Here is a 72,089-nt window from a genome sequence, read left to right as displayed (position 1 = left end):
CATCCACTCGTGTTGTCATTCACTTATCGCAAAAAGCTCGTGAACTTTTTAATGAAAGTTATCCATTTATAACAATCAAGCAAAAGAAAATGTTTCAAAAAGTTATAAATAAACGGCTTTGGTGACAGGCTGATCTGTAGTGTTGCCCGAAGTGTAGGTTGGGCGCGAAGGCAGCTGTTTGGTTTTCAGTTGGCAAGCCTGTTTATGTGAGAAACCTAAACATACTGTTGCCATAACAGCACAGCATAGCTCAAGGTCTAGGGTGTATTGGAAGGTAACGATTTCGTTCTGAATAGGTGAAGCCAATGGATGTGAAAGCAAACAATTTGCTTTTGGTGGTAGACTAACCCGTAGCATCCCCAAAAGAGAAAGTAGAAGATAATAGTTTGGTAGTGAGTTGGCAAAGCCTACGTTTGTGAAAGCAAAATATTTTGTTATGGTGACAGATGTAGAATAGCCCAAGGTGGAAGGTTACTTTCTGGTTGTGACTTGGCGAAGCTAACAAATGGGAAAGCAAAAAATCCGCGAATGGTGGCAGACCTGTCTGTGGCGTGTGGCGCAGCAGTGTAGTGTAGAATCTTCTTGTTAGAAACATCCGACGTTTTCCCTTGTATGTCGTGATTTGCGATGCTGTGGATAGGTAGGAAACTAGAGGTACAACTTCAGTTGGCTGAGGCAACTATTTGTTACAATCTGTAATATAAATTTCTAATTTCACGGAACCGTCAATCTCTAACCAGAGTTACAGTTTGTTGTGGCTGCTTCGTAGCAGCGCACGCTCCCCACATGTAAAAATGTGACATTGTTCGACTAATGTGATTCCGTATCGAGTGTTGTGACGTACTGCTAAATATGGGCCCATACCAAGGCGACTATCGTTCACCAAGTCTAGGTCAATCTCGGAAATGGAGTGCTGTTGGTGCCTTCTAAGTGTAGCTGCATCTATAAGTTAAGCGAAGCCAGTTTACGGCCGTGGATACTGGAAAACAAGACGAGAGAACGAGCAGTGGAGTTGTCCAGATGGCAGGGTAGTAGCGTAGTAAATGCGCAGTTCACATTCAAGCGGAGTGCTTTGGTCGGTGCTTCGTTCTGCGTTACTTGAAGATGGTGAGACTTGTCACAAATTACGGCATGTCTGCACGTAAGTTGATGACTGTATTTCCTTCTGTTGGTAAGTGTGTAACCGAATAAATTCTTGTTGAGCACTCTGAATTTCGGAACAAGAAAGTATTGACAAGAATAATGAAGGAAATGATCCTCCTTGGGACGACGATCATGAGCTACTGATTCAGTTCATACAACACCTAGTGAGCCTACTGAGGATTCCCAGCACCTTAGAGTGCACCACAATTGGAACTTTGCAGATCTGAAAAATCGTTCCGTTCACACAAATACTTGCCGGGAACCACTGCTTTTCAAGCATTTTTTGAGCTCACTGTGCGCTCAGAAATGAAAAGAGCGACGTGATGTAATCGACAGCCAAACACCTGTGCAAAGCTTCATCGAATTTTTACTTTGGTTTCCATTTCACTCACTATCTGACCTTACTTTCCGAATAGCCCTTGTATTTCCCGTCAAGCACGTCACTCGAGGGGAATATTACATCACTTTTTCGTTGAAGGGTACCAACCTTAGCCGCACAGATGAACTCTGATGCAATAATTCTTTCCCAAAATGTTACAAGTACGACTGTCGAGTACAATCCTTGCCATTTGTGGAAAACGGCGCTTTCTCTTTCCTCGCCAGAAAAAAAAAGTAGGTTAGAGCATCCCTTTGCTTGACACTGTACACTTTGTGTATCACTTTGGGGCATCTATTTTATTGCTGTTTACGCTTAAAATTTTTTCGTCGTTTGTGTGTTCCAGCATTGAAAATGTAATGATGTCAATGGCGGATTACATTACATGCCATGTTTTTTAATTGTCTGCTGTGATTAGCTGATAAGATCCCGCACCCTGTGCTCTGTCTAACCGAATCACATCGCACAGCGCAGTCTCTGTTTCACATTTCCCAAAGCTATCGGGCCTTATTTTGTGGATTTCGTATTTACTGTGTATGCGATTTATTCCTTAAATGCAGTTCCAGTGATACAATGGATCAAATATCTCTGCAAAACGCGTCCTTTTCTTTTAGAGTTGCTGTGCTACACTGAAAGGGAGTCCTAAACCGCTGAAAAGGATATTACCGACTTCAGATATGAAGCTGAAATTTATGTCAAATAGTAGGTTGTGAGGTCTCTTTTATTAATGCTGCGGTAATTTAAGATAATTCCATGCAGTAAAATACTTTTTATACACTCAGACATATTCGCCAAAGCTGCACATGAGCTGTGTGTGTGCATATTGGGCAATATGATCGGGTGGCAAAGTGCGTACATGGAAATTAAGATGTCGCAGGATCGAACGTTGAGCGCACCACAGACGTAGTCTTTACCTTTCAACGATGTGAGGAGTAGCCAGAAACAACACGTGTTTCGGTTACCACGTTAAACTGTAGGTCCCCTTTTCCGCGACTGTATAAGTGGGTAGGTTAGGTACACGAAAATCTCCAATGTGGTGTCCGATAGAAATATTAGCACCAGGCCATTCAGCCACTAGAAATTATTATTATTATCTATACACATAATTAAGTTTATGCGGAACCGTCAGAGCGCGAGCATTAAATAAGTTCTGGATGCCTCAAAAGAACTAATTTTAACTACATCCATCTCACAAGTAGACGTATTACCATAAGTAAACCAGTTACCATGTACAGAATCCCCTCTGATGTATGAGTTCTTAGGCATATCTTGGGTATACGCTCTCCCCTGAGGATTGACATGCCCCAAGGATAAGTAGAAGGCATGAGCTTATATGACATTTAAATTTGAGTGTAAGTAGAGGTGATATTGCTGCCAAAGTAGTCAGTCTCATCATCCTTCTTTATTTCGCGAATATTTCTAAATTTGGTGCCATATATTGTTAAGAACACCTGATCTTACTGTTCCCGCTATAACGGATATTCACTTCACCGTAAAACAACACACCCTTTTTTCAACGTGAATGTATATAGTGCGTATGTAACTAACTCTTTCTCATTTGTATTTAAGTGAAAATAAAAATTTAATACAGTTTTTAAACAAGCTACAACATTTTAAACAGTGTTGCTTGTTTGCAGTTTATGTAGTAAAGAAAAGTTTATGTTAGGTAGAACAGGTTTTAGTTGTGATGAATATTTTAATGAGGTCGCAAACGACAGCAGGCAGTTGATGTCGATAACTGGTGATGTAATGATGGATGAACGGGGCGCGTCTTTAATTAGTGAAAGTAGTGGTACTTTATAGCAAAGGGAGGCAGCTTCTTGGTGATGAAGGTCAGAAGTTTTTACGTAAAAGAGAAAATTACAGTCGTTAGCCGAATGTAGCATTTTGATTATACAGAGGCGAGTGCAGAGTAGAACGTCACAGAAAGCTATCGTTGCAGAACTGTTGCATAAAATACTCAGTTTTAACAACAGACCTAGGTCTTGTGAATATCAACGACGATGAGGAGTTACTAGAGGGGAAGATTGTAAGAAAGAAGATTTCAACTCCATAAATTTCGACGTTGGATCGACGCACAATCACAGAAGAATCAAGATATCGAAAATTTGAGAAAGAACCAGTCGCCATTACAAAATACAAGTACAGAGGCAATTTGTTTAGGCAGTGTACTGAACTGTTAATGACTTTGACTGAGGAGGGACCGTGAACTACAGCGGTAATACGGAAGCGTCATGGACTTTGAACGGACCATCTGGCGTTAAATTAGTTACTGTGAGGACCAAAGCAAATTTTATATGATGAGTGAAAGTCAAAATTGAATTGGTGCCACACTAGTGAAATACCTCATTACACCTACTGAAATACATCATACAACAGTGTCTGTCCCTCAGTCCCAGCACGTCCTATCCTACAGCCTATCTAAAGAAAATTAAAAGGTTTCGTCCTTGAGAGTGGCACGACCGGACAGCACATCGGAGTTACGGCAGGAATTATTTCACTTTCTAAATGGACTGTTCTGTTTATAGGTTAGCACGCCATCCTCTTCACAGCTCAATGCTGCACCAAGGACATCTGACGCCTACAGCTCCAGTGCTCGTTAGCTTCTACAGAACAGGAAAAGTTATCAAGCAAGTGACCGTAGAACTCTCATAAGAGACACTCATGTTATCATTTCCATCGATCTCTAATTTTATACGAAATAGACTCGGCAGTTTCAGTAATTAATAACAATATATATGCGTAGAATTTGGCACAGAGCGTAACTTAATCTTAGATAACCCTTTTTAATAATCATGAAAGAAGTCTGTGTACGTGGAAGAGACCTGAAGATACGCGAAGTTTCGAGGTAGATTATATAATGGCAAGTCAGAGATTTAGGAACCAGGTTTTAAATTCTGAGACATTTCCAGGGGCAGATGTGGACTCTGGCCACAATCTGTTGGTCGTGAATTGTAGGTTAAAAATGAAGAAACTGCAAAAAGGTGGGAAGTTAAGGAGATGAGACCTGGATAAACTAAAAAATCCAGAGGTTGTAGAGAGTTTCAGGGAGAGCATTAGGGAACGATTGACAAGAACGGGAGAAAGAAATACAATAGAAGAAGGATGGGTAGCTTTGAGAAATGAAATAGTGAAGGCAACAGAGAATCGGGTAGGTAAAAAGACGAGGGCTAGTAGAAATCCCTTGGTAACAGAAGAGCTATGGAATTCAATTGATGAAAGAAGAAAATATAAAAATGCAGTAAATGAAGAAAACAAAAAGGAATACAAACGTCTCAAAAATGAAATTGATAGGAAGTGCAAAATGGCTAAGCAGGGATGACTAGATGACCAATGTAAGGATGTAGAGGCATATATCTCCAGAGGTAAGACAGATTCTGCCTACAGGGAAATTAAGGAGACCTTTGGAGAAAAGAGAACCACTTGTATGAATATCAAGAGCTCAGATGGAAACCCAGTTCTAAGCAAAGAAGGGAAAGCAGAAAGGTGGAAGGAGTACATAGAGGGCCTTTACGAGGGCGATGTAGCTGAGGGCAATATCATGTAAATGGAAGAGGATGTAGATGAAGATGAAATGGGAGATATGATACTGCGAGAAGAGTTTGACAGAGTACTGAAAGACCTAAGTCGAAACAAGGGCCCGGGAGTGGACAACATTCCATTAGAACCTCTGATAGTCATGGGAGAATCAGCCGTGACAAAACTCTACCATCTGGTGAGCAAGATGTGTGAGACAGGCAAAATACCCTCAGACTTCAAGAAGAATATAATCATTCAAATCCCAAAGAAAGGAGGTGTTCACACATGTGAAAATTACCGAACTATTAGTTTCATAAGCCACAGCTGCAAAATACTAACACGAATTCCTTACAGCCGAATGGGAAAACTGGCAGAAGCCGACCTCAGAGAAGATCTATTTGGATTCCGTAGAAATGTTGGAACACATGAGGCAGTACTGACCCTACGGTTCATCTTAGTAGATAAAGGAAAGGCTAACCTACATTTCTAGCATTTGTTGACTCAGGGAAAGCTTTTGACATTGTCGACTGGAATGCTCTCTTTGAAATTCTGAAGGTGGCAGGGGTCACATATATGGAGCGAAAGCCTATTTACAGTTTGTACAGGAACCAGATGGCAGTTATAAGATCCCAAAGGCACGAAAGAGAAGCAGTGGCTGGAAAGGGAGTGAGACTGCGTTGTGACCTATGCCCAATGTTATTCAATCTATATATTGGACAAACAATAAAGGAAACAAAAGAAAAAATGGAATAGGAATTAAATTCCGTGGAGAGAAATAAAACCTTTGAGGTTTCCCATTGATAAGACTGATATAGTCAGGAATAAAGAAGTACTGAGGAGAGTTGGAGAAGAACGGAGGATGCTGTTGACGGTGAAGAACAGGAAACTAAACTGGATAGGCAACAATTTAAGAAGATATATCCATCTAGTAGAGACCGAGCGAGGTGGCGCAGTGGTTAGACACTGGACTGGCATTCGGGAGGACGACGGTTCAATCCCGCGTCCAGCCGTTCTGATTTAGGTTTTCCGTGATTTCCCTAAATCGCTCCAGGCAAACGCCGGGATGGTTCCTTTGAAAGGGCACGGCCGACTTCCTTCCACATGCTTTCGCAATCCGATGAGACCGATGACTTCGCCGTCTGGTCTCCTTCCCCAAAAAACCCAACCCATCTAGTAGAGGCAATTGAAGGTTTCGTTCTGGGAGAGAGAGGGAAGGACAGAAGAAGGTTCCAGAAGCTGGATGATGTCAGCAGGCCACATGGAGATTACCAAAGAATGAAACGGAACACAGAAGTCAGAGAAGCGTGGAGGGCTGTGCAATCAATGCCTTCCTCAAAGAAGACAACCGAGTGATGATGATGATGCCTTTGTAATTTTATCAGAGACAGAACCTGGAAGGTAGTAGAAAGGAATTGACAGCGTCTTGAAAGGACGATATAAGATGAACATCAACAAAAGCAAAACGAGGATAACGGAATGTAGTCGATTTAAATCAGGTGATATTAAAGGAATTTGATTTTATGAAGTGAGACAAGGTAATATATGAGTTTTGCTATTATAGGAGCAAAATAACCCATGATTGTCAAATTAGAGACGGTATAAAATGTAGACTGGCAATGGCGAGGTAAGCGTTTGCGAAGAAGAGAATTTTGTTAATATTGAGTATAGGTTTAAGTGTCAGGAAGTCCTTTACGAAAGTATTTGTATGGAATGTAGCCATGTATGGAAGTGAAACATGGACGATAAATAGTTTGGACGTGAAGAGAGTAGGAGCTTTCGAAATGTGGTGCTACAGAAAATTGCTGAAGATTAGAATGGTATGTCACGTAACTAATGAGGAGGTGCTGAAAAGAATTGGGGAGAAGAGGAATTTGTGGCACAACTTGACTAGAAGAAGGGTTCGGTTGGTAGGAAATGTTCTGACACATCAATTGATCACCAGTTTAGTATTGGAGGGCAGCGTGGAGCGTAAAAACCGTAGAGGGAGACCAAGAGATGAATACACTAAGCAGATATAGTGGGTTGCATTGGGTATTGGGAGATGAAGAAGCATGCTCATCATAGAGCAGCATGGAGAGCTGCATTAAACCAGTCTCTGGATTGAAGACCTCAAGAACAATGTATATCCGTCAATGAATGAAAATTAGTCAGTTGTAACTGCGACAGGAACCGTCAAGGTGTTGCCGCTAACGGAAATGCTGCGGGACCGACGGGAGTGGCTCGCGAACAAACAAGAAGGTCGAACGGCATCGGCAGGACAAGCAGACGCGCTCCTGCCGTCGCAGCGGAAGGAGCTCTCAACCGGTGCTGGCCGGTGCAACGGTAGCTATTGGGGTTTAGGCCTCGCTGACCGCTCTGCTCTACAGAGAGTTCCCTTTCGAGGCGCCAGTAGCGCTCGGTGGATCGGCGGAAGGTTGGGCTTGCTCCCTTTCTTCGAAAAGCCGCGTAGCTCGCGGAGAAGCTCGATTGTCGGAAGAGTCACTGACTCGTGGTAACCCGTAACTTCGGTTACAAACTTCCTTAGCGAGACTATCTCGTTCTGTATTAGGGTTGGTCAGTGCCAGGGGCCCGCTCACGTCGGACCAACCCGCGTACTGTAGGCCACTTCACGTCCTCCGCAACTCCTTTAGGTGCCGCGCCACTGCACCAACGGCGCACGCTAGTCCGTTGGGCATTCCCCCTTCTGTAGGACCTATTTGGTAGCTTTTTCTTTTCAGAAAAAGCATAATTGTCGTGCCCACCCACACCTAATAAAGCTCCTGAAAGCACCAAGATGGCAGATTCCGCCGGTGTTTCCCCCGCCCTAACCCGCAGCAAGGCTGCAACTAAAGAGGAGCTTGAGTCGGCTGTTCCCGTCGACGTCAACGTCCCGCTTGCCGCCGTTGAGGAGGTGTTGGCCGACGAGGATCGGCAGATCACTGCGCAAGCGCAGGAACTGATGAACCAGCGTCGATTGATAACCGACCTCTGCGGCCCAAGTGAGTCCCCCAAGCGGACAAGTACCCTCCACATCACGCTACATTCACCTGCAACTGGTGACTCATGCACTACCGTCCCACTGCGGCAGCCGACTCCAACGGCGGAACCAGCGGCTGCAGATGCAGACACAGAACAACACTACACTGGGCCCTGGCAGGTGGAGGGCCCACGATGCAAACCGAGAAACACCACACAAACAAGCGAGCAGCCGCAGTCGCAAGGTAGCTGAAAGACGCTGCTGCCTACACCAAAACCTGCACTTCCGATTAGGAACACTAACACACCAACAAACACGACCCGACCTGCGGTCAGCAACACCACAGAAGCACCAACCACAGCTACCTCGCACAACAGAAGACTGGTTTTCCCCCCAGTCGTGATACAAAACTACAGGGACCTTAGTGTCCTCAACACAACATTCGCAGAAAAGCACACACCTTGCACGCTACGCACGAAGTACTCTGGGGATAGGGCCTTACTGTACGTATCAACTAACAACGAATATAAAGATCTCCTTATCTTCCTCAAAGAAAAGGGGATCGAACATTATACGTACAGAACTGCTGAAGAGCGAACACAGCAGTACCCCAAACACTACAGTACAAGCGGCGCTCAACTTCCTAGGATTCGACTGCAAAAATGCTTCCAGGATGACGGGCTTCCGCTCCCACCACCGTCTACCACACTACCTGGTGGAGGCGGCCGACACGGCCGCCTCCCGCGGCCTTCTGTGGAATAATAGCCTTCTGCGGATGGGCGTAAGACTAGAGATATACGGACCCCCACAGGTCCCCCAACAATGCAACAACTGCCAGCGGTTCGGTCATTCGGCCCTCCGCTGCGGCCTGGCACCCCGTTGCCGCGGATGCGCTGGCAAACACGCGTCCAACGCCTGCACACTAATCCACGAAAGCATACGCCGTTGCGCCAACTGTGGCCAAGGCCATGCGGCCAACTACAGGGGCTGCGGAGTGTACAAAGAGGCGCAGAGGCGCAAAAACCAAAAGTCGAAGCCACCCAACGTCATAACACGTCCAAGGCCCGCACCAAACCCTGTCAGGAACGGAGTATCGTTCGCCATGGCTACACGCCCTGGAGGAGCGGAGCAGGCCGCGGAACCTCTGCGCCCAGCAAACGCACCTAACACAACCGTTGCAACAACAACACAGTCGTCTCAGCCAACATGCAACACTACAACCACACCGGCACCAACACCAGCCCTCAAAAACAACACAACCCCACCCCCTGAAGCCACTGTCTGCGAACCTACACACGACACACAGGAAGACACACTTACACAAGGAACCCCAAAACAAAAACCCAGAGAAGGTGTAGGCGACCACGCGGTAACAGGAGGGGGAACACACGTGCACCGCAACAAAGTACCCAACGACAACAAAACACTGACACAGGCACACAGTCAGCGATCCAGTGATACCAGCACACACACACTACTCCACCCCCCACCACGTCTGACACACAGGCACCTCAAAATGTTCCAACACAAGCGCCAGCCCACACATAACGCCAACACCCGCACCAGCGGCTGCCAACACCACAACCGAGCCACTGGCCGACACACACAACACCAACACAACATTTGAGAGTTTATTGGAAACAATATTCCCCCATCACACGACCACTCAGATCTTCAACTAGATCGCGGTGGCCGTCACTACACTCGTCACACGGCTCATGACTGCTCAACCTGGGCAGTACTGGGCCGCCATACAAACAGCGCTCACCACACTGTTTACACCCATACATGGATAACACGCCACACCCGGTCCCCACCGCAAACAACCAGACACTGACACAGATCCTGTTCTGGAATGCAGACGGGATCAACAACAAAAGGCCGGAATTCGCCGCGCTCATGGAGCGTAAGGGTATCCTTATCGCACTACTGAGCGAGACTAAGCTCAAACCACGCAACCAACTAAACTTCACCGGCTACTGCGTCTATCGTACCGACCGACGAATGGCGGAACAGCCATTATCATACACAAAGACATAGAACACACGAACATAGTGCTCCGTGAACTTGAAAAACTAGAGGCAACCGCCGTAAGGGTCATGTTCAACGGAGCCTACACTACACTGGTGTCAGTACAAAACATCCCTAAAAACATCAAAACACGCGACATCAGCACAATTCTCAACATATCACCACGCGTAATCGCCGCTGGAGATATTAACGCAAAACACCCGGACTGGAACTCACGAATACGTAACTCCAACGGCAAGAAACTATACGAACACGCACTAGGACGAAACTACATCACACTAGCGCCGACAGAACCAACGCACATTCCCTACCGGAGGGGACACAGGCCAGACGTGTTAGACATGGCCCTCATCAAGGGCATAACAACGACACTCAGCGTTGCCGTTGAAAACGATCTGCCCTCAAGTCACCAACCCGTTATACTGTACGTTGAAGAAACACTGCAGCACATGGACCAACGCAAGATGTTAGACCACAGGCGCGCGAAATGGGCCCATTTCAAGGAAACGCTTGACAGTCGCATCCCACCCACCGACGCGGTTAACGAGACAGCCAAAATTGATGAGGCAGTCGAAACCCTCACCGGCGCCGTCCAGGACGCAGTAGCCGACACCATACTAATCCGCACACCACAACAACATAGTGCTGCCCTGCCCCAGGAGATCCTGGGCCTAATCTCAACGAGGAACCGCCTCAGGAGACATTGGCAGCGTACCAGGCGCCAGCACTTCAAACAGCACATTAACAGGCTCCAGGGTATAATCCGGGAAAAAATACAAACATTTAAGCCACAACAGTGGGACCAGAAACTCTAAGGGCTGGACACCACGCGACCTGGCGTGTGGCAGCTGACCGGGCACTTCACCAGGGAGAAAGTGTACACCCCCACGTTACAAGGGCCCGATGGACCAGCATATTCTGCGGAAGGAAAAGTGGAACTGATGGCCCTCACACTCGCAGCGTCATTCACACCGAACCTGGATCCCTCGGACCCAGCGTTCACACTTGCTACGTACCAGGAGGTCACACGCATCTTGGCCCAACCAGCGAGCAACATCATCCGACAAGCTAGTACAGCAGAAGTCAAATGGGCCATCATGCATACCACCGCTAGCAAGGCCCCTGGTCACGATGGCATTCAAAACCGTGTCCTCAAGGAGTTCACGGATAAAGCTGTAGACTACCTAACACACTTCACGAATGCCATACTCAAGCACCAACACTTCCCCGCCTTTTGGAAGACGGCCAAGGTCCAGATGTTCAGGAAGCTGGGGAAAGACCAGTCCCTCCGACAAAATTACCGACCCATCAGTCTGCTGAGCGCTCTCAGCAAGATCGTTGAGAAGGTAATATCAGAACGACTCACCAGACACTGTATCACGAACGACACCCTGAGACCGGAGCAATTCGGTTTCAGGAATCACCACTCAACAACACAATAACTCCTCCGCGTCGTTGAATACATAACACACGGATACAGCACAAACAAAGCAACTGGGGCGGTGTTCCCGGACATCGAAAAGGCTTTCGATCGTCTATGGCACAACGGCCTAATACGCAAACTTAGCGACGCAGGGTTCTCCGACGGGCTCGTACGTCTCATACACTCATATCTCACGGACAGGAGTTTCAACACCGACGTGCAGGGCAAACAGTCGACACGACATGGAATTCAGGCAGGAGTACCCCAAGGAAGCATCCTAGTGACCTTACTGTTTAACCTCCACATTAACGACCTCCCAGCTACACACAACACGACGGTAGGAATCTACGCGGATGACACCGCCATCCTTGCGCAAGATTGGAAGCCGTCTAACATTCATTCACGACTACAGACTGCACTCAAAACGGCGGAGCCTTGGCTGGTGAAATGGCGTGTTAGAGTAAAAGTCGACAAGTGCGAGGCCGTTCTGTTCACTAGAAGACCGAAGCAACTGCGCAAACATCAGCACTGCAAACCAATAACACTACACACACGCCCAATACGTTTCCGCGAGAAGGTCAAATACCTCGGTGTCTGGCTGGACAGGAAACTACTCTGGGGGGACCACATTCAACACGTGGCCAACAAAGCTAACGCGAGGCTCAAACAATTCTACCCTATGCTTAACAGGCGTAGCACACTGAACAGGAGGGTGTCTAGGTCCATGTACATGACACTTATTCGACCCCTGATGACGTACGCAGCGCCTGTCTGGGGACACGCTGCGCCAACTCACCTGCGCCGTCTGCAGCTCATACAGCACAAAGTACTCAAAATCATAAGCAACGCTCCGCGCTACACGCGCATCGCGGACCTTCACCGGGAATATCGGCTAGATACTATCTTGCAGGTATTCCAAAAACTCTCCACACGACTGTACAATAACACCAGACACTCGCGCAACCCGTTTATCCTTTCTCTGGGTAACTACGATCACAACCAAAGTGGAAGCATAACAGGCCAAAGACACTACTGGCTAGGAACTAAACATCTATGGTCCATAGAACGCTAACACGACAGTACTGGCGAGCCCCTGCAACACAGCTATTACTGGCAACCCCTGATGTTCGACCAGCCGAAAAACAGGCAACCGCAGGGAAACCGTACTGTACACAGCACGCAAACCAACCACACACACACACCCTGCACCGTCTGTGAGTCGATCTATGACCGATCGCCCACTAATGTACAACGACCTTGAACTGTTGCAGGAACGCAGCAACTGCAGCAAGCACCGCTACGAGTTCCAACAACGACAAAGGTAACGATGCACGATACCTCGAACTAACATAACCACAACTTGCATGCACTGTCGCAGATAGCAAGCCGCTACTGCCCTTACTACCCGTCCTAATGCCGCAGAGGTCTTTTCCCTTGGCGCTAGCCTTTGCACTTTTTTTCCTCTGCTCTTACAACCGCTACCCTTCGATCGGTTTCGTCCACTTTCTGTCTCCTGATGGACCATGTTAATGAGTAATCTTACACAGACGCATGGATAACATCACAGCCCGCATCCTGTGACTCCTGATTCTAAAACTAACATGTTGTACGGAGGTGACAGTAGAACTTTTGGTTTGGTCACCACGTTGGTGTGGGCGTGGAGGGGCCACATCCTTTAGTTGACAGGACAAGCACGATGACAGACAACCGAGCAAGACACCAAGATCTACAAAGTAAAAAGCAACAGGCTCACAAGAGACAACCTCACGAAATCAAAACAATGCCCACTCGTAAACGGAAAGTAAGAAATTGCAATGTAAACACGATGTCTGTAAGCGAAATGTCAACTGAATCTACGCGAAAACCAGACTGCCTCGCTGAGTGAGATGCAGCCGCCTAAATACACGACAGGGTGTGTCGCTATTGGCCGCTGGGACCACATGCTCCACAGCGGCGCCCTCACGTTAGACTCGGGCACAGGAGCGCGCAGCCATGGCTTGCGGCGTGACTGCTACAGCGACCTCAAATGGTCGTCGAGTTCCATGCCGTCTGGCACAGATTCGAAACGCGTGGTTACCAGATCCCTCCCCTCTGAAAGTTGCTCGTAGGGGCGGAAACACTCCGGATGGTGCCGCAGTGGGGGGCAGAAGGGAGAAGACCCAGGCTCGTCGACTGCCTTTGTCGGGGAGGAAGGGACATCTGAGTTGTCCATGATGGCCGTCCCAGAGGCCAGGGCGTAGGAGGGAGCCTCCGATCCCCCTGGGGGCGGATAAGGCTGGCATCAGGTGCGCAGGGAGACAGCAACTGGGGCAGAGGCGGTGACTCGAAGACTATGTCTGTGCCCGAAGGAGGCAGTGGAGGAGGAGGTGGCGGTGGGGGACCCGCAGGGTATGCAGGCGGAGCAGGTTATGATGGCGACGCTCCAACACTTTCGACATCTGCACTGACGTCACACACTGCCCATGGACTGCGACGACCATGGCGGGTGTCCAACGCGTCGTGCTCCTGTACATGTGGGCCCACACAGTCGGGCCGGGGGTGTAACGCTGAGATTGCTGTGAGCGAGGGTAGGAGGGAGGTGGCACCAGAAAATGCAGCAGTGTATGCGGCTGTGGCCTATGGAGGGGCTCTGCCAGAATATGTTCGTCAACTGGCATGGTACAATATGTGCTCAAGAGCAGGGTAAACGCTGACGTGATTGGAGATGTTTCGACTGCCTTGGTCTACTGTTGTCTAAATGTGTAGACCAGCCTCTCCACTGTGCCATTGGAGGAAAGGTGGAAAATCGGGCAAGAGACATGTTTGATACCGTGGGTCTGACAGAAGTCATGGAAGGAGGGTGCCATGAATTGAGGCCACTATTGGAGACCAATGAGTGAGGTAGGTCGTCAATGGCGAAAACCTGGGCCAGGGGCATGAGTGTGGCCTCTGTGGTGGTGGATGCCATGTGGACGACATATGGGTATTTGGAGTAGGCATCAATGATAAGCAATCACATGGACCCCAAAAATGGGCCCGCGAAATCATGATGGATGCGATCTCAGGGCCAGTGTGGCACAGGCCAGGGTGTAAATGACTAGAGCTCTTGCCTGGTGACGCGCGCACAGTGCACCCGCGGACCAGGCAGTCAACATCACCATCCGTGCAAGGCAAATACGTGTTCCGGCGAGCCAAAACCTTCATGTGGGACATACCCCAGTGCCCACGGTGTAACAAACTCTGTGTGACCAACAAAAGGACATCATTGACCATGCAGAGCCTGTGGGACAGGTGGCGCCAAGGGCTGAAGTCGGTCCGCATTCGACGAGTAATAAAGCAGCGCAGACCGTGAACCATGTAGCGGAGACCCTGCCACAAGATAGTGTGTCGTCATGTAGCCATGGTAATGTTAGCAGCAATAAGAGGCAGACCATCCCGCGCAGCCTGGCAGGCGGAATCAATGTGAAAGCAGAGGACCTTCGATTGGTCAAACGCAGGATCGTGGCTCGTTGGGAGACATGACGAAGCGTCCGCATTCACATGGTGGGCGGTGGGCTTATACTGGATGGTGTAAGTGTAATTCCGCAAAAATAGTGCCCAGCACTGGAGACGCTGAGCTATCTGCTCTACAAGGTGAGAGTGGGGTCCAAAAAGCGTAACTAATAGTTTATGGTCCGTCAGGAGGGCAAAATTTGGTCCCAAAGAGATTAATGTGAAATTTTTTAACGGTGGACACTATTACAAGGGCCCACTTTTCAAACTGGGAGAAGTTCGGTTGTGCTGGGATTAACGTCTAAGATGCATAGGCGATGGAAAGTTCTGCGCCATTGGTATTCCGATGTCTGAGGACTGCCCCAATGCCCAATGCTGACGCACCAGCCGCCACAACCAAGGGGCTGTCCGGAGAGAAATGAGTAAGGCAAGGGGTGGACTTCAGCATCGTCTTTAAATGGAGAAAAGCCTAATTACAGGCAGGAGTCCAATCAAAAATTACCCCTTTGTGGTGCAAGTCATTGAGGGGTTGAGCAAAGGAGGCAGGTTGGGTGAGAACTTATAGTAATAAGTAACCTGCCCAAAAAAACCTGGATTTCAGATAAGTCCTTGGGACGAGGAAGGGCCTGAATGGCCGAGACATTGCGATCCAAAGGGCGAATGCCACTTTTGCAAAGCCAGTAGCCTAAGTATTCCACTTCCAGTCTGAAAAAACAACACTTGTCCAGCCAACAACATGAACTTGCAGATTGCAGAGCATGAAATAAGGCGCTGAGGTTGTGCAAATATTCCTAGCGAGAATGCCCTGAGACCAATATGTCTCCCAGATAATTCGCACAGGCTGGGATAGGCTGTGTGAGCTGCTCCAGGAACCACTGGAAAATTGCAGGTGCCATAGAGACACTAAATGGATGATGCTTGTACTTGTATAATCCGAAAGGGGTGTTGATAACCATGATGTTGTGGGAATTGGCATCCAAGGGTAAAGGGTGGTATGCCTCAGCCACATAGATCTTAGAAAAGTACTCGCACCCCAAAAGCTTTGCGACAAATTCTTCTTGTCAGGGAATGGGGTAAGTGTCAACTGAGTATTGACAGTAGCGCCACATTCCCCATACAGCCGATGGGACCCACTGGGTTTCTGTATGACCACCAATGTTGAGGCCCAAGCACTGTATGTCACAGGCTCGAAGACACTAGCAGCATGGAGCCAATCAAGTTCCTGTTTGAGTGCTGGCTGTCGGACCACTGGAATAGGTCCGGCCTGGAAAAAGCGAGGCTGCGCATCTGGCCGAAGTATAATGTGCACCTGGAAACGTGAAGCACACCCGAGATCCGTTGCAAACAATGATGCAAAAGCCGGGCACAGATAGTCCAAGTCCCGAAAAGGAAATGGAAAAGCCAAACAGTGCAAACTTATCCAGCCCAAAAGTATTCGAAGCCGACGGATGGTCGACGACAAATTGGGTAAGCAGCCGGGGAACATTTTTGTATGCCGCCTGGACGACGAAGAGGAATGGAACCATCGCCGTAGGCGACCAAACACCGCAGGGGAGCCCAAGCGGGTATATGTCGCAACATCAATCAGGGAGACGGTGGCCCCAGTGTCGACCAGAAAACTGACTTCCTCAGTAAAGAGGCGGAGCGTGAGGAACAGCTACCATGCTGATTGGTCCTGCAGTGGGACGACCGAATACAGAGCATGTAGTGTGTCTTGAGGCCCAGTAGGGGCAGGACGGTAGCGAGTCGAGCGACTGCGGGAAACAGATCGGATGTGGCCATCCTCCTCCTCACACAGCGTGCACGTTTTCCAGTGGTGGGTGCAATCACCGCGAGAGTGGTAAAGCACTGTGGGCAAGATGAAAGTGGGCCGCGCGACTGGAGACGAGGGGCGACTAGAGGCTCTGATGCCATAGAGACGTCGGAGAAAGAGGAGTCCTAATGGTACTGGCCGCTGTTGGCCAGGCCACGTCGATGTCACGGGGATGGAATCCGCAGAGACCTATGGATTTTCTCCACTTGCGGCCGCGCCATCAGATGATCGTTAGCCTCCTGAGCAATTTCATATAAGTGGTAAATGCGGAGAATCTCTTCCAATGAGGGATTAACGAGTTTCAGCGCCGCAGTGGGGACGTCAGGATTGGGAACCAGCTGAACCACAACATCCCGGATCGGGGAGTCCGCATACGAAGCCTTACACTGCTGATTGGTGCATGTAAAATCGCATCGACGGCTGAGACTCTGGAAGTCCATGACCCAGGAATGATATGTTTGACCAGGCTGTTTAGGGCACTGTTGGAACCCCAGCCTCGAGGCGGCCACATGGTAGCACTGTGAATAATAGTTTGTTAGGAAACGGTGTGTCTCCTGGAAAGAGAGAGCCACAGAATCGGACAAGGGTACCAACTTGCGGAGAATAAAGAATGTGTCTGGGAAGATCCAACACAAAAACAACGATCGCAGCAAGGGGTCACCCGGAAAAGACGTGAAATGTTGCTTCAGCCGATGTAAGTATGTTTCCCAGTCTTCTTTAGCGTCATTAAATGGTGGGAACGTCGTCAGATGTAGGAAAGCCTCGGACACCCAAGGTCTCGGAAGCTCTGGTGACAATAAATCCCAGGCATCGACAATGTCCGTTAGCAACCGCAGCGACTGTTGCAACATGTCAAAATGGAGCTGCTACTGCTGCATTAGCTGCTGCTGTTGTTGATGCAGATGACAGACCAACTTAGCCTCCATGCTAACAACTACAACCGTTTACCTCGTCGCCATAATGTTGTAACCGCGACAGGACGTGTCGTACGGTTGCCACTAATGGAAACCCGGCGGGACCGATGGAAGCGGTCTGCGAACAAACTAGATGGACGAACGGCAACGGCAGGACAAGCAAGACGACAAACAACCGAACAAGACAACAAGATTAACAACAAAGTATTAACCAACAGGGTCACAAGAGACAACCTCACGAAACCAAAGCAACGCCCACGTGCAAACGGAAAGTAGGCACAAGCTACATAAACACGATGCCTTTAAGCGATATGTCAACTGAATCAATGCGAATACCAGACTGCCTCGCTGAGTAATATGCAGCTGCCTATATACACGACAGGGTGTGTTGCTATTGGCCGCTGGGACCACGTGCTCCACAGTGGCGCCATCACGTTAGACTGGGGCCCAGGAGCGCGTGCAGCCATGGCTTACACCGCGACTGCTCAGCCACCTCTAATGGTCATCAAATTCCATGCCATCTGACGTGGATTCGAAACCCGCGGCGCCCGGTACTAGACAGTCACATGTGGAATCAAGTTCAGAATCATCTGCAGAGCCACAAACGCAATCTGTCTCCACTTCCGGAAGACGGAATGCTACCGCGAACTGTGAATAGTAAATAAAATCGTCATACTCCTTAATTTGTTTAAAAGCATTTAGTCATTATACATGGCATGTGGCAAGCTTCATTCCTTAAGATAATATTGCTGATTAGACAGCAGCCACTTACATTAACTCTCAGATTCACAATTCTGTACAGTGAAAGACACGCTAAAGATATTAGCAACAGGAATGTGATAGAAGCCGGAGAAATGGCTTAAGTATATAAATATCTGTATAGATTTCATTCGGATATTTGTACAATTGTAGATGTAAATGTAAATTTCTTCATACGTGTGCTAAGTTACCTGTCATAGCCCAGGGCAAGCAAGAATCTAGCCATGTACAAAGCGTATTTATTTAGTGTTGAATTAATTTGGTAAAACTGTAGTCGGGAAAAGTTTAGCAATTTGGGAAAGTGTTTCGGTCAGTGACAGCAAGAACTCTTTTGAGAGTAATTGAGTGATATTAGAGCGTACCAAAGCAATATTCCACGTTATGTAGGCAGTCATTTACTCATAGTCAGTAAAAGTAGCGATCCACATTCCCAAATAAAACACAACAAAATCTAATTATACCACGTAAATCTGCAGTAATTCCCTCTGTGATGCTGCCCTATACTGTGCCTCAATACCCAACGTACTGATGAGCACTGAATAATATGTTGTTTTACACTTTGATGTAATTTCGAAATATTCCTGTAAATACGTAAATTTGCAATGGTTCAGTTCCACAAGTTTAATGAAAACAGATTTTCACTGATACGACCTCATACCCTGGAATAGAACTTTTATAATAGACAATGCAGCCTGCCGGGGTGGCCGAGCAGTTCTAGGCGCTTCAGTCTGGAACCGCACGACCGCTACGAGCAGGTTCGAATCCTGACTCGGGCATGGATGTGTGATGTCCGTAGGTTAGTTAGGTTTAAGTAGTTCTAAGTTCTAGGAAACTGAAGACCTCAGAAGTTAAGTTCCATAGTGCTCAGAGCCATCTGAACCATTTATTTTGTGACAATGCATGTTACCATTTCCTCTCGATCTTGAATTATATTCGGAAGATATAGCCTAGGAGTCAAGGAAGGCAGAATTCAGTTACAACTGTGGACGGGGCCGTAATCAATTACTGTAGGTTCCCTTTTAGAAATACACACTTTTATTTTAAAACAGTAATACGAGACTCAGCAATAAATAAACATATCACACATTATTAATGAAGGAATAAACAATTGTGTAATTAATAGTGGTTTCAATACTTTACAATTTACCAAATGAGCATAAAATACAGACACAGCTAATAATGTTTTATAAACAACCCAGTGTGATCCCAATTAGAATTTTAAGGAAAGTAATCTAAGTCCCGACTGAAGGCCTTTGATACCAAGAATGGCAACTATGAAAAATTCACCAAACATACTGTAAAACAGCAATGCTATATTAGGGTTAATTTAAAAAGACAGGCAACTGATCACCAAGCAGGTGAGACCAAATCATCGCAGACTTTGTAGCACAACCATTTAAAACTGATGTAACGCCGAGAGTGACAATTATATAAAAAATTTAAAAAAGAAACATACATTAATACAGCAAATACGACAGCAAAGGTTAATTTAAAGGGACAAGCAACGGATCCCCAAACAGGTGAGACAAAATTATTTTAAACTTGGTAGCACAACCATTTAAACATGCTATAACGCCAAGAATGGCAAGTATACAAAAAATTAAAAAAAATACGGAATAATAGCAAATATAACAGCAAAGGTTAATTTAAAAAGACAAGCAACTGATTCCCAAACAGGTGAAGCAAAATGATGGTAAACTTGGTAGCAGAATCATTTAAACCTGCTGTAACGCCAAGAACAGCAATTTCGTAAAAAATTTTGAAACATATAATAAAACAGCAAATACTATAATAAAACATAAGGTCAGTCACAGACACAGCACCAGGGTCTGTGTGGGTGCAGTAGAAAACCACTTTCGTGAGCGATGAGATAGTAAACCAAGAGTTGCATTCACTTCACAGTATGGTAACTCAGACTAGCGGCAGTCTAACTAATGACTCATGATAATCTTGCTGAGGCTATCTAATGTCCAATAAACCAAATGGAAAGATGTAGAAATACGCCAAAGCCGGAACTGGTGGCCTGGACTGCGCCCGCAGGATACTGTGCATAGAGCGCCTGGAACGAGAAAGGAATCACTACCACCAGAGTTGAAGAATCGCCAATCAACCAACAATCAAGAAAGCTGTCAAAACTACACGTCTCACCGGACAACAGCGGCAAGGCAAGGAAATGTACACTGCAGTTACATACACTAACACCCTGGGTGGGTAACTGGAGCGTTTGCAGCCATGAGGCAGGAAAAATACCGCTGCTTGAACTTAACAAATAGTAATAAACTGAATGGTATATATAGTAATTAGAAATCCAGGAAAGCTAATCAGGTCCGCCTTCCCCAAGCACTCCACTCACAGCTCTTTGCCTTGGCAACACTACGACCAGCAACTTGAACCCTAGTCACTGGAGAACAGCAAGCTCTCACAATGGTGGAGGTTTCTCTTATTGAATCCAAATGCACTCAACTTAAAACTTGCAGGATCCCGTTTACAAAGACTTATGCACCCTTCTGACCACAGGCCTTCGATACGGCAGTACATGTGCGCCGCCAGTGGTCCCAGCATGTTCGCGCAATGTGCGGACGAGGCTCCTCCTGAGCCCCAACCGAACTGCCCACTGACACGACCTGGAAGAACCACGACGTCGCCCCAAAGATGGGTCCATAGTTACTACATATCAGTAACCACCACTGCTGCCACTAGCAGACAGGTAACGCTTGTGAAACCAAGTGACACAAGTCAACACGAGAAAAAGACAAACAACCGCAACCATGTCAAGCAAACGATACGGTCTGGCCTCCAACAGAGGACAGAAAGCTTCAAACAGCACCAACACCAGCCCCAGCACCACGGGTCATCCTTCCCCTATCAATGAGAAACTTAGGGGGGAGGGGGGGAATCTTAGGAGACCCAACTAGCGGGCTAACTAAACTTAATTTGATTAAGGTGGACCCAGTATTGCATACCTGTATGCTTTTCCTTAACCAGAAGGTTAACTGGGCCTAAAATATGCATAATTGTACACGCACTAAAAAAACGGGGAGTAAACTTACCAACGTTGCCAACACGAACCTCCGTCCCAGGAAAATTACGGATATATACCTGACCTCCCGGATTACCCCTGAAGGATCGACAATTACGGTTATAACGACCAGCTTGTTTGTTGTGGACCCTGAGAAGATTGCGTCAATTCTCCTTGACGACCTGAGGGGTGATCTCCACAGGAATTAGGTCTTGAATGCCACATCAATTCGAAGGTTGGAACTAACAGTATGAGCAAGCATCAAGGACACCAGAGTGGCCTTCAAAGCCTCATGGCTGGCGTTATTGAAGGCAAAGCTAAGCCAAGGCTGACTAGAATCCCACTTAGTGGGAGACTTCTGATGAGAGATAATGAGTTAGCCCCGGCAAACCATGTAAAAGATTTATGCAAATCAGGTAACGGAACCGATTCGAGGACAACCTGCTTATTTAGGGGGCGGTAGTCAAAAACAGGCCGAAAGTCCCGCCCCTGTTCCTTAGGGACGAGGAATATAGGGGACGCATAAGCGGATGTAGAGAGCCTAATAACTCACGGCTCAAGAATTTTGGAGACCTTTTCCCTTAGTGTCTTCATCTTAGGCGGTGAGAGGCGATATGGAGACTGCCTGACGGGAATACGGTCAGACAGACGAATATGGTAGTCAAGAACATTAGTAACCCCGAGTCTATCACAGAGAAGCTCTGGGAACCTCTCCAACAAACCCCTTAGTTCAGTGGCCTGCTGGGAAGAAAGATGAGTGAGATTAAATTCACTAACTTTAGAATCGACAGCCAGCACTCCCGCATCTTGGTGCACCGACGTTTAGTACACTCACAGAACCCAAATTTCTGACCACAAGCGAACTAAAAGAAAAAGGTGTACCCTGAATAATCTAGGACAAGACCACTTTTACCGATAAAATCACATCGCAAAATCAGATCGACCAGCAGCTCCTTAACCAAGTCTAAAGACAAGGGCAACGAGAAATTCCCAACTGAGGTACTCGCTCGGTCCCAACCATGCAGAGGCAACACCTGCCCTTTGGCAACCCAACATCTCTGCACTGAAGAAGGGACCAGCCTGTCTCGCAAGACAACCAAATTCAAGAAACCATTCCAATCACAACAGTGAAAAGGAGCTACCAGAATCCAAAAGGACACAAATAGGTTCACCACCTACTCGAGAATCTATGTAAGCCCATGAGAGCGATGATCGAGCCGTGACACAGGCACACCAGGGTTTAAAGGTCCGAGCCTGGAGTCGCTGCCCAGCTGGGCGCCATTTAGTGACTCTGGGTGTTTGCTGCTGAACGTAAGTACGAACTAAACGCCCTGTTCGACCGCACCTGAAACAACGCCGCGATTCCCCTTTAGCAGACTCAGCTGGTGTTGGTAATCTGGAGTTCTCCTCTGTAACGTCCAGGGGCTGGATTTTAACAAACCAAATGTGACTTATCCGCTGCTCGCATTCCCCTCAGGACAACTGAAACTAACTCCTGTTCTGGCAAGTCGACTAACAAGGTCAAACAGGCTGTCTTAACTCTTTCCACATATTGATGCAACTCCTCCCTATTTTGCTGTATTTACCAAATATAGCGACATTAGAGTTGTTTACGAACTCCTGTGGTCAATCTTCACTGATCACAAGCTCCCTCAATTGCTGTAATGAAAACCCTTCTGCCATGGCCCTGGATACTAGAGTTCGCAATTCGCCTCTAGTTAAAGGATACAATAGAGACAAAATTACCGATGCGAAACACCAAATGCATTAGCGTGTTGCTCAAGGCGAACCATTAACCATAACAACCTCTCAATTTGCTCGAGTCGGTCTATAGCTAATTCTGTGATGTCTCGAAACAGATGCACCAGGGGATTAAGCAATTTAGCAAACGCCACAGTTAACCCCTCGGAGGACATTAGGGCATTATTCTCGGGCTGGCTAGCGCACCGCCTAGAAGGTAATAAATCCTGCTATTCGGTACTCTTCCCATCAAGCTCTAAACATGTGACCTTAAACTGCAATTCGTTAACCAAGGAACGCTATTCTGCGGTTGATTCCTTATCAAGATCCTCTAATTTGAATGCCCTTATGTCAGATATCCGGTTGGCTAAATGATCAACTGTGCCTGAAACCTGTCTAACTGACCACCACTAGACTGAGTGCCCCCTAAAAGCCCTATATTGTCCTCAAGACTCCTAACAGCATAAAAAATAATTAAATGGCTGCCTTTGTCTCACCAACAATATCTGGCGTCAAGTCAACCAGCTGAAGCAAGTTTATATGGTTATGCTACCAATTATGCAGACCCACAAAAGAATTCAGTAAAATCCTCATACATTTGTGTAGGACAGTTTACTCAATAGACAGTTCATGTGACAAGCCTCATTCCAATTTATATTTACGTACATATTGCTAATTAGATGTCAACTCCGGTATCGCGCTGCACGGAAATTGAATTCCTGGACCTAATGGACCTTGATGGACGATAGAGGGCAGTGTCACTGTAACGCTGCACTTGCCTGGTGAGTGCGCCACCGTCTCACCACGTGAACACGCCAGTCAACAGTGTCCCTTGCAGTCAGCATAAATATCGCCGTACCTCAACTGCTCAGTCGTGATATCTAACTAACCATTTGTGGCTGTCCCGTCCACCTCACTCCTACCCCCAAATACCTTGGTCTCACCCTCGACCACCATCTTACCAATACTCCACATCTCCTTAGAATACAACACAAAGCCCACAACGGATTCCACCTCCTGAAACTCCTGCCCAGCCAGCATTGCTAGGATTTCCACCCCTCCCAGGTTCTATAAAGCCCTCCAAATCCTAGAACGCCATGCACACCACCTCGCCTTCCATCTCTCCCTTCCATCCCCCACGCGCATCCTCTTCAACCTCATCCCCAAACTTCTCCTTGAACACATCCGCCCTCTGTATATTGTCCGCCCACTCGATCGCCCCACCCTGTAGTGTCCCCCTTCCTCTCCTACCCCCACCTGATGCCACGCAGTTACCGTTGTGTCCAGCCCTCTCTTCATTTCCACACCCTGAATCTCCTTTCCCAATGGAATATCCAACACTTACCGCTCCCGGATGATGAGCTTAGCCCTGACATCTACCCCTCCTACCAACTCTAAACCAACCCTCCACCTCCCTCTCCTCCCCCTTCCTTCCCCAGAGTAGCTTTCCCTCTCCTACACCCTGTCCCTCTCCTGTGCTCCCCTTCAGTGTCTCTGAACTCCCTCCTGCCTTCTCTTCCCTCCTCATCTTCCACCCTGCCCATCTAGTGGCTCTTAGTGCTCCCCCTGTCCCCCACTTTTCCTCTTCCTCTCATCCCCCCTGCCCCTCCCCTCTTTTTCCCAGCTCTCCAACCTCCAGTCCCTCAGCAAGTCCCTACCAGATGTTTTTATTCTTCGTGAATGTTCTGTCGTTTCCAGTGGTTTTGTTTTTTAAGTGTCTCGGTCTGTTTGATTTTTATACTGTGGCCGACTTTAACTTTGACTCCTGTGATTTTGAGTGTGCAACGATTTGCAAGCTGTGCTCTTTTAACTTTGTTGACTTTTAACTGTCCCACCTGTGCATACCCCCGTATTAGTGTATATCTTACTCCCATCATCTCCATTTGCTGTGTTTTCTTTATGTCCCCCTTTTATCACACCCTGTTTCATGTATGTTGTAAAACCGTCTTGCTGAAGAGCGGTGGACTGTGCTGCTACCAGCCCTCCCCTGTCGATGGGCCAGGGGAATGAAATTACAATAAGGAAAATAAACTGCTCAGTCAGCCGAGTACGCGAGGTCTACGCGAGCAAACCGTGCAGCGCGCGCGCAGGAAGGGGTCGATCGCCAGTCGGTGGGGTCTGCCCCGCCACAGGCCCAATCGGCCAATCCACTTACGAGGACTTCGGCACCGGTAGATGGACATCGGAGGAAGACGACACAGGCTAACGTACTGGTTTATGAAAATTCAACGTTTCACTCGGGCGGAGCTGTGCAACTGCCTGACGCCGCGGCGACGAGAGAACCCACCGCGAACTGACATCAACAGCCGCTTATACCGGGAAACAAGAGCGTTCGCGGAAGCCGGCGGCGCCGCGCAAAATTGCAACCTTCACAGACGAAGAGAACTCGTACCGTACGCGTGGTAGCGCCTTCACGACGAGCCTGACGCTTAACAGGACAGGGCAACACCTCTGGAATTCGGCGAAAACGTCCAACTGGTTGACGAAGAACCATTACAGAGAGACACTAGCTTTGCAGAGACGGAGTATTTCGTCCTAGTGCGACACGAAAGGCGCTATCGGAGAAACTCGAAGAAGACGCGAACCCTCAGAAACGACGAGCTGAGACGATTGAGATTACCAATAGGTTCACACCTACTATTCACAACTATTATGGCCGGCCGGAGTGGCCACGCGGTTCTAGGGGCTACAGTCTGGAACCGCGAGACCGCTACGGTCGCAGGTTCGAATCCTGCCTCGGGCATGGATGTGTGTGGTGTCCTTAGGTTAGTTAGGTTTAAGTAGTTCTAAGTTGTAGGGGAATGATGACCTCAGAAGTTAAGTCGAATAGTGCTCAAAGCCATTTGAACCACACCTATTATCCCCAGAGGTAACAACAAGGACGACTCCACGCAGACACGAAATCTTGAACTAGGAATGTCGGAACAACAAGCCGCTGCTGTATCCGACGCAGTGAAACAAAAACTTGTTCCACCAATGACGATTTATTATACTGGGCAGTGTGTGGGACTGAATACTGCGCACCAGAATCCTGAATGCCATCGTCCAGAAGGACAAGATTAGATACCATTTCGAGTCCTTTGAGGATCAAAGAAGGGCTCTGAATTGTTTTGAGACCTACTACCAGCCACACTTCACACTTCAATCACTGGAGGAAAAGGAACTGAAGGTGGCAATCAAACAACTGCCCTCACAGGTCACAGAATGTCAACTCAGGCGGCAATAAGTGGAAAAGGATTCCCCCACGTCATGGTACATCAGTAAACAAGAAGAGAGGGAGATCAAGTCAGTGGTGAACTAGTTAGGCTGCCCACCTACTGCGTCAGCCTTCTCGAGGGACAGGACAACCATAAAATCTACGACACCTATTACCTTCTCTACACTAGGGTGTGCATTAAAGATTATCGGTTCAAGGATGGACCGACACAGTGCAAAAACGGTGGATGCTTCAAGCATACGGCAAATTATTGCCCGATGCCACCCCTCTACGTGAAGTGCGCTGGAGACCATCGAACCAAACACTGCAGCCTTTCGTCCACCTCCAAACCTAAATGTGAAAATTGTGACAAAGACCACTGAGCTTCATGGCGCTGCTGCGAAAAATACCAGGCACTCCTCCGGAAATGTAAAGTCCAGCCGCAACAGCAGGCCAAGAAACCGATGCTGAAGATCCTTCAACAATCGACAACGCCAGCGACAACAGCAAATTGAACTGTGAGGCACCACAATAACAGCCATCCGGACAGCCCCAAATATCATTTACCCTACAGAAGACTCAAAGACGACGGATTTCACTATAATATGCAGACACGCTGGCGCCTGAGAACGACCAACCTGCGACATCTGCTTCCACTATAGCCACTATAGGCACCTTGACGTCAGCCATATCGGACATCGCTGCCCTACTTGCACAACTTCAACAAAAACTCACAGGAATCCTCACTCTGGTGGAGGGAATAATCAAGGCATTGGCCGCTCATTAAGGAATGGATAACAGCTGCAGAACAAGACACCTCCGACTCTGTATTTAGAATGCCAATAGCGCAAGAAGTAAACTAACTGATCTCAACGAATATGTAAGTGGGCACAGGTTGAACATAGTTCTGTATCGGAAACGCACCTGACGAAGATGGCTAGTTTCAAATTATGTAACACGCATGGTTATAGGAGGGACTGGGGTGGACAACTAGGTGGCGGAACTGCAGTGTTCGTCAAAAACACCATACGACATCAGGAGGACCTACCGCCCCTGGACTCTCTGGAAGCCACAGTGCTTACTATCTTCACGGCAATAGGAAACATAACTCTCGTGACGGCGTGTCTTAGCCCCAAGAAACAGTTGGTGGCCAGGGATCTTCATGTTGTCTTCGATCGATTCAGTACGGTCATGCTGGGAGGAGACCTTAACTCCAAACATGGGGTTTGGCATTCAAGGAGAGCCAACCGAAAGGGACAGCAGATCTACGACCTAAAGAACCATCTTCAGGTCACAATATATGGGCAATTGGAGCCGACTCGCATCCCAGAGTTCGCCGTCCAGGAGGCTGACGTTCCCGATATAGCGATTGTTAAAAATTTCGCTGCAGATCTACACCTGAAGACCATCCAGGACCTGTCATCTGATTATCTACCAGTTCTCGGACTTCTTGAGGGTGGCGGCCTCCCAATACCTCCTCCTAGCTCCAGACCTGTTAACTGGGATCTCTTCGTGACATAAAAATAACGTCTGACCGACGCAAGCAGTCTCTACAATTCCGGAAATTGACATCTCTGTATCATCTTTGACAACTAAAATCCAACGGGCAACAAGACGTGCAGTGACTGGTATCTTTCGTCATGAGAATCAATTTGAAACATTACCTTCTCATCTCACCGACATTAAACATCACCGGAAAACGATGACAACGATATACATATCCAGAAGATATACGGCTGATGCATCGTTGGTCCCGGGAGCTATGCCGACGAGCTGAAGATTGGCGGCAAGACCACTGGGAAACAATGATGGACGAAATGTGTCTCGAGACTAGAGCAGAGTGGTAACTTGTCAGGGCACTACGCCAACCGAGACTACCAAAGGGAGCTAAACGATGACCCGATGGCCTCTTATACGACTCTCTGGACCAAGCTGCCGACGTACATGAACACCACATGACAGCTCCGCCCCCACAGGATGAAGAGGACGCAAGGGAAGAGGACCGTATCCGACAGCGAATCGCCGACTTCCGTCAACTGCCTACACAACTGAGGCCTGTTCTTAGTACTCCCGCTTAAGTCAGAAAACTCACCAGGAAGACGAACAACTCGGCGCCTGGTCAGGACTCATTGACCAACGCCAATCTTAAGCATCTTCCGATAAAGGCCATCGTTCTCTTCACTCGTATTATCAACCACTACTTATTCAACGGCTACTTCCCTGCAGACTTGAAGACGGTGAAGACGATTCCTATTCCCAAAAGAGGACAAAACCCAACGTTGCCAGACAGCTACCGCCCGATTAGTCTGTTGTCCATACTGGGCAAAATACTGCAAAGGTTGCTATTACAGCGTCTTGAAGACCATCTGAAAGAAAATATCAGCCGCCAAGAACAGTTTGGCTTCCGGCCACGGCAATCGGCAGAGCTTCACCTGCTTCGCATCACAGAATCCATACAACTCAACCAGAACACATGGAACTCCACAGTTGAAGTTTTCCTAGATATCGAAAAGGCATATGTTTGGGCGTGGCGCGACAAGCTTACAGTCAAACTAGTGGATCAAACACGTCTCCCCGACTTTTACATCAAGCTGATTGATAGCTTTCTGCAGGACTGGCGTGTGTTTGTACAAACAGATGGTAAGAAATCATCACAGAAAACGGTCTCAGCTGGCATCCGACAGGGAGCGGTGATATCGCCATGCCTGTTTAATTTGTATGTTAACGACATTTCCATCATTCAGCGCGTCACCGCCAGTCTGTACGATGATGACACGGCCTTCCTAACCTCTGGAAGGAACATCGAACAACTTGTCAACAGGATACAGTGACAACTTGTCACCGAACAATGGGCAAAGGGCAATAAAATCACCCTAAACTCTGCGAAGACTGAAGCAACAGAGTTTGCACAGAAACGGCCGGAACTGAGGATGCGACCCGTCAGCCAATACCTTGGACTACGGCAACGAAATACGTGCGAGTGATACTGGATAAAGGGATGACTTTTACCCCAAACATTCAAGTTAGAAAACATAATACTATGAAGATGATCCGGGGACTCACGGCGTTTTTCACGAGCATGAATCTAAACCCGTCAACGAAATTAAAAACTTTATAGAGCAACTGTACAGACCTCCCTGCTGTACGGCTCGACGTCTTGGGAACAACATGTGACTCTAATATATGTAGTTTGCAACCTTTACAAAACAGATGTCTGAAGTGGAGTCTAGCCGCCCCATGGTGCTCCAGGACGAGAGAAATACACGAGCTGACTGGAGAATAATACGTCGCTGAGGAGATAAAAGACCAGACAACTCCTCTTTTTCGCAAATTAGACGAGTATTGGGGAAATATCCGCCAACTTGCGATTGTAGGCCCTAACACAACACTGGCATGAATGCATCGTGCCTCGACCCATTGTTGCAGCCACACAGGACCATCAAAGATGATGCAATCTTCAGTTATTCGGTGTAGTTACTGTCCATCACTCGTACGACTCCCTAACCAACACCCTCAAAGGAGTGAAGGACCCACATTAAGCCCAAGCCACTTTGGAAGCGATGACAATATAAAGTGAAACCATTTCTCACACATTACCACTCCACAAGAAAAAAGTCACCAAAGGCGATCTCTGTCTGGACACAACATGGAAAAAAGAAAAAAAAAAAAAAAAAAACGCTCAGTTTGTCGTGTACTTCGTCTGACTGTTCGTTACTGTCTCTGCCGTAAAACTAACCACCTGTCTCGCATATCTTTGGTTTTCCTGTTCCTCTTTGGTATCGAATTGGATTGTGGCCCTTACTTGACCTGTTAAAAGCATGGTGTCGAAAGTTATTGCGCTTCGTACGTTGTACATATTGCTATTGACTTACTGTTGCTGTGTCGGATCCGCCGTGACGTCAGTGCTATTGCTCACCTTCGGCTTGGGTTCGAGTCCTGTCCGCACGTGGGCTTTCCTCCTTGCATCATCATTTTTCTCCTGTTTTTCTGACGTGTATTCCCGTTACTAAAAACGTTCACAGTTTTATACAGTGAGAGTCGGTAAATATATTCAGACACAGAAATTCGTTCGAAACCAGAGAAACAGTTTTTTTAAGTAGTTGTACAGATTTCATTGTGACATAACATTTGTACAAAATCTAACGGAAATGGGCATGTTTCAGTATCAATAAACTAACGAAATTCTTACAAGCATGTTTATAAATACTACACAGCAAAATCTGATTAAACCATGTAACTCTTTTGTAACGCACTAAGCGTGGTGATGCAACCCCGTATCGTGGCCTGGTAACCAACGTGGATATCTGAGGATTGCCCATAAGCACCCATCAGCTGTGGTGCCAGAGGCATAGCTAAGCCGTATAAGCCAGCTCCACTGTACACGTGGCAGCATTGGCCTGAAGGGCTCCAGACAGAGGCAAGGCACAAAATAGTAACGGAGATTATGCCTATACAACAAACGTCGGTCACATGTAGACGGCTCTAGTAGCCTTGTGTGTAGTTCTAGAGCGTTTGAAGTAGAAAATGTCACCGAAGTGACAGATTTCACAGGTTCCAAAACGTTTCACAATAGAGAACTTAAACATCTGCGAACAGTGTTATCACTGTATTCTGTAGGCGTCCTATCAGGTCTCAGGTGTTGATACAAGCGTTCGATCAGACCATAGCTAAGTCTAAAAACCGTTAAACGTCTTTTTCAACCTGATATACACTACATCTCAACACTAGATAGATTAGAAGTTCAAAATACATTTCTCAACCAAAGGTCCAAAAATACGTTCATGTACTTGTCAAAAAGAAAAATAAATTAAATGAAATAACGCATATTCCATGCTTACTAAACGTGTCAGCAAAAATAGCTTGATGTCACCGTATCCAGCTAATACGACAATCTGTTTCACCAAGTGGGGTCACTGGACACTTGTTACTTGATATCATGAACACAACTCGACATTTTTCACTCTGACGCGTAGTTATCAAGTATCGGACGAACGGTGTTTCTGTTTGGTAATACCACAAGAGCCCGAAAATAAATGTTTGGGAAACAGTAAACTGGCAATGACAGTTGTTGATCATAGCTTTAGATTTCCTAGTTATGCCGTTCAGGCAAATCAGTTATGTTAGGGGAGACACTGTGATAAATCATTTAGAGATCAGTCAGAGATGGGCACATTAGTATCTTGAGCTATAGAGGAACCGGCACCAACAAAGTACCCAAACATAGCAGATCAACTCGTCACAACTCATCAGTTTCGATTCCCCATCACAGCCACAGCGACATCACTGCCGCACGACAACACATACAGAGATCTGCAACATCATCATAACTACTTCTTAGTGTGGAGTTATCCACTTACCGTGGAAGATGGTTCCCCAAATGAAAGCTCTATCTGGACGCTGTTTCAAGCAACTGACACTCGCACTCGCTACCATGACCACTTTATGGGCATGGTGTCAGAGAAGTTACATTTACACTGAGGTGACGTAAGTCGTGGGATAGCGATATTAACAATCACATTTATTGCTACACAAGGTCCTAGATTCTGTCTAGATAAGCCATCAGGTCACCGTCAGACTTTGTATCTGTCAACGAGTGGTCCAACTGGCCTCTACAGCAGATGCGGCTGTAAGCCATTCACAGAGCGCACCAGTGGAAGCAGGGCTACTGTGGGCATCCTGATTTCACCATTGCTGTCTGTCAGGTTGCTATCCTATTCGTTGTCCTTAGGTTAGTTAGGTTTAAGTAGTTCTATGTTCTAGGGGACTGATGACCTCAGATATTTAGTCCCATTATGCTCAGAGCAATTTGAACCATTTGATAGTTCGGAAACACTAGCGTTCTGTGGTGAGGGGTGGACTTTCAATAACTTGTCACCAACTCGTGATTCCAGCGTCCTGCAACCACTGTTCCTAGATGCACTAGACGGTAGTACGAGCAAAGCCAACCATATTCGCCGTTTACTAGGCGCTCTCCATAACGTTCTGCCCTTTTCCGAAGCTGTTACGTCGGTTGATGCATCCATTTATGTCTCTTATATTTGTTAGAAGAATTCCCCATTCGTTGCTTCCCCGCTTACACACTCGTACAGCCCTTTACCGTGTCACATGCCCGCCGCACAAGCGACTTCATTCTGTCTTTTATTGGAAGGGGATCATGATGTTTTGAGTCATCCGTGTAAACTGCTCAACACAGAACTACTGTAAAACAGATTTATTTATTAAACGACCTTACTGGTGCAATGAGTTGAAAACTTTGGTACGTGAAATGTATTCCGGTAACGCAAAAACGTATGTTTTTGTATCTAAATAACGCCAAGGAAAATATACTGTCCCAAATTTAGTTGTTGAGTGTAGTGATGATTCAGGTGGTCCTGTCAATACTGCCAATAAATTTAGAAAGCAATGTTTCATTTGACCCTTTTGTTATCATAGTTGAAAATTTAAAGCACCAAATATAATTTTGATAGTGAAACTGCATTAGTAAAGAAACAGCGTGATAAAATACACACTACTACAGGTTTTGCGAAATTATTCACTGCACAGATGTGGAATCTCTAGTAATAGAGATGATGATTTCACAGGTATGTGCAAATTAATTTCATTCGAATTGTCGATTCACGCCATCTAAACATTCATAGAGGGAGTTTTCTCCGTAAGGAATATTAAGTTGCAGGACGAAAGAAATAAAGCATTCTAAATGTCATAAAGAAAATGACTTATTTATCTTAAATTACATATAAATGGCAAAAATTCTGTTCCGCAGCGACATTTATTAAATATTGCTAAAAGCTGTAAGATATTCTGAAACAAAATAAAAGAGCAAAATATGTACCTTTTTATCCCACTTTAAAAACCAATGTCCTTTACTGTCTCAAAAAAGAAAGGTGACAACTTTAGTGGGCTATGGCTTTATCACATTAGGTGTTGAAATTATGTTTAAAGCCCCTCTGTGCCGTTACACGTGGGTGGTTCTGACATTAGAACTCTATCTACGTTAGAAACCATGTATGTACTGGTATTTTGTCCCTCTTACCACATTTTTGTCGTGAAAAGAGCAAGTAATTCCGTACAGTTATTTCACTGAGCTGGCACCGCGAATCTCTCCACCTCTTCGGACAATTACGGAGGCACACCAGCAAGTGACAAAAGGAGATGTGATAGTAATAATTGTAAGCTATGCGCTAGCTCAGATTGGCGCTATCGAAACGTGTGTTCTGATACGTACCTCGTTTTGCCTTCGTTATATTCCAGCCCAATTACCACATTTCCGGTGAAGCAATACCCACATGCACACAGAGAATAATATTAGCTAGGTGGATATTTGTGGTCATGTATCCGCCTCTTCTTCCCTGTATCATATCTTACCCACAGTGTCAGCTATAATTAATAGTTGTAACACTTGTCAGATATGATTAACGTCCTCTAAGCTTTCTATCGAAGTTTCTTAAGTCTTCTAGACGGTGTAAGAGGGTCAGTATCGTACACTGAGTGCAGTTCCCCAGGATATGAATTAGCCATTCTTCTCCAGTTTTCCAGTACTCTTTATTGAACCTAATTAGTATTTTCGTGTTCACTAGGGTTATCCTTTGGGTTTCGTTATCTACTTATCCACTCTAACTTCGTAAACACGTCACGCAGTAATCTGGTAGCGATCTTAAAATCGTTATTTTTTCATATGCAAGGTGGGAAGCAAACAACCAGAAATGTAAGTGCAGGGTAGGACACTTCGAAACGAAAAAAATCTGCCAGCAAGATATAAAATCGAAATTAACCTTTGTGGATCTGTAGTCGCAAAAGAATGGCTAATCAACCGCGAGCGAATGGAAGTCAACACCCGTGAGGAGCTTGTCGTATTGAGTTTCGACGCTAGGACTCGGAAAGTGCCTGGATGTTTCCAGAGGGTGCACCATCAATTCTTGACGATGTCAGATTCATACAGATGTGTGAGGCACGTATGTCTAGCGTTTTCCCAAGAAACCTGATATGTGGAGAAAAGATCATTTAAAACAATATTTGTGTTTTGGTTTTCTCCATTCTCTTGATTCGCAGCTACCAGTCAACTATTCTTGTCAGAACAAATGTTCATCCATGCTTGCAAACATTACCAAATAGTATAGTATGGAGCATATAGATTTCACTATTAACAATATTGCCATATGGAAGCTCCGCCACCTTTTTGGAAATAACACGATTCACTTGATATGTAGGCAATCGTATCTTCCGAATGGAAAAAAGTTACAAAATGACAGTGACCGGATGAAACCAAACGCTTACTGGCCGCCTCGTCACTACATATAACTGCCACACAAAATTAATCACCTTTGATGACGACGAACCTCTGTAGTCAAACAAGATGTCCACTTAATTTATTGTCTTTCAACCAGTAGAACATTCACAATTATGTGCTTCTTATTCAAACTGATATAAGTCACAAACAATAATACTACAATTGAGAGCAGCCGCATTTTCTTCCTGTTGGTTTAGTATGAATCTGGTTGTAAGTGTAGTAAATTGGTCTATAAGTTACTTCGCGATTTGGTGTCGGTGGTACACGAAAAGAGTACGTTAACATTTGCTACCGTACGTTCTGCTAAAAGCGGATGAATTATCAGATAATATTTAATCATATAAAGTTGCTTGGATTCCGTCCTCTCTAATTTTGACGTGTCCATTTTCCCACTACTCTATCTCCGAATATGAATTCTGCCGATCTCAAATTACAGCTCCTAAACCACTATTGATTCCGTGGGAATACAAGCTTTTTCGTCGAGACACGGCGTTTTCCCAGACGCCATAAACACACCTCAAAAATAGAAAAAAACCAAAGAAATTGTTCCGTACTGCTCAACGGCTTCCACACGGTAAGGCAATGAATGCCAACTCGCGTTAAAAACACTGTGTTCTTTGAACCGTACAGTTAATCACGGCGACTGTTTTCTGCTGCATTGCTCTTTCTGCAGTAAAGCTTATTATCTTCGCAAATAAATGGCGTTTTTGTTCATTTAGCTTGGGTGATTTAGTAGCCAAGCTGTAATGAGAAAAAAGTCACCAAAAATTCGCATCTGCTGTAATCAGCCATGAATAGGACATTAAAACTGGCCTAGCTTTGATAGACCTGCTGAAACAATTATCTTCATTTATCGCACTTTAATTAATAACTGCGCTCTACACGGCGACGTGTATTAGCTGGGGTAAATCAGTGCAATTATAGGCACATTAGCACTCTCGCCAATGATTGGCCATCGTTTTATAGCCGTAGCTCTACGATAGTGCATTGTTATGTGTAGTTAGTGGGAACACCATGCTGAACTCTGCGTCTCCTACCCTGATATGCCTGTACCTGTTTGTTTCTATGAACACTGCCTAGATCCCATTCAGGAGGAAATCTGTCAATGAACCGAAATGTGGCGTAGATATGGCCACTCTAAATTTATAAGATCTTAGTTCGTTCTCAATCACACTGCGCTACGTAACATTGACGCCTCAAGTATTTCGTAAGCGCTAAGATTTAATGGAACAACGCTTTAGATAAGAGAGCCTAGTACTTTTATACATAATATGCAATACCTTACGAGATGTCATTCTTCCTCCTCCAGCAGGATCTCAGAGACATTCGCACAAAAGGAGGTGATCGTTATGGTCTGATGCGCATTTTCTAAATGTGCTTAGCGTGAAGTCTGAGACTGGTAGTACAGTTTTCTTTAATTTACCTAATACCAAGTCCCTTATAGTAAATGCTGCTGTGGCACGTTTTAAAGTGGCAAAAGCCTCTTCCTTCTGCATCGTTTTTTCAATATAGCATTCACCTCATTGCCGACGGAACGTTGAGTCCTAACTTTCCATACTTACACTCTTCTTTACAATAACCAGACAACTCGTATTTTGAGATACGGCCAAATTACCAAGGGCGGCCTCTGTGGCTGAGCGGTTCTAGGGGCTTCAGTGCGGAACCGCGCTGCTGCTACGGTTGCAGGTTCGAATCCTGCCTCGGACTTGTATGTGTGTGATGTCCTTAGGTTAGTTAGGTTTAAGTAGTTCTAAGTCTGGGGGACTGATGACCTCAGATGATAAGTCCCATAGTGCTTGGAGCCATTTCAACCAAATCACAAATTTTAAATATCTGTTTATGTGGATACAGAATTTTATTGTGACAGCGCACCGTATGCATGAGGTCATCATCACGAGCATCAGTTTGACACGTTTATGTTGATTTGTATTCGGTTTGATTGTAATGTGCAACTATTTTGGGGAGGATATCTGTTTGGATTGTCTATCGATGACCATATAAATGTATCTGAATCCATTATTGGCCTGTGTATATTCTAATATCTACAAGATCGGCCTGCCATAAGTAACCCAAATATTTAATCAGAGCGTGTCAATGGGAATGTATTTCACATGGTGGTTTATGCAGTTCTTAAACTACTGTCTCCATTGTCCATGAAGAGTTAAATGCTTCCACATTTGATCTTGTGCTGTTCTATTTAGACATTCCACAACACTCACCTTCAGGTGGGTGAGAGTTGAAAGGTGGTGTATTCCATCGCAGTCTTGATTTATGTACTTTAAAACTCCCCACTGCGGTTCTCTGGACATCGATTCATCCCTGTCTGCAACAAATGCTCAAATACCTCTGCAATCTCTCCCCGCTTTTGTTTTAACCTGTAATCCCCAGGCAAATTTGGATTGTCTATCGATGACCATAAAAATGTATCTGAATCCATTATTGGCCTGTGTATATTCTAATATCTACAAGATCGGCCTGCCATAAGTAACCCAAATATTTAATCAGAGCGTGTCTATGGGAATGTATTTCACATGGTGGTTTATGCAGTTCTTAAACTACTGTCTCCATTGTCATTCGATTATACATACCTCTCTAAGCTCAGAAATTAATGAAACAGCAACTGACGCCACGAGCAGTTTAGTCGATCTATTAGCTCATTCGGATTGGGAGAATATACTGATAGAAATGTATAAACCAGTTACAGAATCTTTCGATGAACTCTCAGCTAAATTACTCACGGACGATAAAGTTCATGATTCCATTAGCTGCCAGAGTGAAAATAAAATACTTGGTGTCATTGGTGAAGGACTATACGTGTTTAGCACTTAACATATGAGTTTAATAGAAGAAACAATACAGATACATGACAGAAAATTTGAGAGAAAAAGTGGTCTAATATACCTCATTTTCCAAAATGCCACAAAAACCATAAATATTCATCCAAAGACTGGGAGACCTATTTCAGATCCACTGGTGACGGTACTGACATCTGGCATAAAAGAAAAAGCAATTGATTCCCACTATATATATATGATATTATGCTTAGTCAATATCTTTCTATATGGCAAGGAGACTCCTTCATAGTTTGCACCTTATATACATTTCGTACAAATCTGTCAACGTTTACAATTAAGTCATGCACTTTCACTTTAATTTCATCCACCATTAGAGCTATGTCCTTTACATTCTTTTCATGTGTGGTTACCTTAGCACAAAGTTTTTGATCAGCCTCAGAAGGGTCTGGGCTTACATCTCTACATCCTAAACCCTTGAGAGCCTCTATGTGTAGGCGAATTCTCTGTTAACGTATACCCATCCTCCCGGGTGGGGTGCCCAACATGCGCGCAAATTTTTGCATGGTATGATGTATACTAACTTACCCATCGCTTTAATACACAACGTGCTTCACGAAGATATGCTAATATTTTAATATATTATTCTACAAGTAAAACAAAAGAAAAAAGTTCATATACACATAGATCCGCAAATGCTAATAAAAGATTTTGCCAGAAATTTAGCAACTTCGCTAATATGAAGCCTTCGCAAAACTCTCTGAAGTTAAATTAAAGTACGATTTCCATTTATTTTGTTGTTATTGGTCTCGTGAATCTTATAAAAGACGTTCAAGGCCTGTATCTGTAGTATTTTTCCAGAACATCCAGAGAAGCAAAGCTTATTATACAAGTAAATTTCCATTAATAATGTAGAAACGTTTATGTCATTGTTGGCGACCGTTACTGAGTTGTTTCAGTCAATCGCTAACCTGGAAAGGAGTCTGGTGTCTGTATTTTTTAGTGAAAGAGCATAATAACAACAGTGTATTTAAGTGAAACCACACAGTAACTGTTGTAGTCTGTAGGTTATTTATGAAATAGGGATGCCTCTCAAATTTACGACGAGGGAATACGCCGATATGGTGTTTATTTATGTCAAATCTGATGGTAATGTTACGGCTGCAGTTAACGAATATCGCTTACGCTATCCCACTCGGATGATGCCGAATACACGAACCATTAGCGGAATATTTCGAATGCTACGGGAGACGGCTTCTCAACCTAGCGTTTATAATCAGTAAGAGCGCTCGTAACATGAAAACGATTATGATGATACTATCGATACTGTTCTAAGTGGCCCGGGTACCAGTAAACGACGTATCTCCCAACCATTAGACATTTCACAATCTAAGGTATGGCGTACACTGAAGTACAATAAACTGTATCCCTACCATAAACAAAAAGTGCATCATATACATCCCGGAGATCTTGCCCTTCGCTTGGAGTTCTGCAACTGGTTAAATACTAATCGGTAGTTACAGAAATAAATTTTATTTGCTGGTGAGGTATAGTTGACTCGAGATGGTATAAACAATTTACATAACGAGCATGTATGGACTGAAGTAAATCCATATGCAACAGACCAACGCAATTTCCAGCAGCGATTTAGCATCAATGTGTGGTGTGCTATAATCAACACACACTTTATTGAAACATTCATTTTGCCAGGACGTGTAACTGACCAAACGTGCTTTCAATACCTTCAAGAAGAAGTTGCCCGCTTGCTCGAAAATGTTCCACTTTCCAAGAGATTGCTAATGTATTTTCAACATGACGGCGCGCCTCCACATTTCACGAACGCCGTTATTACACATTTCAATGAAAATTTTCCCCAGAAATGGATTGGCCATGGTACTACACGCCTCTGGCCTCCCAGAACGCCAGATTTAACACCAATGGATTTTTCTGTATGGGGATGGATGAAAGTCATAGTTCATGAGGGCATAGTCAATACACTTGAGGCATTACTTGCTCGCGTTATGAATGCAATAGACGAAATTAAGAACAACCCCGTGAAACTGAAAGGAGCAACAAAATCTGTTCATGCACATGCAGCAAAATGCACTGAACTAAGTGGAGACGTTTTTCAACACTAATTGTAAATCAGTTGTGGAATTGTATGTACACTGTACAACTTTCTTAACACTGAGCTTTGTTTTTTTCCGGTTTAACATAAATTCACGTGTGCTATAAAAGCAGCTTATATGACACATTCATACAGTTTCAGTTAAGGTTGATACCATCCTTTTTAGAAAGTTAAATTCTCTACAACTTCTGTTGAAAACTTTGTGCAATTGTCTGGAATTTAAAAAGCAAATTGGGCCAACTGGTTAATAAATTAAAAATTTTACAAAATTATATCTTTGTTGCTCAGGATGTTCTGGAAAACTACTATGGATACACGTCAGGGACAAATTTTGTTAGAGTCTGCGGATAATTAACAACAAAACAAATGGAAATTGGACTTTATTTTAACTCCGTACAGTTTTGTGATGGCTTCATATTAGCGAAGTTGCCATATTTCAGGGAAAATATTTTATCAGCCGTAACTCTGTAACCAAAAATTTGCGGACCTATGTTTACATGAAAGATTTTTTCTTTTGTTATACTTGTACAATAACATACTAAAATATTTTCATAACTTCGTGAATCACCCTGTAAATACAGGTTGGTCCATTGATCGTGACTGGGCCAAATACCTCACGAAATAAGCGTCAAACGAACAAACTACAAGGAACGAAACTTATCTAGCTTGAAGGGGGAAACCTGACGGCGCTATGGTTGGCCCGCTAGATGGCGCTGGCATAGGTCAAACGGATATCAACTGCATTTTTTAAATAGGAAGCCCCATTTTTTATTAAATATCTGTGTAGTACTTAAAGCAATATGAATGTTTTATTTGGACCACATTTTTCGCATTGTGTTAGATGGCGCTGTAATAGTCACAAACTTATGGCTCACAATTTTAGACCAACAGTTGGTAAAAGGTAGGTTTTTTAAATTAAAATACAGAACGTAGGTACGTTTGATCATTTTATTTCGGTTGTTCCAATGTGATACATGTACCTTTGTGAACTTATCATTTCTGAGAACGCATGCTGTTACAGCGTGATTACCTGTAAATACAACATTAGTGCAATAAATGCTGAAAATGATGTCCGTCAACCTCAATGCATTTGGCGATACGTGTAACGACATTCCTATCAACAGCGAGTAGTTAGCCTTCCAAATGATCGCACATTCATTGACAATGCACTGACGCATGTTGTCAGGCGTTGCCGGTGGATCACGATAGCAAATACCTTTCAACTTTCCCCACAGAAAGAAATCAGGGGACGTCAGATCCGGTGAACGTGCGGGCGATGGCATGGTGCTACGATGAACAATCCACTTGTCATGAAATATGCTGTTCAATACCGCTTCAACCGCACGCGAGCTATGTACCGGACATCCATCATGGTGGAAGTACAATGCCATTCTGTCATGCTGTGAAACATCTAGAAGTAACACCGGTAGAACATTACGTAGGATATCAGCATACATTGCACTATTTACATTCCCATCGATAAAATGAGGGCCAATTAAACTTCCTCCAATAATGCCGCACCATACGTTAACCAGCCAATATCGCTAATGTTCCACTTGTCAAAGCCATCGTGGATTTTGCGTTGCCCAATAGTGCATATTATGCCGGTTTACGTTACCGCTGTTGGTGAATGACGCTTCGTCGCTAAATAGAAAACGTGTAAAAAATCTGTCATCGCCCCGTAATTTCTGTTGTGCCCAGTGGCAGAACTGTACACGACGTTCAAAGTCGTCGCCATGCAATTCCTGGTGCACAGAAATATGGTACGGGTGGAACCGACGTTGATGTAGCATTCCCAACACCGCTGTTTTTGAGATTCCCGATTCTCGAGCAATTTGTCTGCTACTGATGTGCGGATTAGCCGCGACAGTAGCTACCGAGCGAGGTGGCGCAGTGGTTAGACACTGGACTCGCATTCGGGAGGACGACGGTTCAATCCCGCGTCCGGCCATCCTGATTGAGGTTTTCCGTGATTTTCCTAAATCACTCCAGGCAAATGCCGGGATGGTTACTCTGAAAGGGCACGGCCGACTTCCTACCCCATCCTTCCCTAATCCGATGAGACCGATGACCACGCTGTCTGGTCTCCTTCCCCAAAAACAACCAACCAACCAACAGTAGCTAAGACACCTACTTGGGAATCATCATTTGTTGCAGGTCGTTGTTGACTTTTTACATGTGGCTGAACACTTCCTGTTTCCTTAAGTAACGTAACTATCCGCCGAACGAACCGGACACTTGGATGATGTCGTCCAGGATACCGAGCGGCATACATTGCACACGCCCGTTGGACATTTTGATCACAATAGCCATTCATCAACACGATATTGATCTTTTCCGCAATTGGTAAACGGTCCATTTTAACACGGATAAGGTATCACGAAGCAAATACCTTCCGCACGTGCGGAATGTTACCTGATACCACGTACTTATACGTTTGTGATTATTACAGAGCCATCTGTCACAAAGCGAAAAAAGTGGTCCAACTAAAACTTTCATATTTCTTTACGTACTACACGAATATGTAAAAAAATGGGGGTTCCTTTTTTCAAAAAAACTCAGTTGACATCCGTTTGACCTATGGCAGCGCCATCTAGTGGGCCAACCATAGTGACATCTGGTTTCCCCTTTCAAGCTAGACGAGTTTCGTTCTTTGTAGTTTTTTTGTTAGATGCTCATTTCGTGAGATATTTGGCCCGGTCACTATCAATGGACCACACTGTATATCACACACAGGGTGCGGTACATCAACAAAATCCACTAGTTCTTTCAAATGTTCGAATGTGTGTGAATTCCTAAGGGACCAAACTGCTGAGGTCATCGGTTCCTAGACTAACACACTACTTAAACTAACTTATGCTGAAAACAACACACCCACCCATGCCCGAGGGACGACTCAAGCTTTCGGCGGGAGGGGCCGTGTTTAGCTAGTAACAGTCCCTTGTGGGCACAGAATTCAGAGTATATTTCCATTAAACTAGATGTATCAAGTGAGGAAGTTATCAGGAGAAAGAAAACTGGCGTTCTGCGGATCGGAGCGTGGAATGACATATCCCTTAATCGGGCAGGTAGGTTAGAAAATTTAAAAAAGGAAATGGATAGGTTAAAGTTAGATATAGTGAGAATTAGTGAAGTTCGGTGGCAGGAGGAACAAGACTTCTGGTCAGGTGAATACAGGGTTATAAACACAAAATCAAATAGGGGCAATGCAGGAGTAGGTTTAATAATGAATAAAAAAATAGGAGTGCGGGTTAGCTACTACAAACATCATAGTGAACGCATTATTGTGGCCAAGATAGACACGAAGCCCACGCCTACCACTGTAGTACAAGTTTATATGCCATCTAGCTCCGCAGATGACGAAGAAATTGATGAAATGTATGATGATATAAAAGAAATTATTCAGGTAGTAAAGGGAGACGATAATTTAATAGTCATCGGTGACTGGAATTCAGTAGTAGGAAAAGGGAGAGAAGGAAACGTAGTAGGTGAATATGGATTGGGCTAAGAAATGAAAGAGGAAGCCGCCTGGTAGAATTTTGCGCAGGGCATAACTTAATCATAGCTAACACTTGGTTTAAGAATCATGATAGAAGGTTGTATACATGGAAGAATCCTAGAGATACTAAAAGGTATCAGATAGATTATATAATGGTAAGACAGAGATTTAGGAACCAGGTTTTAAATTTTAAGACATTTCCAGGGGCAGATGCGGACTCTGTCCACAATCAATTGGTTATGACCTGTAGATTAAAACTGAAGAAACTGCAAAAAGGTGGGAATTTAAGGAGATGGGACCTGGATAAACTGAAAGAACAAGAGTTTGTACAGAGTTTCAGGGCGAGCATAAGGGAACAATTGACAGGAATGGGGGAAAGAAATACAGTAGAAGAAGAATGGGTAGCTTTGAGGGATGAAGTAGTCAAGGCAGCAGAGGATCAAGTAGGTAAAAAGACGAGGGCTAGTAGAAATCCTTGGGTAACAGAGTAAATATTGAATGTAATTGATGAAATGAGAAAATATAAAAATGCAGTAAATGAAGCAGGCAAAAAGGAATACAAACGGCTCAAAAATGAAATCGACAGGAAGTGCAAAATGGCTAAGCAGGGATGGCTAGAGGACAAATGTAAGGATGTAGAGGCTTATCTCACTAGGTGTAAGATAGATAGTCCCTACAGTAAAATTAAAGAGACCTTTAGAGATACGAGAACCACTTGTATGAACATCAAGAGCTCAGATGGAAACCCAGTTCTAAGCAACGAAGGGAAAGCAGAAAGGTGGAAGGAGTATATAGAGGGTCTATACAAGGGCGATGTACTTGAGGACAATATTATGGAAATGGAAGAGGATGTAGATGAAGTTGAAATGGGAGATACGATACTGCGTGAAGAGTTTGACAGAGTACTGAAAGACCTGAGTCGAAACAAGGCCCCCAGAGTAGACAACATTCTATTGGAACTACTGACGGCCTTGGGAGAGCCAGTCCTGACAAAACTCTACCTTCTGGTGAGCAAGATGTATGAAACAGGCGAAATACCCTCAGACTTCAAGAAGAATATAATAATTCCAATACCAAAGAAAGCAGGTGTTGACAGATGTGAAAATTACCGAACCATCAGTTTAATAAGTCACAGCTGCAAAATACTAACGCAAATTCTTTACAGACGAATGGAAAAACTAGTAGAAGCCGACCTCGGGGAAGATTAGATTCCGTAGAAATGTTGGAACACGTGAGGCAATATTGACCCTACAACTTATCTTGAAAGCTAGATTAAGGACGGGCAAACCTACGCTTCTAGCATTTGTAGACTTAGAGAAAGATTTTGACAGTGTTGACTGGAATACTCTCTTTCAAATTCTGAAGGTGGTAGAGGCAAAATACAGGGAGAGAAAGGCTATTTACAATTTGTACAGAAACCAGATGGCAGTTGTAAGAGTCAAGGGACTTAAAAGGGAAGCAGTGGTTGGGAAGGGAGTGAGGCAGGGTTGTAGTGTCTCCCCGATGTTATTCAATCTGTATATTGAGCAAGCTGTGAAGGAAACAAAAGAAAAATTCGGAGTAGGTATTAAAATCCATGGAGAAGAAATAAAAACTTTGAGGTTCGCCGATGACATCGTAATTCTGTCAGAGACAGCAAAGGACTTGGAGGAGCAGTTGAACGGAATGGATAGTGTCTTGAAAGGAGGATATAATATGAACATCAACAAAAGCAAAACGAGGATAATGGAATGTATTAGAATTAAGTCGAGTGATGCTGTGGGAATTAGATTAGGAAATGAGACACTTAAAGTAGTAAAGGAGTTTAGATATTTGGGGAGCAAAATAACTGATGATGGTCGAAGTAGAGAGGATATAAAATGTAGACTGGCAATGGCAAGGAAAGCGTTTCTGAAGAAGAGAAATTTGTTAACCTCGAGTATAGATTTAAGTGTCAGGAAGCCGTTTCTGAAAGTATTTGTATGGTGTTCAGCCATGTATGGAAGTGAGACATGGACGATAAATAGTTTGGACAAGAAGAGAATAGAAGTTTTCGAAATGTGGTGCTACAGAAGAATACTGAAGATCGGATGGGTAGATCACATATCTAATGAGGAATTATTGAATAGGATTGGGGAGAAGTTTGTGGCACAACATGACTAGAAGAAGGGATCGGTTGGTAGGACATGTTCTGAGGCATCAAGGGATCACCAATTTAGTATTGGAGGGCAGCGTGGAGGGTAAAAATCGTAGAGGGAGACCAAGAGATGAATACACTAAGCAGATTCAGAAGGATGTAGGTTGCAGTAGGTACTCGGAGATGAAGAAGCTTGCACAGGATAGAGTAACATGGAGAGCTGCATCAAACCAGTCTCAGAACTGAAGACCACAACAACAACAACAAAATTCTAGTGAGAAGCACGGGAGATTTTCCCCAGCAAGTATACTCTACAGAGAGTGGGAGATTGTACCACATGTAGAAAATTTGAGGTATATTTTAGTGAGAATCATTGGAGATTTGTCCCAGCAAGTCTACTCAACAGACAATAGGTAAGTAGGCATCTTGTAATACATGCTGGGCACTGAGATGTCAGCAGACACTACTTAACTGGGGGAGGTCGGTGCAGGCTGAGTTTACAGAAAGCCATCAAATCAATAGTGACTGTTTGAGATTGAATTCAGGGCAACAAACCAGAAAGACGACACTTACACTAAAGTAGTCCTAACAAAATAGGGAGTTTAAGGCAAGTTAACAACACAAGTTACATCAAGTGGATTAAATATCCCATTAATCATTTACAATTTTTTTTTTTTTTTTTTTTTTTTACAGAAGACGTATTGCTTCTTTTAAATAACAAGTTCAACATTCGTATAAATACACCTTGAGGAGCCCCTTAGGTGCTGGTAGCATTTCAACCTGGCTAGAGTGACCTTTCTACAATTACACAAAGAGTATTACCATAACAATTTGAAAACCGCTCACTAGAGAGTAAACTTCAGACAAGGAAGGTGGGTGGCACTTATTTGGAAATAAAATGCAGGATTACGATTAAAAGAACCAGAGGGTCATCTTGGCGCTAGCGATTTAGAAACCGAATGGTAATCACCTTTATTTAAGAAAAACAGCTACAGGTTCAGCATTTCACAAAACTGGAGAAGCTGTTTCACATTAGCAACATTTAAAACAGGAAGATAACAAGATTCAAAATTTTACAATTTCAACATATGGCATTCTGAATTCTCTTGGGCATTAGCACTTTCTAAGACTACAACGGTAACAAAATTGTAAATGTTCAGTATTTCACCAATCTGGAGAGTACCTTTGTCATAAGCTGTTTTCAAATAGGTCCAGGAACACGATGAAATGTTTGGAATGACCTTCGGGCAATAAAAATTTTGGAACAGAAAGGTAAGATCGACTTTCAGATTTACAAGTTCAGCCATACGCAGTTAAAGAAATGAAAGATCTTCAAATCAAAGCATAAAAAATAAGTAAATTCACAAGGTCCGATTCAAGAATGCAAAATGAAAACCCCACCCCAGTCACCGACCAAAATCTAAATTTTACAGTGACTGCATAATTTATAAAAGGAAATTAACTAGTTAATCGTTTGACAGTTATGACCAAACGAAACCATTAATTTGATTAAGCGGCCCACTGTTAATGACACCCTGAAAAAAGAAATTCACTTAAGTACACTTCAGAAGTAGCAAGAAATCCTTAAGCTCTAATACCAAAGCACCAGATCGCAGTAGTAATAAAATAAACAACAGTAAACAATACATTCTTTCTTTTAAGAGAAGTGCTGGACCTCACCAAGGCCGTCCAATGTGAGTACAGTGATTGAGCCAACATTCACAGGGCCGCTGGTGTTTGCTTACATCGACCATGCCCCATCTCACAATTCCTGCACAAGTTGGACAAGCGAGAACTTCCTACTTTAAAGGTGAGGTTTGACATTCGACCTCAGTTGTAACTAATGTATGTGGTGCACTAGTACTTATTACAACCAAATTAATTTCACACCCAAGTAATAACGATTAGTATCACGGAAATTCTGAACAAATTGCAATGAAAAAGAAATACACTCAAGTTTACCATCCATAAAGGGAGTTCACTCTTAGAGGAAGGGGCGGCGGCGGCGAATTTATCAGCCTGAGTACGGAGTGATGGCGAACAGCGGCCAAACCATCCTATGGGAGAAAGTCTAGCCCCACATCACATGTGCCAAAATCCACAAACCGAAGTACGTTACCTGAAACTGAGGTAGGGCGGGAGGTAACCAAAGAAAATCAGCGTGATCACAACGCCCACATCAGTAGACAGTCACTCCCAAATCCAGATAGACAATCGGGCACGACAGCGTAGTGCCCAACACTCCACGCCACCCTGTAGACAAAAAAAAAAAAAAAAAAAAAAAAAAAAACAGTCGGACGAGCAACCGCCGATCAGGCCCGGTACTGGCATGCTCACTGTTATCAAAAATTCCTCTCTATCTCTGCCCCCCAACAAGTTGTCTCCAACTCCTTCTAACAAAAGAGCCAAACGCTAGAAGACCAAAGCGCCACTAGGGGCGTGGCAAGGAAACGGATTGCGCCAGTAAGCAAAGATGAACAAACTGACACGGTTCACATGCAGCAAATAACATTCGGATGCGTACTCTTATGCTTCCTCCTCTTCTGCTGCTGAGGGGCACTGGACGATCTTAGCTATTGCTATCACTTCGTGGTCATGACTGACCAGCGGGCAGCCATGTTCGCCTTATATCAGCACCACTGCTACTACGATCACGTGACCAGGTCTAGTATTCCTGCATTCCTACTGTCTCCACACGATTTTCAGGTTAGTGTGTGTGTGTGGGGGTGGGGGGGTTTATGTGGAGGGGGGGTGTGGGGCGGAAATGCAGTGTTCCTGTTGGCTTCCTAAGAGGGCGCACAACCCGTGTGAAGCACCATCTCAGGCATTTATGTGAACTAGCTCAGTCAGTCTAGGGTTGTTGATGAGAAACACACATTCGTCTCTTAGACGCAGGCAAGCAAAAGCACTTGCCCGTGAAAGGCAAAGATCCCGAGTTTCATATCATCTCCGCTGCAAAGTGAAAATCTTTCTGAATATCACCATTATTTGCGCAAATGCAATTTTTTATGCTCACCCATTATCTTTCCTTTCTCATCCTCATGTATGGAGTTACGGATGCAGTCCTCAGCTGTGGGCTTACATATAGTACACATACTAAAATCCTCCAAGCTCATCACCATCATCTTCTTCATAGCACACATTGTGAACTATAATGAAGGGGATGAGTGTGTCATCTCGTTTGCTTTGGAAAACTGACTGCACTTTTCAACTCTACACTTGAGACACCACCACATATATCAGCATGAGTTCCGAAATGTACTGTACCTTCAGTCCATCCCACTGTATCTCCATTGTTTTATGGAACGTATTCTCATTCCTAGGCCCATCTATTATCGCCGCTTTCCAAGTATCATGCAGGGAGCTATGGACATCGTCTTTAGCTGCATGATAACAACTAATATAGCTGTTGAACTCTTCCGCATCCGACACCAGCATCTCCTTCATTGGACACACCGCACATACAATAAAGTAAAGACTATGTCTGACCTATCCAGCAGCTCCAAACAGGCAGAATCTTCCTCACTAGCGGAAAAGGAGAGGGAGAGTGGTTTCAGGGTGTGAATGACATTATAGGTGTGGTAGGGGACGGCGAGGGAGGCCTAGAACGCCTTCTAGTGGTGGTATTGTGAACTAGATTAGGTGATCTCAGAATGTGGCCTTTCAAAGGAAGGGATGTCACACATAACCTGCATCTTGATGGCCATATGGGAATTTGAACGATTTTCCTCCTGAACACGAGTCTGGGGTGATAACCACTGTGGTGTTTTGCGTGAGCACCATTTGTGTGTAGGTCATATGAAGTAGATGAGTTAGAGGTAGTAGAAGCTATATATGGTAAGCTTGTGTTGAGAGAAGGTATTTGTTAGCTGGTTAATAATACCTCTCTGTAAATAGCAGATAAGACTTTTTTCGTAATCGTATTTTATGTTTCATAAATTAATGCAACTCCTTGCTAACTCTGGACAGGTTGATTACGTAGAGCAAAGAATTAACAACAGCAGGTGTAGTAAGTTGGCGAAGTAGTGAATTTAGGTTCAAAAAATAGTTCAAATATCTCTGAGCACTATGGGACTTAAGATCTGTGGTCATCAGTCCCCTACAACTTAGAACTACTTAAACCTAACTAACCAGAGGACATCACATACATCCATGCCCGAGGTAGGATTCGAACGTGCGACCCTAGCGGTCACGCGGTTCCAGACTGAAGCGCCTAGAACCGCACGGTCACATCGGCCGGCTAGTGAATTTAGATGTTGGATGTTAAGTAAATAATTTTCTTGTATTTAGATTAGTGAATTTTGTGTGGTAATTTGTGGTGGGTATATGCTAGCTGAAGGATACGTTTTGAAATGGAAAAATGTTCAGGGTAGTCAGGAATTAGGCACTGGTGTATTTGGGAGGAAGATGAGCATCGACTGATTTGCCGTTTTATTTTCCTTGATATGTGACAACTCAAGTTAGAAGAGAGTAGAAATTATGGGTGATTATACTTGTTTAAGAGTTGTTGCGAATGTGTTGTTTTCGTTTTGTAATTAATTTGGTGACGGTTTTTCTTTTGGTTACCCCATAATTTTGGTACGTTAAGATCCTATATGCAACAGATTGCGTAACAGGTGATTTTAAATATTTTGGTTGTCAGAGATGTTTTGAAAAGACGTAAGTCACAAAATGTTGGCGTATATAAGTCTTTTTGTTCTGACCTACTTCCTTCAGTTTTGGTACTATCAATTACTTGTTTTTTAAGGTTCACTATTACAATAATTCTTGCAGTCAGGAATGGCTTTTCCCACTCCAATGGGCGGGAACGTAACAGTTTACAAATGCCCCTCTAAAATGGAGGTCGAACAGTTGACCTAAAATCATCCTCAAGGCTCTAATCATCTAATTTTACAGTCGGAATTTTGTTAACGCTCTATCCTTACGTCGCTTTTCTTGAAGAGGCTTTGTCTGAATGCTGTATAGTTTCAATGGCTTGCCCTCTTTTATACTTGAAGGCACGAGTTGATGAAACAGAAATGACAAAATCTGTATTAATAACCATTTGAACACTCTCAGTCAGTTTTAAATTATAGATCTGTTTGTTACAATTCTACAGGACAAATGTTGTGGGTTTCAATTCGACTGGTATTAGGCTTATTTAAAAGTACGTATTCGACAGGTGATTAAACAAGTTGTTGATCTGCTTTTCGCTGGCGTCCAAAGTGCATGGCTGTCAGGAGAAACTGCAAAATTGCTGACCACCAGGCTGCACACATGCAATGAGTGCGGGAGTTGTAAAGAAGACTGTGGAAAGTGCAGTGAGTGTTGAAATAAATCAGAGTTAGAGGGAATGACACCCTCGCCTTACACAGATGCTTTCCTCTCTACGCCTGGTCACTCTTAACATACAAAATAAATAAATAAATCCTAATAGCACATACATAGCTGCACACAAATACAGACTTCGCTATTACTAATTTTCCCCGTTAACTTTGTAATTCCATAGGCATGTCTATCCTAATTTACAGAATTCATTACTAATTATCATGGTAAACAAAGCCACAACAATATCATAAATCCCAGTACAGTGTGAAGAAAAATCCCGCACTTAGGAGGCTGCTTGCAATTTCTCATCCGGATTCAAGACAAAAATTTGTCTAAAAACTAACAACGGGTCAATTTGACAACACATGTATGAAAACGCGGAGCTGGCAACACTGTCACATCATGCAACACATCAGTATTTACAGAGTAACGTTTAACACGCGCACCTCTATACAAGACGTCGTAGCCCACTGAGTAATATGCTGGTTCATCAAACCCCCAGTAGCAATTTGGCAGTGTAGCAGAGAGGGCACCTTGATTGAGTCAGTCCCATTATAACGTGGTGTTCATGAGTACTCATATTCTGTTTACATCTTTGTCGCCACTTACTGCTACGACCGTTGATATATGCGCCTTGGCTCATATGTATTGACAGCCCACAATCAAGATCAGTTTTCAGTTATGCACCACCCAGAACTTTTGAAACTGAATGCTTGTTTTGCGACAAAGTTCATCTAGATCCCAAGGGCATTGTAGGCATCCACTTTTACATTACCAGTAGCACTGTTTATGACAAAACGACAAGCGACGCCATCTGTCATGACGTTTTGCCCAGAACTGCCAGTGGCGTTAAGTTCAAACAAGCTGACGGACAGTGTAAGGTGTCAACCAAATGACATACCTTACACTGAATTCCTGAAACACGTCCGGTTGAATCGATAAGTCAAATGACATAGTTACGTGAAAATGCACGAATTTTATTGATACGCTGATCTAATAAATAAGCCAGCATTTCGTGAATATAAACAACTAACATTCACATTAGTAACAGCACGTAAGTAACTTCCCTGAAACAAGCAACGAGACGCAGTTGTAAGGGAAGAAAAATTGTACAACAGAAATGGTCATCTCATGTAGGCCGACAACTTTACAACAGGACATACAGCGGACACATTGAGATGTCGGAGCCACTGCGTAGGACGTCGGAAATAGCCGCCCCTTGTCCCTGCCTCTACTGACGACCCTTCGGAAAGATTTTCTAGAGGAACACGGCCGGAGATCGCAAATAAACGTCCGGAGAAATCCAACTCAAAACAATGGTGACTTACTGTAGCCACATGTGTTAAAACTTGCATGAGAGAAAATGCTGTTATCTCAGTATTAGGAAGCGCAAGTTAAACTATGCCCTACGAAAGAAACGACACCTGTGATAGGCCACAATAACTGTAGTGGGTGGAGCTATAACTAGTACGAATGCTCTGATCGGCCAGAGAGAAAACACGTGGCCACCAGCTTTAAAATAGGCAAATTGCGGACAGAGTAATTCGCTTATACTCTTGCAGAAAATCGTTAAGGGTTTGAGCAAGGTTACTCGTGCCGCATTGAGACAATTGCGAAAGTATTTATGTGATTACTTGTTCACTGGCTATTCTTAACTCCTAAGGAGTTAAACTGGAATGTCTCCTAGTACGGAGAATCGCGCCGAGCACTGACAGTTAACGGTTGTTAGCGATTTCAGAACCATGACATACACGCTATTCCAGCCAAATAGTACGTACCATGCCAATTAACTTTGCTACGGAATATCTATGAGATTAGGCTTCACCAAGCGGCAGGAAATTTGTCCGACTGGTGTCTAACAGTCGAGAGAGATTTAGAATGGATTCTCAGTTTCACAGCACACACCAACAGCAACCACTGCCACCGCCAACGAAACGTAAAGCACACGAGCTCGCAGTTCGCCAGCAAGTGACATTCAATTAACACTCAAAACTGCTGCTGAGTCCGTCTCTCCTAGTTTTTGTGCATTCAACCATGACCTGTAGTTAAACATATTGACCATTTTAGGGCTTAACTGAAGCAGAAACGCGAGATGTCTGATTTAACGAAAAGATTTGATCAGCCAGTGTAGAGTGCTTTACACCCTGAAGTTCTTGTTTTAATTGTGTACTTCTTTTTGATTGCTCATTACCAACCCACGTCCAATTCGGGTTATTTTCATAGTGCATTTTAGCGTAATTGATATTTCTGGCCCCAACTGAATTTAATTACTTTGTATTTTTTCGGCCCCCAGACGAGGTCATCGAACATCGTACCATTAAAGAACCTTATAATAGTTACTAATTTCGCTTCACAGTTATGATCATCCAATACGAATATTTTACTGTCCTGTAGGTAATTTTGCTAACATTGCTATGTCACTAAGTCATACTTAGAATAAAAACAAACCTTAATAATAAAAATCTAAGAATTTCATTTTTAGCCAAGATATAGTGACACCTGAACCTGTACACTAATTTTGGTTAGCGATAACGTTTCCTTTACAGGGAGTGTAGTGTAACCAACATTGAGATCATTGTCTGATGACATCACTGTCTGTACTGCTGCCCTCTTCTGAACTCTGCATGTGTCAGATGGTATCTTCCTCCCTTACAGACCTTAGGTTCAACACCAAATTCCTAAAACACTCACACAGTGACTTTCTGCAACGGGATTAGGAAGATGGGTCAGAACCAGTCTCACACATTTCAGAACACGTAGGAGCATAATTGGGCGTCACGCAGTGCTCTCATTTTGCTCTTTGCGCTTCTTCGAGTTTCCTTTCGAAGTGTTACCTGACAATGTTATTGCTGCTTTACAACCATACAGGACAGTGCTGAACCACGTAGCCGAAAAATGAAACATGTTCGCACCATATCCGGTCCTTGACGGAAACTCGTGGCATCATAAATCAACCTTGGTAGCCACCGTGCAATGATAATATATGAAGGACAGCCACGCACCTCTTCCGGATGTGGCCAGGAATGCTACGTCAGGTCGGTGTGCCACCAACAACACCTCACGTAATTCCCACCGGGCAGTCAATCACATGAGCATGTGGAACGGACCTCCCCCTCAATTAAGATGCGGCAGTGAGGCCAGTATCTTTGCCTGAGGAAGGACAGAGTATCTTCACCGAATTGTCACGTTATGACGCCACAGCAAGGACAGTTTTGAAAAATGACTTGTTGGCGTCAGAACAAGAGCCTTACACCGTTCGACAACTGTCCTTCCCGGTCGCAGCCTTTGACACGATGGATGTAGATGCCAAGATGTGGAAACCTTTGCTTTCCTTTTGGAGGAAGATGCGACGGAAACCACCATCTGCATTCCGACTTTGGGTCACTTGTCAGAAAGCAACATGCATCACAGAAGCATACGAAGAAGTGACATCGGATATGCTCTGATGACTGTCTTTTGCAAGCATCTGCCGTGGAAGATTTTTCATCCCCGAGAGACTACGCAATACTCCTTGGGTCTAGAGACCACGGCGTCTGACATCCCACTCCCAGCCAGGTGTCCGCCACACGAGCTGACCTTTACAGCCAACCCTCTGCCAGAGTCACCTAAAACTTTGTGATTCACCATCACATACTTCCCCACCATTGCCCACCCATACCTCATGAATGGACGATACTGAAGAGGACAGCATGAGGACATTCCCGCCTCTCCATGCTAAACATGAATAATGTCCACAGTAGTAAGAGGTAGCAGAGCAGTTACACCACAGCCCACGAGTCACTTTCCCACCTTAGTGGGTGATGGCGACCTTTCACAGAGGTGACAGAATTAAGGAATATCGAATTGTGACCATCAGTGTCAACAACATATGCACCTATCCTATGTTACGGTTGTTATAGGACATGTAGCTGACATGTAGCCTTCCTTCAAGAGGTCTGAACAACAGCATTGTTACCCATGACTATACTATGTTTATACCACGTTTACGTTCTGTATTTCACCCACAGGCGACGGCGTCGCAATAATCCTCAGGAAGGAGCCACAGGCTGATTACGTGGTCTACCTGCGCAGTGACAGGGGAACGGCGCTCTCAGTGCTTGGGGTGGGACTTATCAGTGACTACTCTCCATCTGCTTCCACAGGATTCTTTATGGAGACATGACTACATCGTTCTTGATGGCGACTTTGACAGGTTCCTAGCGCCAAAGGACAGCTTCCGCGAGATTTCCATTTTGGAAAGTAAGACGGGGAGATCCTGGAGAACGTCTGGAAGGGGATCGTCCCAGGTTTTCCATTTATATTAGCCAATCATCAATCTGCACTGACAGGAATATACCTCTTGTCCCCTTATACCTGCGGTACGAAATGCAAACCTGTGGCCAGTTGCCTCTGCCGCCAGCAGCTGTGGCGATGCCAAGCTCCTGTAAGCACATCACTCCTCATATGACTTCTCCCTAGTACAAAGTTGCTATCGAGGGCCCTAGCGCTCATGCGTTCGGCAAATGGGAGCATCTCACACAACGCTACAGTGGTGGACTGCTTGTGGCAAACCGATCATGCGGGGTACCTTGATTGCGTTGAATAGCGAAGCTGCAGCATCCAATTAGTGGTTAGTCGACTTCTACTGCAGCGTCTAATGTCACTACATTTCGATGCTGGACACATCAGAATAACTGATAGCGTCAAACTTGGCCAAAGAGGTGGATCGTAGCACATTTGCACCGATAGTCAGAGGGTGCATTCGTTCGCGCACCAACGCCTGATATGTTTACAGTTGTACAGACCGTCAATGTGTCATGTAAGCCGATGGCTGCAGCGACCACTGATCCATTTCATTGATGCAGATGACGAGTGGTGGTCTTCTACACACTATAACATCAGTGCAGCCTCCTACAAACAGTATAGTTGGCTCAAGACCCCGAACAACCGATGATGATGGAGGTCACACTGCAGATCTACAGTATGTTAACCTGACGCTTTGATTAGGACTTTACTGAGGAAGAAATGCTTGATGATTCAGTAAAGATGAAACACTTGGATGATCAGGCTTGAATAATTTCGCCTTGGAGTTTCATCGAAAGTACCAATATTTAGTCACATAATATTGGTGATCCTTCTGTCAAGACCTGTTGTTACTGGCGAAGTCAGTTCCTGATACCTTCATTGAAGGGATGATCATCTCTACCACGGAACTGAAGATGGTGAGTGGATTCCAGAAGATCGCACTTTAACACTTTTCTAATTGTTACTTGAAAATATTCACCCACCTCTTGGAGGCACAAATCTTTAGGATGCCGTGTAGGATAATTTCATATGAACATATGTCTTTAGATAGCTTCGTACAGATATCGCAGTAAGATAGTCCTGGCGAAAGACAATTTACAAGTTGCTCTGGCATCCGTGAAATGCAGCCAGGCCTTTGGCCGAGTGGACCTCACTTAGTCAACACACATTTTACTAAGCCTGGGGTAGCCATAGTCCTTCAATACCATAGTCATATGCCTTCTTCAAGGGCGACCTACTAAGTCCTGATCAGTGGAACCTCATGTGCCCTTTTTCCATCACACATTCGTTGCAGCAGGGATACCTACTGTCAACAATTCTGCATGTAGTAGCGCCTGAATCTCTATTGTGAGGGCTTCGTCAGAATGTTATGGATATGATGTTCCATGGAGTTATATTCCGATGTACAGTCGATGCCGATGATACGGTGATTGTTCTCTGAAATGGCGACGACGTCTCCAACACAATGGACTGGATACATACCTACTGTATGGCCTCAGGTAGCACCCTTTGTGCCGAAAACTCGATCAATATGAAGGTTGGGGTAGGACACCATCCGCAGGTACCACCCCTCTCCAACTTTGTGATGGAATGAAGCGCCTAGGCATCAAATTCACTAGCGACATACACGCACAGCGGCCGTTCTGTATTGGCGCCTTCTACAACACGTCAGGTCTCCCATCGCCGATCGATTGTTGCAGGCCACGGACATTGTCAATACCTGCCTGGCTTCCCGTCCCCCTCACCTCATTCAAGTCTTACGTATGCCACCCTCGATACCCCGACGTTTGTTAGCACCCTACGGATCTTTTCCTCACCACTGGCATATTTTCTTTTTTCTTTGTTTGAGTCATCAGTCCTCCGACTGGTTTGATATGGCCCACTATGAATTCCTCTCCTGTGCCCAGCTGTTCATCTCAAGTACGTCGTTCGCTATTTGCTGGATGTATTCCAATCTCTGTCTTCCTCTAGAGGTTTTGCCCTTTACAGTTCCCTCAAGCTCCATGGAAGTCATTCCCTGATGTCTTAACATATGTCCTATCATCCTGTCCCTTGCCAGTGTTTTCTAAATATTCCTTTCCTCTCCGATTCTGCCCAGGACCTACATATTCTTTACCTTATTAGTCCACCTGATTTTCAGTATTGATTTGTAGCACCACATCTCAAATGCTTCGATGATCTTCCGTTCCGGTTTTCCCACAGTCCCTGTTTCACTACCACACAATGCTGGGCTCCAAATGTACATTAAGGCCTACGTTTGATCTAGTAGGATACATTTGACTAGGAAAGCCTTTTCTGACAGACCTAGTCTGCTTTTGATGTCCTCCTTGTTCCGTACCTCTTCGTTTACTTCCTGCCTAGGTAGAAGAATCCCTTTTCCTTAACTTAATCTACTTCTTGACCGTCAGTTCTGACGTTAAGATTCCCACCGCTCTCATTTCTGCTATTTTTCATTACTTTCGTCTTTCTTCGATTTACTCTCAATTACTTTTCTGTAAGTACTTGACTGTTCAATCCATTCAGCAGATCATTTAATTCCTCTCACTCAGGATAGCCCTGTAATCAGAGACTGTCAGTGCTCCTCTTGTAGTATAGAACCTTCTGCCTGTGGACCTTCTCTAATCGTCGTACTCTCGTGTGGAAAGACACCAACTGCCCTCCTGGCACATTGTGTCCTGTCTCAGCGGCCACTCCCCACGTCGACTGAATGGAGAATTCAAAGCCCCAACTGCTCAGCACACCAGTCTTGCTGTGTACTTCGTGGTCATTGGCAGTCCACCGACTGATTAACTTTCTGCTTGTTTTCTACCTCCACTGCACACGCCCCAGTTCTGGCTGGGCACCACTCCTCGACTTGTCAACGGCTTGCACTATGATTCCCGACAGAGGCCTTCCTTCTTTTCGCCAACTTTTCCACTCCGCTGTCCATCTTCGGGCAAAGCCTGCTTGTGTCGGCATCGGCCATCGCCCAGTTTGGCCACGCCCCGCACTGAAGGTTGGCGACGCGCCGCAGGTTTCCCGACCTTTCCATCACCACAGTCATACCGCTCGCTTCCAGAGATGTGGCGGGTGCAGCAGGTGATTGAGGGGTAACGAAACTGTACTGGCCAAAAAAAGTGTTTCCTTGATGTTTTCCTTTGTGCGGAAGGAGACTTTATAAGAGAAACAATACTTGGTGTTGTTTGAGCGCATATTTATACACTCCTGGAAATTGAAATAAGAACACCGTGAATTCATTGTCCCAGGAAGGGGAAACTTTATTGACACATTCCTGGGGTCAGATACATCACATGATCACACTGACAGAACCACAGGCACATAGTCACAGGCAACAGAGCATGCACAATGTCGGCACTAGTACAGTGTATATCCACTTTTCGCAGCAATGCAGGCTGCTATTCTCCCATGGAGACGATCGTAGAGATGCTGGATGTAGTCTTGTGGAACGGCTTGCCATGCCATTTCCACCTGGCGCCTCAGTTGGACCAGCGTTCGTGCTGGATGTGCAGACCGCGTGAGACGACGCTTCATCCAGTCCCAAACATGCTCAATGGGGGACAGATCCGGAGATCTTGCTGGCCAGGGTAGTTGACTTACACCTTCTAGAGCACGTTGGGTGGCACGGGATACATGCGGACGTGCATTGTCCTGTTGGAACAGCAAGTTCCCTTGCCGGTCTAGGAATGGTAGAACGATGGGTTCGATGACGGTTTGGATGTACCGTGCACTATTCAGTGTCCCCTCGACGATCACCAGTGGTGTACGGCCAGTGTAGGAGATCGCTCCCCACACCATGATGCCGGGTGTTGGCCCTGTGTGCCTCGGTCGTATGCAGTCCTGATTGTGGCGCTCAACTGCACGGCGCCAAACACGCATACGACCATCATTGGCACCAAGGCAGAAGCGACTCTCATCGCTGAAGACGACACGTCTCCATTCGTCCCTCCATTCACGCCTGTCGCGACACCACTGGAGGCGGGCAGCACGATGTTGGGGCGTGAGCGGAAGACGGGCTAACGGTGTGCGGGACCGTAGCCCAGCTTCATGGAGACGGTTGCGAATGGTCCTCGCCGATACCCCAGGAGCAACAGTGTCCCTAATTTGCTGGGAAGTGGCGGTGCGGTCCCCTACGGCACTGCGTAGGATCCTACGCTCTTGGCGTGCATCCGTGCGTCGCTGCGGTCCGGTCCCAGGTCGACGGGCACGTGCACCTTCCGCCGACCACTGGCGACAACATCGATGTACTGTGGAGACCTCACGCCCCACGTGTTGAGCAATTCGGCGGTACGTCCACCCAGCCTCCCGCATGCCCACTATACGCCCTCGCTCAAAGTCCGTCAACTGCACATACGGTTCACGTCCACGCTGTCGCGGCATGCTACCACTGTTAAAGACTGCGATGGAGCTCCGTATGCCACGGCAAACTGGCTGACACTGACGGCGGCGGTGCACAAATGCTGCGCAGCTAGCGCCATTCGACGGCCAACACCGCGGTTCCTGGTGTGTCCGCTGTGCCGTGCGTGTGATCATTGCTTGTACAGCCCTCTCGCAGTGTCCGGAGCAAGTATGGTGGGTCTGACACACCGGTGTCAATGTGTTCTTTTTTCCATTTCCAGGAGTGTATTACTGAGAGAGGACAAGTTTCTCTCTCACCGATTTTTCATAAATATTTCGAGGAAAAGTTCTCACATCTTTTTCATAACAATTTTGTCTGAATTGAATATTGTTGTTCCAACGTTTCGAAACCGGTGCGAGACCCCATAGGTTAACAGCTTGAGCGGACGTTGATGGAGTAGAAGCATGAGGAGTGTTTGAAGATGAATGCAAGTGGCGGCGAGCCATCTCTTAATTGACCTTGCTGGATTGTCCCACGGTCGCAAAGATGCCGACAGAGTACCCCCATGACGAGACGGGTTTCCAACAGGACAATGTTCGCTGTACCTGCATCGGCGCCAGCCGAAAGCTGGGCTGGGGACGATGGACTGAACGGACGCGTCTACACACTGGGGTTGTAAACAAGACAATTTAGACTGCTCTACACCTAATAAAAATTCACAAGTGTTCGCCGAAAACTGCAAGTGGGCCGGTGACTCACATCCATCGGCCACTGGCGTATGGGAAAGAATGCGCTGGCGTCTGGGAAACATTTAGAGATAGAATCTTTATTACACTACATAGCTGGGACTAACTTGCTCCAAGGCACAGTGAATTAAGATAAAGATCTGTAATATAGTATTTGTTCACTTGCTGCCGTGGGAAGCGACGCGACTTCGGGGAAAAATATATGCTACCACCGCGAAACTTAATAATGGGTGTAATTGGCGCTTTTTTCATTTCCAGAGACACAGGTCTCATAAATCTTGCACCGGTTCGTCGTGAGTTTGTGCTGGCGTGGAGGGGGGGAAATTTATCGCCTCTAAGACTCTATGGTTGGTTCAAGTTGAAATAAAAGGCGTTGTCTCTCGTATACTGTGCCGATAAGCGGGAATTGTATCTATCTGGGGAGGTGCGAGGCTCTCTGCCTGGGGATTTCGGTCTGCGACGCACTCTGGCTCTGGACTCGGGTCGGGAAGAAACTTCTGGCCGAAGCTCTGGCATGTGTGGTTGATACTTGGGACCCGTCCTAAGAATGACTCCATTTGCAAGAAGTTAGACTGTGGTGAAGTTTTCACTGTACCGACATTGTGACTTGAAACGTCTCGGACTACTCGTTTGCCGAGGGCACACTTTTCGATTTGGTTCACCAGTCTCGACGTTTGGAATCCTTGTGCGCTGTGCCGGATAAGTGAACCGAATTGGTCCTTCGTACGACCAGTGAAGGGGTGCGTCACACACTGACATCCTCCGTGATTTCAGGGCTCTAGTAGGGAATAAATTGCGATCCGTCTGCCTGATCGCTAGATCGTGGGATTTTTCATTAGTTTCGTGGGCGCGATGGACTCACAGGTGCCGCCTTGCGTCTCGCCACTGCCGCACACGACTCTCCAGCTGCAAGTTACATCGCTGCACGAAGCAAACAGAGTGAAGCACTGCTGCTCCGGGCTTGTATAGGCGTACAAAACCTAATCGCCACATGCTCTGAGCGGCAGCCACGTAGCCTGAGGTAGACTGAACAGTTCATATTCTTCTCAGCGTCAGATTAACACCGAGAGCGTTGTCCATATGTTTAGGGCCAGTGTATTTGACTCACCTTTGCCACCCAAGACCCTTCCCATAGTGGTCTAAAAACACATGTTAGTTGTTTATTATACTCGAAAATAATATGTTTAGGTTTAATTAGACCTGTCTTTGTTTCTTTTGTTTTTTGTGTGTTTGGAAATACTAATGTTGTCAGTAAACTAAATCTTGTTTGCCTTCTCAATTAAATCATCACTTTCATATAGTAAACAAAAATGTTACTTTTCATTGCATACAACGTTAACAGATAGCCATACACTGTGTACGTCATTGCCAGGATCACTTACTTTTTATCGTCAAGTCTCATTACAAACAAATTGTTGAAAACTATTACAAAAAGAAAACACGGCAGAAACTGTCCCGAGGCATGCTTAACCTCAGGTGATCTGTGGCACGCACTTTAAATGATGCTAATTTCCACGCGACAAAAAAATGTAGCTACATGAGTGTGGGTTGTGAACCACTCAGGGAATTTTAGAAATATTGATTTTTCTGCTGTTGGCAAGTGTTTGAATAAAGTCGTTCAGTTTTCACCAAAGAAGGACAGTCATATGCTAATAAATGTCGTTTAAGATAGCTAACGAAAAATCCCTCGGGTGGTTTACTTAGAAATATCATTTCAAACATGTGATTAAATTTTCAAGAAAAGAAATTGAAAATGGTAGGAGTTATGTTGCGTGCTGTTTTGAAAAGTCGTATTCTGAGATAAACATCTGTAAAATTTTTAAATTAGTTAGAGACATGAACATATGAAGAAATTCTAGTTTTAGAAAACTCTTGCCAATAATATGCTATACCAAGTCTGAACTATAGTAGAGCTTCCGTTTCTATCTAAATCATATCCGCTACTTTATCACAGAACAATTGAAATGTCGGTCGTGGCAATTCCATGAACACATAGAACTCTTGAAATCAGTTTATCCTTACTCCAAGCAGTCACATTGCTAGAACGCTTCGACGACTGTTTACAAATGCGTTCTATATAAAGCTACTACTTGGTTTAGCAACTCTGCGTAGTCTGGACAAACAACAATTATTGTGAAACCGAAGCCTCGAGGACTTCGTCCTTGCAAAGTGTGGCCTGAATTGCACGTTTTACATTTCCCCTTTTTGAGAAATAGCACAGAAAATTGGAAGAATGTTTATAGTCCTTTAGCTCACATTTTAAACCTGGTCACTATCACTCAATTTCTTAGCAGAGGCACTGACTCCTTTCGAACTGCTCTCTACCTCATATCAATTATTTGGACGTTTGGTGGAGTATTTCTTCGATACCGCGTTGGATGTAATGTTTTCGTACCTTTTCTGCACGGGTACGCTTTCTTACCACTCATTATTACTTTGAAATATAAAGCTGTATACTGTAAGAACACAAATAAACGATGAAAAAATAATGCACAGGAAAATGCAGATTCGAGGCGAAAGCGTTGTCTTTCTCACACACCTACTGACACTTACTGATCCCAGGCTAACGTATTATTGATCTGAAATGCCTGTAACTATAACCAGACACTAGAGTTTGGAGCAGGTACACCGTTTCGGGCCATCCGGCGCGCTAGGGGAGCAGCTCGGAATTCCATTGAATAATAATTTTTTCCAGGGAACGGACTTTTTGCCTCGTATTTGGAAGGTTCAAAGCATCTTTAAGGCCAATACTAAATGATTTTCTAGGATATTCGGCAGTTGTGTTACCCCTTAACCTCCACCGTTCCGCGCCCTGCCACTCCACCTCACGTCGGCGCAGCGATAGCTGGGGTACGAAACCAAAGAGGTTGGCTCGTTCTCAGATACATGCGCCAGAGTGACGCCACCAGAGCTAGGCGCGTAGGAAACAGAAAGTGCCACGAATTTTGGATTCTCGCAAAAATGAGTACATTGCAGTTTTTCCTTTCTATGGGAATTAACGTAATGACAATGCTATTACGTGTTATAGTGTCGTTACTGTTTAATTCGTTGGTCAGATAATTGTTCAAAAATAAAATGTTTATCATCTGCGGTTACTTATTTTAGAGAAATAAAATTTTATTGGACGTCATCTTCACGTATTACATAGAACTGAAATGATAAAAATGAAGGGAACTGAGAATATGTTAGCTTTGCGGCAGCTTTTCGTAAACACTCAACTTGCCTCTGTTAAAATCAGTGAAAGATGAACCTCTGTCATAACACACCTGCCGTTGTTACAAACAAAGGACGCACATATAATCCAGCAGAGATCCACCACGACGGACATATCACCATCCTTAGCCATTCCAGATACTGATAAAGCAACTATTATCTCCATGACACTGTGCATTCAACCAAAAATAGTGATACTATCCCACATGGCTAATAATGCTTATTATTGCCTATTGCTTTTAACACGAGTAGATGAAAAATCTTAATACTGGTACAACCTCGTAACTTTTAATTACAGCTTAACAATACCGGATATCCAGAGACATACTGGGTTGGTGCATAAGTTCGTAGTGTTTCCTTTTTTCTTTTTCTTTTTCTTTTTGCGTGTTGATATTCCGGTTGCTGTCTTTATTTATCGACTGTCATTTTTTGTTTGTAATTCAATGAGTTTATTATATATTGTCACTTTGTTATTTGGAGATAGTGATCTGAAGTGCGGAAACCAGAAAATGGAGTGAAAAGTGTTGAAATCGGAATATTTATTTATTTATTTTTTATTTATTTATTAATTGTTCCATGGGACCACATTAAGGAGAAGTCTCCATGGTCATGGAACGAGTCAATACATGAAATTACAACACGATTGTAGAAGCAGATAAAATGAAACATAAGAAACATATTCAGTTGTACATCGTAGAAACAGATAAAATGAATTATAAGAAACATATTCAGGCAACACGTCGATACTTTAAATAAAGAAAATCAAGAATGTAACACTGGAATTTGCTTAATTTTTTAGCTCTTCCAGGTGCTCCTCGACAGAGTAGAATGAGTGAGCCATGTGGAAACTCTTCAGTTTAGACATAAAAGCGTTTGGGCTACTGCTAAGATTTTTGAGTTCTTGTGGTAGCTTATTGAAAATGGATGCAGCAGAATACTGCACGCCTTTCTGCACAAGAGTCAAGGAAGTGCATTCCACATGCAGGTTTGATTTCTGCCTAGTATTAACTGAGTGAAAGCTGCTAACTCTTGGGAATAAGCTAATATTGCTAACAACAAACGACATTAAAGAAAATTTATACTGCGAGGGCAATGTCAAAATTCTCAGATTATTGAATAGGGGTCGACAAGAGGTTTTAGAACTTACACCACACATAGCTCGAACTGCCCGTTTTTGAGCCAAAAATAACCTTTTTGAATCAGAGTAATTACCCCAAAAAATAAAACCATATGACATAAGCGTATTAAAATATGCGAAGTAGACTACTTTTCGTGTTGAAATGTCACTTATTTCAGATACTGTTCTAATGGTAAATAAAGCGGCATTTAGTTTCTGAGCAAGATCCTGAACATGGGCTTTCCACAACAGCTTACTATCTATCCAAACGCCTAGGAACTCGAACTATTCCGTCTCGCTTATAAGATGCCCACTCTGTCTGATTAATATATCAGTTCTTGTTGAATTGTGAGTTAGAAACTGTAAAAACTGAGTCTTACTGTGATTTAGCATCAAATTGTTTTCCACAAGCCATGAACTTATTTCATGAACTACATTATTTGATAATGTTTGAATATTACACACAAGATCCTTCACTACCAAGCTGGTGTCATCAGCAAACAGAAATATTTTTGAATCACCTGTAATGCTAGAAGGCATACCATTTATATAAATAAGAAACAGCAGTGGCCCCAGCACCGATCCATGGGGAACGCCCCATTTAACAGTGCCCCATTGGGACTGAACTGAACATCATTACCACTCTCAATGTTGCGGAGAATTACCCTGTGCTTTCTGTTCTTAAAGTAAGAGGCGAACCAATTGTAAGCTACTCCCATTACTCCATAATGTTCCAACTTCTGCAGTAATATTTTGTGGTCAACACAGTCAAAAGCCTTCGTTAAATCAAAGAAAACACCTAACGTTCGCAACCTTTTATTTAATCCGTCCAAAACCTCGCAGAGAAAAGAGACTATAGCATTTTCAGTTGTTAAGCCATTTCTAAAACCAAACTGTACATTTGACAGCAAATTATGTGAATTTAAATGCTGCAGTAACCTTGTATATACAACCCTCTCGATAACTTTAGCAAACACCGATGGCATAGAAATAGGTCTATAATTATCAACATTATCCCTGTCTCCCTTTTTATAAAGTGGCTTCACTATCGAGTACTTTAATCGGTCAGGAAACCGACCACTCCTAAAGGAAAAGTTACATATATGGCTAAGTACTGGGCTAACATACATGGAACAATACTTCGGTATTCTGCTAGATACCCCGTCATATCCATGAGAGTTCTTGGTCTTTAGTGATTTAATTATTAACTCAAACTCCCTCTTGTCAGTTTCTATTTAGTTCACCTGCTATATTCAGAAAGTTATTATTAAATACTGTACATATATGCGACTTATCAGTAACACGGACATTCCCACTACGCACTGATTCTATATCCTCGACCAGTCTCTGCAGACCAGCCACTTCCTTTACGACTGACCATATGGTTTTAATTTTATCCTGAGACTTAGCTATTCTATCTGCATACCACATACTTTTTGCCTTCCTAATAACTTTTTTAAGCATCTTACAATACTGTTTGTAATGGGCTATTGCATTTAGATTGTGACTGTATCTAACGTTTTGATATAATTGCCACTTTGTTCTACAAGATATTCTTATACCTTTAGTCAGCCACCCAGGCTGCCTGTTTGTGCTAGTACCCTGTTTTCAACGTTCTAACGGAAAGCAACTTTCACAGAGCACGAGAAAAGTCTTGAGGAAAGCATTGTATTTATCGTCTACTGTATCAGCACTATAAACATCTTGCCACTCTTGTTCCTTGATAAGGTTTACAAAAGTCTCTACAGCAACTGGATCAGCTTTCCTAAAAAGTTGGTAACTATATTTAACATGTGTTGCAGCACAAAAATCTTTTAGACTTAAAATTTGTGCATCATGATCTGAAAGGCCATTCACCATTTTGCTAACAGAATGCCCTTCTAGTAAGGGAATTTTCGCAAGAGTGATCCCACCACCCCCCACCTATGCTGTCACCTATAAGCTTTGCCAACCTCCCCTTTCCATACCTGTTGAGGTGCAGGCCATGTGTAGTGAAACCCGTCCTGCTGATAGACTCCACTGACACCACTGAAATGTGACTCATGCCTTCTGTCATTAGCGCACCCCCAAGTCTCATGTTATTACGCCTGACGGCTGTATATTTCCGACTTATTCTTGTGGATTAACAGCCAGAAACATTTGCGCCGTGTATGGAGATAATGCCACTGGGCAGCGTACAGCAAGGAAATGGCTTCCTCGATTTAAGGAGGATCGTTTTGACATTAAGGGGGGGGGGGGGGGGGGGTTGGACGTCAAACGGGCCGACTTGGAGCAGGAGAGGCACCACAGGACATTTTAATTTCCACGGTCTATACTTTTACAAATAAATTCATGAAGTATTAACAGCATGACCAGGAAGGATTCAGGATTCATACTCATAGCAGTGGAAGCTCAAAAACGTAACAAAACACTTTTTTTTTACATGTGAAATTTCATCATTTGTTCACCTACTACTGGCTGCATTTTTTGCTATAGGTACACTGTTCTTCCTAATTAAGAGAGATTCTACGATGTCTTTCGCACAGCATACAAACCATAGTTACAGGTGTATGACACTCTAGAAGTTATTTAATTTATGAAAAAATGAACGAACTGTTACATTTTAAACTTCATGTTTAGAAACAATTCAAGTTTTATAGTTAATTAACTCAATTTTTTTCCACAGTATTTAATAGATTTGGAAAATTCTAGAGTTTCATACACCTGTAACTACTGTTTGCATGCAATGAAAAATTCATCGAAGAATCTCTCTTACTTAGGAAGAAAAGTGTACCTATAGCAACAAACGCAGCCAGTAATAAGTGAAAAAATGATGAAATTTCACACGTAAAAAAAGGTATTTTGCTACGTTTCTGAACTTCCACTGCGATGAGTGTGAGTCCTCAATCCTTTCTGGTCATGGTGACAAAGTTTTATGAATTTATTTGTAAAAGTATAGACAGTAGAAATTAAAATGTCCTGTGGTGACTCTCCTACTCGAAGTCTCGCCGTTTGACGTCCTACCCCCCTTAATGAATCTCCACCTTCGGAGTTTGATAAAGATCGACGCACAATGATTCACGTCAGTGTACTTGAGACCAGGAAAATCAGATGAACTGTAATAATTCCCCCCTCTTGCGACGTATGCATGTAATGGGGAAGATTGAAAACTCGGGTGTATGGATAGCGCATTCCGTAAGCCAAAATCATAAGAAATAGCGGGTGGCCATTTGTGTGTCTCTTCTTGCTCGTCACCTATTGGCTCGTGAAGAACACAGACCATTCATATCCTGCATCGTTACTGGTGACGGGGTATGATGTCTATATGGTAATTTAAGGAAAAGAAAGGAATAACTGAGCCCGAACAAAGCAGCAACTCCCCGTACAAAGACCTGCAGGGGTCCACAGAAGGTAATGCTATGCATCTGGTCGAAGAGCCACGTGGTTGAGTACCAGCAATTGCTTCCCCGTGGTGTAACCGTCACTGCTGCCATTTAATGTCAACTATTGAGAGGTGCTGCAGACGCAGTCTGAGAACAATGCCCGGGACGGCTGCATGAAGTGTTGCTACTTCGTAACGACGCCCGCCCATATTCTGCAAGACTGTCAAAGAACAATGTACAGGAGTTGAGTTGGGAAGGCATTCCGCACCTATCTTATTCCCCTGATACCGCGCCATCATATCTTCACCTTTTCCGCACTCTATCGAATGGCTTTCGAGGGACTTCATTTTTCGATGAAAATGCGCTCCGATCACGGCTCGTCGAATTTTTCGCCTCGTAACCACTTGGTTTCTACATTCGCAGACTCGAAAAGTCAGCCCGGAGTTGGCAGACTGTTACAAAAGAGTGAAGGAGATTGATGCCTAACGTTTCTGTTATACACACGTGTGGTGTTAACCGAACTTATGGAAAAGCGCTAGGATCTCGTGCACTATCCTAATGGCATATTACACGAATCCAATGATATATCAGTGGATAACCGGATCCACGAAGTCTTCAAACACATCCTATGGTTTTCTTGCCAATTATTTCAATACCGGTTCTTGCAACTTGATCAAAGTTTGAGAGCGTAATGGTTCAAATGGCTCAAATGGGTCTGAGCACTATGGGATTTAACACCTGAGGTCATCAGTCCCCTAGAACATAGAACTACTTAAACGTAACTAACCTTAGGACATCACACACATCCAGCCCGAGGCAGGATTCGAACCTGCGACCGTAGCAGTCGCGCTAGACCACCGTGGCCGGCGAGAGCTTAATAATTATCCACCACGTAAAGATACTGCCCCTCAAAGAAAGCAGTTCATCAATTCGATTGCAATGATTCTACTATTTCTTAAGGAAGTTCGTATTTTATCTCTGAAAATGCAGTGCTGCAGTGGAGAAACTGAATCCATGCTCTGTGGTGGTATGTTGCCTCTCTTCTGTTATTTTGGGGTTTTTGTTAGCTAGGCTCACTGAGACAGAGAGACAGAAAGAGAGAGAGAAAGGCCCTCAACTCGGTAGGCCACTACCCACGTAGTGTCACTGCCACGGCGCGCATTGTGTTGCTGAAATACGGGCCGCACACCGGCATGTTCCCCATTCACAGCCGCTCCACGTAGCTCTCGCCCTGCAGTGCTGATGACAAACACGGCAGTCAGCTGCTTGCTCGTACGTTTAATCTCTAACTGCGCACAGCCTGCACTAGAAGCACCGTAAAGTACTGGTGCTCGAGTGACATACGAAAGATAGCGACATCTATTTACAGATTACAGCGGCTAAAATTTAAATGAAGCGTAACGCTACTTGTATTGATTCTTTCTTCAAATGGTTGTATTCAATTGGAACTTTTTAGACATTTTTCCCAATATTTACTACGAATTTTTTTTTTTTTTTTTTTTTTTTTTTTTTTTTTTTTTTTTTTTTTTGTAAAAACAGCCCTCTTGGCTCCAGTTTAAATGCATTTCGCCGTGTGCGTTACTGTTTCAATAAACAAAACTTAACGTCTTGCGAAGACTACAAATAGGTGAACGAGAAGGAGAGAGAGCAACCCTTGCATCTCTGTGGATGCGTCTTGTATGTTGGATTAAGGCAATCAGTAAGTGGGGTACTGAACTACGCGTTAACGTGATACAACATGGTTCACGCACCCACACCAAACTTTTACAATGATGTAGTAATCCCTCCACTCTGTTGTTGGCTGATTGATGAAGCAAGCAGTTATCATTGTTATATCCTGTAAATAAAACAGTTGCGGTTCCAAAGTTATTTATATTAAAAAATAACACATTTCGCCACGGCTTGGCATCACCAGATTATCGAAAAAGAAAAAGGAGATGAATTCAAAAACTATTTTGTAAATATTATAACTCATGGTTCCTACCTGCTCCACTTGTTAAATTAAAACCGTAAATGACACTCACGTCAAACAGTCAAATGCCCGCTACCAACGCTCTATGTCAACGACATACACATCAAACGGTCTGAATGAAAATCCGATTATTAGGATAACTAAAAGGGACAGTGGGAACCTAGATGGAAAAATTTCGGAAATCAGCTCACAGCCACAAAGGAAAAGAGGTGTGAAAAACAAACGGAGAATAAAAAAACCTTCACCAATGTCTTACATGCTGATAAACTTTTAATAGTACCGCCGTGTACCACAATACTGTTTATTTAGCGTCTACAGTAAGCATCATTGTACTGCACGTGATTTGGATGGTCTACATTATCTGTTCAGTCATTTTAATTTTGATTACATATTAATTTTAATGTAATTTAATCCTTCTCGTCAAGTAAACGCTCATCAGCCCCATACTACCCTTGTCCGTTACTGAAGACAGTAGTGGCATCACTTTGGTCTGGTAGCCAAACAACTGACAAGGGAACCTCCCCATCGCACCCCCCTCAGATTTACTTATAAGTTGGCATAGTGGATAGGCCTTGAAAAACTGAACACAGATCAATCGAGAAAACAGGAAGAAGTTGTGTGGAACTATGAAAAAATAAGCAAAATATACAAACTGAGTAGTCCATGCGCAAGATAAGCAATATCAAGGATATTATGCGCTCAGGAGGGCCGTGGTTCCGTGGTTAGCGTGAGCAGCTGCGGAACGAGAGATCCGTGGTTCAAGACCTCCCTCGACTGAAAACTTTAATTTTTATTTTCAGTTTATGTGACAAACTCTTATGTTTTCATCACTTTTTTGGGAGTGATTATCACATCCACAAGAAAACCTAAATCGGGCAAGGTAGAAGAATCTTGTTAGAAGTTAGGTGGGTCGACAACATATTCCTATCATGTGACGCACATGCCACCACCAGTGTCGTATAGAATATATCAGATGTGTTTTCCTTTGGAGAATCGGTTGATTTATGACCTTGCGATCAAATGTTTTCGGTTCCCATTGGAGAGGTACGACCTTTCGTCTACTAATCGCACGGTTTTGCGGTGCGGTCGCAAACACAGACACTAAACTTGTTACAGTGAACAGAGACGTCAATGAACGAACGGATACATCATACCTTCGCGAAAATAAAGAATGTAAACTTTTCACTCGAGGGAAGAATTGAACCAAGGACCTCACGTTCCGCAGCTGCCCGCGCTAACCACGGGACCACCGCGCTTCTGTGCTCATAGTGTCCTTGATATTGCCTATCTTGCGCATGGACTACTCAGTTTGTATATTTTGCTCATTTTTTCGTAGTTCCACACAACTTCTTCCTGTTTTCTCGATTGATCGGTGTTCAGTTTTTCAAGGCCTATCCACTGTGACAACTTATAACGAAATCTGAGGGGCGTGCGATGGGGAGGTTCCCTTGTGAGTGTTCAAACTGCCAGCGGCAGTGAATTACTAAACGGCAGAACGCCGCTTATAGCCTAGCTAATACAACGAAAGCGTAACAGATGGCACTACTGTCTTTAGTTACGGACTAGGTTAATATGGAAGTGATTAACCTGCACTTGATAAGAAGGATTAAACTAGATTAGTGTAAACACTAAATAAACAGTATTGTGGTACACGACGGTACTATTAAAAGTTTATCAGCATGTAAGACATTGGTGAAGGCATCCTAGATGTCGTCTTCATTAACTCCACTGAAGAAGGCTTCTTCAAAACCAAATCAGAATTAGTGACTAAAATACGGATTTATGCACGTTACGTAGACGACTAAATTTTTGCATTTGTTGAAACTGTCCCAGAATTAGATTATTCAACATCTGTAACGGCTTCCAGGAGAAAATTAAATTTACAAAAGAAATGCGTAATCTAAATTTCCTTGATCTGAAATCACGCATACAGAATGGCAGTATCACTTTCGATATTGATCATGAGACAACCTACTGTGATAATATTATTCCGTCAGATTCTTTCCAGTCAAGGCTCATAAAGTTGAAACGTCCCCATAGAACAATTACACATGACTGTGTTTAAACTGACACACAATATTTTTAGCGCAACGCAATCTGACTTTCAAAAATCCCTACAAAGGAATGGCCCTGACTAACATTAACCTATACCTTTCACAAATCACTTACCTCACAAAAATCTTCGTTACTCGAACTACTGCAATACAGCGAGCGCCACTACTGCCAGCTAAATAAAAGATTCAAACTACGGAAGGCACTAACTACTAATAGGCATAGTTAGCAAATGAAAGATTTTGATAGAGAACAAACAATGTATTTACCTCAATAGTGTTCAAAAGTCATAATGTATACAGCAGTTCATGACATCCAGTCTTACAAATTTCAAAACTCCACCATCGACCACTGCTGGCGGCTCACCTCCAAACTGCGCAACGCTACGCGCTGTTAACAGCCAACTGCCCAACGCTACAATGGCAGAAAACAATGCAAACTAGCCACAGACTGCACACAGCACAGCCAGTCATTTTTCATACAGAGCGCTACGTGGCGTTACCAATAAGAAAACCTAA

The sequence above is a fragment of the Schistocerca americana genome, chromosome 7 (genome assembly GCF_021461395.2).
Source record: "Schistocerca americana isolate TAMUIC-IGC-003095 chromosome 7, iqSchAmer2.1, whole genome shotgun sequence".
NCBI classification, from domain to species: domain Eukaryota; kingdom Metazoa; phylum Arthropoda; class Insecta; order Orthoptera; family Acrididae; genus Schistocerca; species Schistocerca americana.
The sequence above is the reverse complement of the archived record's forward strand: the minus strand, read 5'-3'. Positions refer to the sequence as shown.